The following is a 72,089-nucleotide window of genomic DNA, read 5'->3' on the forward strand; positions in this document are numbered from 1 at the left end:
CGCGAACACCCGCGAAATCGCGGACTCGCGGACACTCGCGAAATCGCGGACTCGCGAACCCCCGCGAAATCGCGGACTCGCGAACACTCCCGAAATCGCGAACACCCCGAAATAGCGGACTCGCGGACTCGCGAACACCCGCGAAATCGCGGAATCGCGAACACTCCCGAAATCGCGGACTCGCGAACACTCCCGAAATCGCGGACTCGCGAACACCCGCGAAATCGCGGACTCGCGAAATCGCGAAATCGCGGACTCGCAAAATCGCGGACTCGCGGACACTCGCGAAATCGCGGACTCGCGAACACCCGCGAAATCGCGTACTCGCGAACACTCGCGAAATCGCGGACTCGCGAAATCGCGGACTCGCTAACACTCCCGAAATAGCGGACTCGCGAACACCCGCGAAATCGAAGACTCGCGAACACCCTGGTGAAAACCCGCGAAATCGCGGACTCGCGAACACCCGCGAAATCGCGGACTCGCGAAATCACGGACTCGCGAAATCGCGGACTCGCGAACACTCCCGAAATCGCGGACTCGCGAACAGCCGCGAAATCGCGGACTCGCGAACACCAGCGAAATCGCGGACTCGCGAACACTCCCGAAATCGCGGACTCGCGAACACTCCCGAAATCGCGGACTCGCGAACACTCCCGAAATCGCGGACTCGCGAACCCCCGCGAAATCGCGGACTCGCGAACACTCCCGAAATCGCGAACACCCGCGAAATCGCGGACTCGCGAACACCCGCGAAATCGCGGACTCGCGAACACCCGCGAAATCGCGGACTCGCGAACACCCGCGAAATCGCGGACTCGCGAACACCCGCGAAATCGGGGACTCGCGAACACTCGCGAAATCGCGGACTGGCGAACACCCGGGAAATCGCGAAATCGCGGACTCGCGAACACCCGCGAAATCGCGGAATCGCGAACACTCCCGAAATCGCGGACTCGCGAACACTCCCGAAATCGCGGACTCGCGAACACCCGCGAAATCGCGGACTCGCGAAATCGCGAAATCGCGGACTCGCAAAATCGCGGACTCGCGGACACTCGCGAAATCGCGGACTCGCGAACACCCGCGAAATCGCGTACTCGCGAACACTCGCGAAATCGCGGACTCGCGAAATCGCGGACTCGCTAACACTCCCGAAATAGCGGACTCGCGAACACCCGCGAAATCGAAGACTCGCGAACACCCTGGTGAAAACCCGCGAAATCGCGGACTCGCGAACACCCGCGAAATCGCGGACTCGCGAAATCACGGACTCGCGAAATCGCGGACTCGCGAACACTCCCGAAATCGCGGACTCGCGAACAGCCGCGAAATCGCGGACTCGCGAACACCAGCGAAATCGCGGACTCGCGAAAACTCCCGAAATCGCGGACTCGCGAACACTCCCGAAATCGCGGACTCGCGAACACTCCCGAAATCGCGGACACTCCCGAAATCGCGGACTCGGGAACACCAGCGAAATCGCGGACTCGCGGACACCCGCGAAATCGCGGACTCGCGAACACTCCCGAAATCGCGGACTAGCGAACACTCCCGAAATCGCGGAATCGCGGACTCGCGAACACTCCCGAAATCGCGAACACCGGCGAAATCGCGGACTCGCGAACACCCGCGAAATCGCGGACTCGCGAATACTCCCGACATCGCGGACTCGCGAACACTCCCGAAATCGCGGACTCGCGAACACTCTCGAAATCGCGGACTCGCGATCACCCGCGAAATCGCGGACTCGCGAACACCCGCGAAATCGCGGACTCGCGAACACCCGCGAAATCGCGGACTCGCGGACACTCGCGAAATCGCGGACTCGCGAACCCCCGCGAAATCGCGGACTCGCGAACACTCCCGAAATCGCGAACACCGGCGAAATCGCGGACTCGCGAACACCCGCGAAATCGCGGACTCGCGAACACCCGCGAAATGGCGGACTCGCGAACACCCGCGAAATCGCGGACTCGCGAACACCCGCGAAATCGCGGACTCGCGAACACCCGCGAAATCGGGGACTCGCGAACACTCGCGAAATCGCGGACTGGCGAACACCCGCGAAATCGCGTACTCGCGAACACTCGCGAAATCGCGTACTCGCGAACACTCGCGAAATCGCGGACTCGCGAAATCGCGGACTCGCTAACACTCCCGAAATAGCGGACTCGCGAACACCCGCGAAATCGAAAACTCGCGAACACCCTGGCGAACACCCGCGAAATCGCGGACTCGCGAATACTCCCGACATCGCGGACTCGCGAACACTCCCGAAATCGCGGACTCGCGAACACTCTCGAAATCGCGGACTCGCGATCACCCGCGAAATCGCGGACTCGCGAACACCCGCGAAATCGCGGACTCGCGAACACCCGCGAAATCGCGGACTCGCGGACACTCGCGAAATCGCGGACTCGCGAACCCCCGCGAAATCGCGGACTCGCGAACACTCCCGAAATCGCGAACACCGGCGAAATCGCGGACTCGCGAACACCCGCGAAATCGCGGACTCGCGAACACCCGCGAAATGGCGGACTCGCGAACACCCGCGAAATCGCGGACTCGCGAACACCCGCGAAATCGCGGACTCGCGAACACCCGCGAAATCGGGGACTCGCGAACACTCGCGAAATCGCGGACTGGCGAACACCCGCGAAATCGCGTACTCGCGAACACTCGCGAAATCGCGTACTCGCGAACACTCGCGAAATCGCGGACTCGCGAAATCGCGGACTCGCTAACACTCCCGAAATAGCGGACTCGCGAACACCCGCGAAATCGAAGACTCGCGAACACCCTGGTGAAAACCCGCGAAATCGCGGACTCACGAACACCCGCGAAATCGCGGACTCGCGAAATCACGGACTCGCGAAATCGCGGACTCGCGAACACTCCCGAAATCGCGGACTCGCGAACAGCCGCGAAATCGCGGACTCGCGAACACCAGCGAAATCGCGGACTCGCGAACACTCCCGAAATCGCGGACTCACGAACACTCCCGAAATCGCGGACTCGCGAACACTCCCGAAATCGCGGACACTCCCGAAATCGCGGACTCGGGAACACCAGCGAAATCGCGGACTCGCGGACACCCGCGAAATCGCGGACTCGCGAACACTCCCGAAATCGCGGACTCGCGAACACTCCCGAAATCGCGGACTCGCGAACACCAGCGAAATCGCAGACTCGCGAACACTCCGGAAATCGCGGACTCGCGAACACCCGCGAAATCGCGGACTCGCGAACACCCGCGAAATCGCGGACTCGCGAATACTCCCGACATCGCGGACTCGCGAACACTCCCGAAATCGCGGACTCGCGAACACCCGCGAAATCGCGGACTCGCGAACACCCGCGAAATCGCGGACTCGCGAACACCCGCGAAATCGCGGACTGGCGAACACCCGGGAAATCGCGAAATCGCGGACTCGCGAAATCGCGGACTCTCGAACAATCCCGAAATTGCGGACTCGCGAACACCCCCGAAATAGCGGACTCGCGAAATCGCGAACAATCGCGAATTCGCGGACTCGCGAACACTCGCGAAATCGCGGACTCGCGAACACTCGCGAAATCGCGGACTCGCGAACACTCGCGAAATCGCGGACTCGCGAACACTCCCGAAATCGCGAACTCGCGAACACTCGCGAAATCGCGGACTCGCGAACACTCCCGAAATAGCGGACTCGCGAACACCCGCGAAATCGCAGACTCGCGAACACTCCCGAAATCGCGGACTCGCGAACACTCCCGAAATAGCGGACTCGCGAACACCCGCGAAATCGCAGACTCGCGAACACTCCCGAAATCGCGGACTCGCGAACACCCGCGAAATCGCGGACTCGCGAAATCGCGGACTCGCGAATACTCCCGACATCGCGGACTCGCGAAAACTCCCGAAATCGCGAAATCGCGGACTCGCGAACACTCACGAAATCGCGGACTCGCGAACACTCGCGAAATCGCGGACTCGCGAAATCGCGGACTCGCGAACACTCGCGAAATCGCGGACTCGCGAACACCCGCGAAATCGCGGACTCGCGAACACTCCCGAAATTGCGGACTCGCGAACACCCGCGAAATCGCGGACTCGCGAACACCCGCGAAATCGCGGACTCGCGAAATCACGGACTCGCGAAATCGCGGAACCGGGAACACCCGCGAAATCGCGGACTCGCGAACACCAGCGAAATCGCGGAATCGCGAACACTCCCGAAATCACGGACTCGTGAAATCGCGGACTCGCGAACACTCCCGAAATCGCGGACTCGCGAACACCTGCGAAATCGCGAACACTCCCGAAATCGCGGACTCGCGAACACCCGCGAAATCGCGGACTCGCGAACACTCCCGAAATCGCGGACTCGCGAACACCCGCGAAATCGCGGACTCGCGAACACTCCCGAAATCGCGGACTCGCGAACACTCGCGAAATCGCGGACTCGCGAACACTCCCGAAATAGCGGACTCGCGAACACCCGCGAAATCGCAGACTCGCGAACACTCCCGAAATCGCGGACTCGCGAACACCAGCGAAATCGCGGACTCGCGAACACTCCCGAAATCGCGGACTCGCGAACACCCGCGAAATCGCGGACTCGCGAAATCGCGGACTCGCGAATACTCCCGACATCGCGGACTCGCGAACACTCGCGAAATCGCGGACTCGGGAACACTCGCGAAATCGCGGACTCGCGAACACTCCCGAAATCGCGGACTCGCGAACACTCCCGAAATCGCGGACTCGCGGATACGCGAAATCGCGGACTCGCGAACACCCGCGAAATCGCGGACTCGCGAACACCCGCGAAATCACGCACTCGCGAACACCCGCGAAATCGCGGACTCGCGAACACCCGCGAAATCGCGGACTCGCGAACACCCCCGAAATCGCGGACTCGCGGACACTCGCGAAATCGCGGACTCGCGAACCCCCGCGAAATCGCGGACTCGCGAACACCCGCGAAATCGCGGAATCGCGAACACTCCCGAAATCGCGGACTCGCGAACATTCCCGAAATCGCGGACTCGCGAACACCCGCGAAATCGCGGACTCGCGAAATCGCGAACACTCGCGAATTCGCGGACTCGCGAAAACTCGCGAATTCGCGGACTCGCGAAAACTCGCGAAATCGCGGACTCGCGAACACTCGCGAAATCGCGGACTCGCGAACACCCGCGAAATCGCGGACTCGCGAACACCCGCGAAATCGCGGACTCGCGAACACCCGCGAAATCTCCCGAAATCGCGGACTCGCGAACACTCCCGAAATCGCGGACTCGCGAACACCCGCGAAATCGCTGACTCGCGAACAGTCGCGAAATCGCGGACTCGCGAACACTCGCGAACACCCGCGAAATCGCGGACTCGCGAAATCGCGGACTCGCGAACTCTCGCGAAATCGCGGACTCGCGAACACTCGCGAAATCGCGGACTCTCGAACAATCCCGAAATTGCGGACTCGCGAACACCCGCGAAATCGCGGACTCGCGAAATCGCGAACACTCGCGAATTCGCGGACTCGCGAACACTCCCAAAATCGCGGCCTCGCGAACACTCGCAAAATCGCGAAATCGCGGACTCGCGGACACTCGCGAAATCGCGGACTCGCGAACACCCGCGAAATCGCGGACTCGCGAAATCACGGACTCGCGAAATCATGGACTCGCAACACTCCCGAAATCGCGGACTCGCGAACACCCGCGAAATCGCGGACTCGCGAACACCCGCGAAATCGCGGACTCGCGAAATCGCGGACTCGCGAACACTCCCGAAATCGCGGACTCGCGAACACTCCCGAAATCGCGGACTCGCGAACACCCGCGAAATCGCGGACTCGCGAACACCCGCGAAATCGCGGACTCGCGAAATCGCGGACTCGCGAACACTCGCGAAATCGCGGACACTCGAACAATCCCGAAATCGCGGACTCTCGAACAATCCCGAAATTGCGGACTCGCGAACACCCGCGAAATAGCGGACTCGCGAAATCGCGAACACTCGCGAATTCGCGGACTCGCGAACACTCGCGAAATCGCGGACTCGCGAACACTCGCGAAATCGCGGACTCGCGAACACTCCCGAAATCGCGAACTCGCGAACACCCGCGAAATCGCAGACTCGCGAACACCCGCGAAATCGCGGACTCGCGAAATCGCGGACTCGCGAACACTCGCGAAATCGCGGACTCTCGAACAATCCCGAAATTGCGGACTCGCGAACACCCCCGAAATAGCGGACTCGCGAAATCGCGAACAATCGCGAATTCGCGGACTCGCGAACACTCGCGAAATCGCGGACTCGCGAACACTCGCGAAATCGCGGACTCGCGAACACTCGCGAAATCGCGGACTCGCGAACACTCCCGAAATCGCGAACTCGCGAACACTCGCGAAATCGCGGACTCGCGAACACTCCCGAAATCGCGGACTCGCGAACACCCGCGAAATCGCGGACTCGCGAACACCCGCGAAATCGCGGACTCGCGAACACCAGCGAAATCGCGGACTCGCGAACACCCGCGAAATCGGGGACTCGCGAACACTCGCGAAATCGCGGACTTGCGAACACCCGGGAAATCGCGAAATCGCGGACTCGCGAACACCCGCGAAATCGCGGAATCGCGAACACTCCCGAAATCGCGGACTCGCGAACACTCCCGAAATCGCGGACTCGCGAACACCCGCGAAATCGCGGACTCGCGAAATCGCGAACACTCGCGAATTCGCGGACACCCGCGAAATCGCGGACTCGCGAAATCGCGAACACTCGCGAATTCGCGGACTCGCGAACACTCGCGAATTCGCGGACTCGCGAAAACTCGCGAAATCGCGGACTCGCGAACACTCGCGGACTCGCGAACACCCGCGAAATCGCGGACTCGCGAACACCCGCGAAATCGCGGACTCGCGAACACCCGCGAAATCTCCCGAAATCGCGGACTCGCGAACACTCCCGAAATCGCGGACTCGCGAACACCCGCGAAATCGCTGACTCGCGAACAGTCGCGAAATCGCGGACTCGCGAACACTCGCGAACACCCGCGAAATCGCGGACTCGCGAAATCGCGGACTCGCGAACTCTCGCGAAATCGCGGACTCGCGAACACTCGCGAAATCGCGGACTCTCGAACAATCCCGAAATTGCGGACTCGCGAACACCCGCGAAATCGCGGACTCGCGAAATCGCGAACACTCGCGAATTCGCGGACTCGCGAACACTCCCAAAATCGCGGCCTCGCGAACACTCGCAAAATCGCGAAATCGCGGACTCGCGGACACTCGCGAAATCGCGGACTCGCGAACACCCGCGAAATCGCGGACTCGCGAAATCACGGACTCGCGAAATCATGGACTCGCAACACTCCCGAAATCGCGGACTCGCGAACACCCGCGAAATCGCGGACTCGCGAACACCCGCGAAATCGCGGACTCGCGAAATCGCGGACTCGCGAACACTCCCGAAATCGCGGACTCGCGAACACTCCCGAAATCGCGGACTCGCGAACACCCGCGAAATCGCGGACTCGCGAACACCCGCGAAATCGCGGACTCGCGAAATCGCGGACTCGCGAACACTCGCGAAATCGCGGACACTCGATCAATCCCGAAATCGCGGACTCTCGAACAATCCCGAAATTGCGGACTCGCGAACACCCGCGAAATAGCGGACTCGCGAAATCGCGAACACTCGCGAATTCGCGGACTCGCGAACACTCGCGAAATCGCGGACTCGCGAACACTCGCGAAATCGCGGACTCGCGAACACTCCCGAAATCGCGAACTCGCGAACACCCGCGAAATCGCAGACTCGCGAACACCCGCGAAATCGCGGACTCGCGAAATCGCGGACTCGCGAACACTCGCGAAATCGCGGACTCTCGAACAATCCCGAAATTGCGGACTCGCGAACACCCCCGAAATAGCGGACTCGCGAATTCGCGAACACTCGCGAATTCGCGGACTCGCGAACACTCGCGAAATCGCGGACTCGCGAACACTCGCGAAATCGCGGACTCGCGAACACTCGCGAAATCGCGGACTCGCGAACACTCCCGAAATCGCGGACTCGCGAACACTCGCGAAATCGCGGACTCGCGAAATCGCGGACTCGCGAACACTCGCGAAATCGCGGACTCGCGAACACCCGCGAAATCGCGGACTCGCGAACACTCCCGAAATCGCGGACTCGCGAACACTCCCGAAATCGCGGACTCGCGAACACCAGCGAAATCGCGGACTCGCGAACACTCCCGAAATCGCGGACTCTCGAACACCCGCGAAATCGCGGACTCGGGAACACTCGCGAAATCGCGGACTCGCGAACACTCCCGAAATCGCGGACTCGCGAACACTCCCGAAATCGCGGACTCGCGGATACGCGAAATCGCGGACTCGCGAACACCCGCGAAATCGCGGACTCGCGAACACCCGCGAAATCGCGCACTCGCGAACACCCGCGAAATCGCGGACTCGCGAACACTCCCGAAATCGCGGACTCGCGAACACTCCCGAAATCGCGGACTCGCGAACACCAGCGAAATCGCGGACTCGCGAACACTCCCGAAATCGCGGACTCGCGAACACCCGCGAAATCGCGGACTCGGGAACACTCGCGAAATCGCGGACTCGCGAACACTCCCGAAATCGCGGACTCGCGAACAGTCGCGAACACCCGCGAAATCGCGGACTCGCGAAATCGCGGACTCGCGAACTCTCGCGAAATCGCGGACTCGCGAACACTCGCGAAATCGCGGACTCTCGAACAATCCCGAAATTGCGGACTCGCGAACACCCGCGAAATCGCGGACTCGCGAAATCGCGAACACTCGCGAATTCGCGGACTCGCGAACACTCCCAAAATCGCGGCCTCGCGAACACTCGCAAAATCGCGAAATCGCGGACTCGCGGACACTCGCGAAATCGCGGACTCGCGAACACCCGCGAAATCGCGGACTCGCGAAATCACGGACTCGCGAAATCATGGACTCGCAACACTCCCGAAATCGCGGACTCGCGAACACCCGCGAAATCGCGGACTCGCGAACACCCGCGAAATCGCGGACTCGCGAAATCGCGGACTCGCGAACACTCCCGAAATCGCGGACTCGCGAACACTCCCGAAATCGCGGACTCGCGAACACCCGCGAAATCGCGGACTCGCGAACACCCGCGAAATCGCGGACTCGCGAAATCGCGGACTCGCGAACACTCGCGAAATCGCGGACACTCGATCAATCCCGAAATCGCGGACTCTCGAACAATCCCGAAATTGCGGACTCGCGAACACCCGCGAAATAGCGGACTCGCGAAATCGCGAACACTCGCGAATTCGCGGACTCGCGAACACTCGCGAAATCGCGGACTCGCGAACACTCGCGAAATCGCGGACTCGCGAACACTCCCGAAATCGCGAACTCGCGAACACCCGCGAAATCGCAGACTCGCGAACACCCGCGAAATCGCGGACTCGCGAAATCGCGGACTCGCGAACACTCGCGAAATCGCGGACTCTCGAACAATCCCGAAATTGCGGACTCGCGAACACCCCCGAAATAGCGGACTCGCGAAATCGCGAACACTCGCGAATTCGCGGACTCGCGAACACTCGCGAAATCGCGGACTCGCGAACACTCGCGAAATCGCGGACTCGCGAACACTCCCGAAATCGCGGACTCGCGAACACTCGCGAAATCGCGGACTCGCGAAATCGCGGACTCGCGAACACTCGCGAAATCGCGGACTCGCGAACACCCGCGAAATCGCGGACTCGCGAACACTCCCGAAATCGCGGACTCGCGAACACTCCCGAAATCGCGGACTCGCGAACACCAGCGAAATCGCGGACTCGCGAACACTCCCGAAATCGCGGACTCGCGAACACCCGCGAAATCGCGGACTCGGGAACACTCGCGAAATCGCGGACTCGCGAACACTCCCGAAATCGCGGACTCGCGAACACTCCCGAAATCGCGGACTCGCGGATACGCGAAATCGCGGACTCGCGAACACCCGCGAAATCGCGGACTCGCGAACACCCGCGAAATCGCGCACTCGCGAACACCCGCGAAATCGCGGACTCGCGAACACTCCCGAAATCGCGGACTCGCGAACACTCCCGAAATCGCGGACTCGCGAACACCAGCAAAATCGCGGACTCGCGAACACTCCCGAAATCGCGGACTCGCGAACACCCGCGAAATCGCGGACTCGGGAACACTCGCGAAATCGCGGACTCGCGAACACTCCCGAAATCGCGGACTCGCGAACACTCCCGAAATCGCGGACTCGCGGATACGCGAAATCGCGGACTCGCGAACACCCGCGAAATCGCGGACTCGCGAACACCCGCGAAATCGCGGACTCGCGAACACCCGCGAAATCGCGGACTCGCGGACACTCGCGAAATCGCGGACTCGCGAACACCCGCGAAATCGCGGACTCGCGGACACTCGCGAAATCGCGGACTCGCGAACCCCCGCGAAATCGCGGACTCGCGAACACTCCCGAAATCGCGAACACCCCGAAATAGCGGACTCGCGGACTCGCGAACACCCGCGAAATCGCGGAATCGCGAACACTCCCGAAATCGCGGACTCGCGAACACTCCCGAAATCGCGGACTCGCGAACACCCGCGAAATCGCGGACTCGCGAAATCGCGAAATCGCGGACTCGCAAAATCGCGGACTCGCGGACACTCGCGAAATCGCGGACTCGCGAACACCCGCGAAATCGCGTACTCGCGAACACTCGCGAAATCGCGGACTCGCGAAATCGCGGACTCGCTAACACTCCCGAAATAGCGGACTCGCGAACACCCGCGAAATCGAAGACTCGCGAACACCCTGGTGAAAACCCGCGAAATCGCGGACTCGCGAACACCCGCGAAATCGCGGACTCGCGAAATCACGGACTCGCGAAATCGCGGACTCGCGAACACTCCCGAAATCGCGGACTCGCGAACAGCCGCGAAATCGCGGACTCGCGAACACCAGCGAAATCGCGGACTCGCGAACACTCCCGAAATCGCGGACTCGCGAACACTCCCGAAATCGCGGACTCGCGAACACTCCCGAAATCGCGGACTCGCGAACCCCCGCGAAATCGCGGACTCGCGAACACTCCCGAAATCGCGAACACCCGCGAAATCGCGGACTCGCGAACACCCGCGAAATCGCGGACTCGCGAAAACCCGCGAAATCGCGGACTCGCGAACACCCGCGAAATCGCGGACTCGCGAACACCCGCGAAATCGGGGACTCGCGAACACTCGCGAAATCGCGGACTGGCGAACACCCGGGAAATCGCGAAATCGCGGACTCGCGAACACCCGCGAAATCGCGGAATCGCGAACACTCCCGAAATCGCGGACTCGCGAACACTCCCGAAATCGCGGACTCGCGAACACCCGCGAAATCGCGGACTCGCGAAATCGCGAAATCGCGGACTCGCAAAATCGCGGACTCGCGGACACTCGCGAAATCGCGGACTCGCGAACACCCGCGAAATCGCGTACTCGCGAACACTCGCGAAATCGCGGACTCGCGAAATCGCGGACTCGCTAACACTCCCGAAATAGCGGACTCGCGAACACCCGCGAAATCGAAGACTCGCGAACACCCTGGTGAAAACCCGCGAAATCGCGGACTCGCGAACACCCGCGAAATCGCGGACTCGCGAAATCACGGACTCGCGAAATCGCGGACTCGCGAACACTCCCGAAATCGCGGACTCGCGAACAGCCGCGAAATCGCGGACTCGCGAACACCAGCGAAATCGCGGACTCGCGAACACTCCCGAAATCGCGGACTCGCGAACACTCCCGAAATCGCGGACTCGCGAACACTCCCGAAATCGCGGACACTCCCGAAATCGCGGACTCGGGAACACGAGCGAAATCGCGGACTCGCGGACACCCGCGGACTCGCGAACACTCCCGAAATCGCGGACTCGCGAACACTCCCGAAATCGCGGAATCGCGGACTCGCGAACACTCCCGAAATCGCGAACACCGGCGAAATCGCGGACTCGCGAACACCCGCGAAATCGCGGACTCGCGAATACTCCCGACATCGCGGACTCGCGAACAGTCCCGAAATCGCGGACTCGCGAACACTCTCGAAATCGCGGACTCGCGATCACCCGCGAAATCGCGGACTCGCGAACACCCGCGAAATCGCGGACTCGCGAACACCCGCGAAATCGCGGACTCGCGGACACTCGCGAAATCGCGGACTCGCGAACCCCCGCGAAATCGCGGACTCGCGAACACTCCCGAAATCGCGAACACCGGCGAAATCGCGGACTCGCGAACACCCGCGAAATCGCGGACTCGCGAACACCCGCGAAATGGCGGACTCGCGAACACCCGCGAAATCGCGGACTCGCGAACACCCGCGAAATCGCGGACTCGCGAACACCCGCGAAATCGGGGACTCGCGAACACTCGCGAAATCGCGGACTGGCGAACACCCGCGAAATCGCGTACTCGCGAACACTCGCGAAATCGCGTACTCGCGAACACTCGCGAAATCGCGGACTCGCGAAATCGCGGACTCGCTAACACTCCCGAAATAGCGGACTCGCGAACACCCGCGAAATCGAAGACTCGCGAACACCCTGGCGAACACCCGCGAAATCGCGGACTCGCGAATACTCCCGACATCGCGGACTCGCGAACACTCCCGAAATCGCGGACTCGCGAACACTCTCGAAATCGCGGACTCGCGATCACCCGCGAAATCGCGGACTCGCGAACACCCGCGAAATCGCGGACTCGCGGACACTCGCGAAATCGCGGACTCGCGAACCCCCGCGAAATCGCGGACTCGCGAACACTCCCGAAATCGCGGACTCGCGAACACCCGCGAAATCGCGGACTCGCGAACACCCGCGAAATCGCGGACTCGCGGACACTCGCGAAATCGCGGACTCGCGAACCCCCGCGAAATCGCGGACTCGCGAACACTCCCGAAATCGCGAACACCGGCGAAATCGCGGACTCGCGAACATCCGCGAAATCGCGGACTCGCGAACACTCTCGAAATCGCGGACTCGCGATCACCCGCGAAATCGCGGACTCGCGAACACCCGCGAAATCGAAGACTCGCGAACACCCTGGTGAAAACCCGCGAAATCGCGGACTCGCGAACACCCGCGAAATCGCGGACTCGCGAAATCACGGACTCGCGAAATCGCGGACTCGCGAACACTCCCGAAATCGCGGACTCGCGAACAGCCGCGAAATCGCGGACTCGCGAACACCAGCGAAATCGCGGACTCGCGAACACTCCCGAAATCGCGGACTCGCGAACACTCCCGAAATCGCGGACTCGCGAACACTCCCGAAATCGCGGACACTCCCGAAATCGCGGACTCGGGAACACCAGCGAAATCGCGGACTCGCGGACACCCGCGAAATCGCGGACTCGCGAACACTCCCGAAATCGCGGACTCGCGAACACTCCCGAAATCGCGGACTCGCGAACACCAGCGAAATCGCAGACTCGCGAACACTCCGGAAATCGCGGACTCGCGAACACCCGCGAAATCGCGGACTCGCGAACACCCGCGAAATCGCGGACTCGCGAATACTCCCGACATCGCGGACTCGCGAACACTCCCGAAATCGCGGACTCGCGAACACCCGCGAAATCGCGGACTCGCGAACACCCGCGAAATCGCGGACTCGCGAACACCCGCGAAATCGCGGACTGGCGAACACCCGGGAAATCGCGAAATCGCGGACTCGCGAAATCGCGGACTCGCGAACACTCCCGAAATCGCGAACACCCGCGAAATCGCGGACTCGCGAACACCCGCGAAATCGCGGACTCGCGAACACCCGCGAAATCGCGGACTCGCGAACACCCGCGAAATCGCGGACTCGCGAACACCAGCGAAATCGCGGACTCGCGAACACCCGCGAAATCGGGGACTCGCGAACACTCGCGAAATCGCGGACTGGCGAACACCCGGGAAATCGCGAAATCGCGGACTCGCGAACACCCGCGCAATTGGGGAATCGCGAACACTCCCGAAATCACGGACTCGCGAACACTCCCGAAATCGCGGACTCGCGAACACCCGCGAAATCGCGGACTCGCGAAATCGCGAACACTCGCGAATTCGCGGACTCGCGAACACTCGCGAATTCGCGGACTCGCGAAAACTCGCGAAATCGCGGACTCGCGAACACTCGCGGACTCGCGAACACCCGCGAAATCGCGGACTCGCGAACACCCGCGAAATCGCGGACTCGCGAACACCCGCGAAATCTCCCGAAATCGCGGACTCGCGAACACTCCCGAAATCGCGGACTCGCGAACACCCGCGAAATCGCTGACTCGCGAACAGTCGCGAAATCGCGGACTCGCGAACACTCGCGAACACCCGCGAAATCGCGGACTCGCGAAATCGCGGACTCGCGAACTCTCGCGAAATCGCGGACTCGCGAACACTCGCGAAATCGCGGACTCTCGAACAATCCCGAAATTGCGGACTCGCGAACACCCGCGAAATCGCGGACTCGCGAAATCGCGAACACTCGCGAATTCGCGGACTCGCGAACACTCCCAAAATCGCGGCCTCGCGAACACTCGCAAAATCGCGAAATCGCGGACTCGCGGACACTCGCGAAATCGCGGACTCGCGAACACCCGCGAAATCGCGGACTCGCGAAATCACGGACTCGCGAAATCATGGACTCGCAACACTCCCGAAATCGCGGACTCGCGAACACCCGCGAAATCGCGGACTCGCGAAATCGCGGACTCGCGAACACTCCCGAAATCGCGGACTCGCGAACACTCCCGAAATCGCGGACTCGCGAACACCCGCGAAATCGCGGACTCGCGAACACCCGCGAAATCGCGGACTCGCGAAATCGCGGACTCGCGAACACTCGCGAAATCGCGGACACTCGAACAATCCCGAAATCGCGGACTCTCGAACAATCCCGAAATTGCGGACTCGCGAACACCCGCGAAATAGCGGACTCGCGAAATCGCGAACACTCGCGAATTCGCGGACTCGCGAACACTCGCGAAATCGCGGACTCGCGAACACTCGCGAAATCGCGGACTCGCGAACACTCCCGAAATCGCGAACTCGCGAACACCCGCGAAATCGCAGACTCGCGAACACCCGCGAAATCGCGGACTCGCGAAATCGCGGACTCGCGAACACTCGCGAAATCGCGGACTCTCGAACAATCCCGAAATTGCGGACTCGCGAACACCCCCGAAATAGCGGACTCGCGAATTCGCGAACACTCGCGAATTCGCGGACTCGCGAACACTCGCGAAATCGCGGACTCGCGAACACTCGCGAAATCGCGGACTCGCGAACACTCGCGAAATCGCGGACTCGCGAACACTCCCGAAATCGCGGACTCGCGAACACTCGCGAAATCGCGGACTCGCGAAATCGCGGACTCGCGAACACTCGCGAAATCGCGGACTCGCGAACACCCGCGAAATCGCGGACTCGCGAACACTCCCGAAATCGCGGACTCGCGAACACTCCCGAAATCGCGGACTCGCGAACACCAGCGAAATCGCGGACTCGCGAACACTCCCGAAATCGCGGACTCTCGAACACCCGCGAAATCGCGGACTCGGGAACACTCGCGAAATCGCGGACTCGCGAACACTCCCGAAATCGCGGACTCGCGAACACTCCCGAAATCGCGGACTCGCGGATACGCGAAATCGCGGACTCGCGAACACCCGCGAAATCGCGGACTCGCGAACACCCGCGAAATCGCGCACTCGCGAACACCCGCGAAATCGCGGACTCGCGAACACTCCCGAAATCGCGGACTCGCGAACACTCCCGAAATCGCGGACTCGCGAACACCAGCGAAATCGCGGACTCGCGAACACTCCCGAAATCGCGGACTCGCGAACACCCGCGAAATCGCGGACTCGGGAACACTCGCGAAATCGCGGACTCGCGAACACTCCCGAAATCGCGGACTCGCGAACAGTCGCGAACACCCGCGAAATCGCGGACTCGCGAAATCGCGGACTCGCGAACTCTCGCGAAATCGCGGACTCGCGAACACTCGCGAAATCGCGGACTCTCGAACAATCCCGAAATTGCGGACTCGCGAACACCCGCGAAATCGCGGACTCGCGAAATCGCGAACACTCGCGAATTCGCGGACTCGCGAACACTCCCAAAATCGCGGCCTCGCGAACACTCGCAAAATCGCGAAATCGCGGACTCGCGGACACTCGCGAAATCGCGGACTCGCGAACACCCGCGAAATCGCGGACTCGCGAAATCACGGACTCGCGAAATCATGGACTCGCAACACTCCCGAAATCGCGGACTCGCGAACACCCGCGAAATCGCGGACTCGCGAACACCCGCGAAATCGCGGACTCGCGAAATCGCGGACTCGCGAACACTCCCGAAATCGCGGACTCGCGAACACTCCCGAAATCGCGGACTCGCGAACACCCGCGAAATCGCGGACTCGCGAACACCCGCGAAATCGCGGACTCGCGAAATCGCGGACTCGCGAACACTCGCGAAATCGCGGACACTCGATCAATCCCGAAATCGCGGACTCTCGAACAATCCCGAAATTGCGGACTCGCGAACACCCGCGAAATAGCGGACTAGCGAAATCGCGAACACTCGCGAATTCGCGGACTCGCGAACACTCGCGAAATCGCGGACTCGCGAACACTCGCGAAATCGCGGACTCGCGAACACTCCCGAAATCGCGAACTCGCGAACACCCGCGAAATCGCAGACTCGCGAACACCCGCGAAATCGCGGACTCGCGAAATCGCGGACTCGCGAACACTCGCGAAATCGCGGACTCTCGAACAATCCCGAAATTGCGGACTCGCGAACACCCCCGAAATAGCGGACTCGCGAAATCGCGAACACTCGCGAATTCGCGGACTCGCGAACACTCGCGAAATCGCGGACTCGCGAACACTCGCGAAATCGCGGACTCGCGAACACTCGCGAAATCGCGGACTCGCGAACACTCCCGAAATCGCGGACTCGCGAACACTCGCGAAATCGCGGACTCGCGAAATCGCGGACTCGCGAACACTCGCGAAATCGCGGACTCGCGAACACCCGCGAAATCGCGGACTCGCGAACACTCCCGAAATCGCGGACTCGCGAACACTCCCGAAATCGCGGACTCGCGAACACCAGCGAAATCGCGGACTCGCGAACACTCCCGAAATCGCGGACTCGCGAACACCCGCGAAATCGCGGACTCGGGAACACTCGCGAAATCGCGGACTCGCGAACACTCCCGAAATCGCGGACTCGCGAACACTCCCGAAATCGCGGACTCGCGGATACGCGAAATCGCGGACTCGCGAACACCCGCGAAATCGCGGACTCGCGAACACCCGCGAAATCGCGCACTCGCGAACACCCGCGAAATCGCGGACTCGCGAACACTCCCGAAATCGCGGACTCGCGAACACTCCCGAAATCGCGGACTCGCGAACACCAGCAAAATCGCGGACTCGCGAACACTCCCGAAATCGCGGACTCGCGAACACCCGCGAAATCGCGGACTCGGGAACACTCGCGAAATCGCGGACTCGCGAACACTCCCGAAATCGCGGACTCGCGAACACTCCCGAAATCGCGGACTCGCGGATACGCGAAATCGCGGACTCGCGAACACCCGCGAAATCGCGGACTCGCGAACACCCGCGAAATCGCGGACTCGCGAACACCCGCGAAATCGCGGACTCGCGGACACTCGCGAAATCGCGGACTCGCGAACACCCGCGAAATCGCGGACTCGCGGACACTCGCGAAATCGCGGACTCGCGAACCCCCGCGAAATCGCGGACTCGCGAACACTCCCGAAATCGCGAACACCCCGAAATAGCGGACTCGCGGACTCGCGAACACCCGCGAAATCGCGGAATCGCGAACACTCCCGAAATCGCGGACTCGCGAACACTCCCGAAATCGCGGACTCGCGAACACCCGCGAAATCGCGGACTCGCGAAATCGCGAAATCGCGGACTCGCAAAATCGCGGACTCGCGGACACTCGCGAAATCGCGGACTCGCGAACACCCGCGAAATCGCGTACTCGCGAACACTCGCGAAATCGCGGACTCGCGAAATCGCGGACTCGCTAACACTCCCGAAATAGCGGACTCGCGAACACCCGCGAAATCGAAGACTCGCGAACACCCTGGTGAAAACCCGCGAAATCGCGGACTCGCGAACACCCGCGAAATCGCGGACTCGCGAAATCACGGACTCGCGAAATCGCGGACTCGCGAACACTCCCGAAATCGCGGACTCGCGAACAGCCGCGAAATCGCGGACTCGCGAACACCAGCGAAATCGCGGACTCGCGAACACTCCCGAAATCGCGGACTCGCGAACACTCCCGAAATCGCGGACTCGCGAACACTCCCGAAATCGCGGACTCGCGAACCCCCGCGAAATCGCGGACTCGCGAACACTCCCGAAATCGCGAACACCCGCGAAATCGCGGACTCGCGAACACCCGCGAAATCGCGGACTCGCGAACACCCGCGAAATCGCGGACTCGCGAACACCCGCGAAATCGCGGACTCGCGAACACCCGCGAAATCGGGGACTCGCGAACACTCGCGAAATCGCGGACTGGCGAACACCCGGGAAATCGCGAAATCGCGGACTCGCGAACACCCGCGAAATCGCGGAATCGCGAACACTCCCGAAATCGCGGACTCGCGAACACTCCCGAAATCGCGGACTCGCGAACACCCGCGAAATCGCGGACTCGCGAAATCGCGAAATCGCGGACTCGCAAAATCGCGGACTCGCGGACACTCGCGAAATCGCGGACTCGCGAACACCCGCGAAATCGCGTACTCGCGAACACTCGCGAAATCGCGGACTCGCGAAATCGCGGACTCGCTAACACTCCCGAAATAGCGGACTCGCGAACACCCGCGAAATCGAAGACTCGCGAACACCCTGGTGAAAACCCGCGAAATCGCGGACTCGCGAACACCCGCGAAATCGCGGACTCGCGAAATCACGGACTCGCGAAATCGCGGACTCGCGAACACTCCCGAAATCGCGGACTCGCGAACAGCCGCGAAATCGCGGACTCGCGAACACCAGCGAAATCGCGGACTCGCGAACACTCCCGAAATCGCGGACTCGCGAACACTCCCGAAATCGCGGACTCGCGAACACTCCCGAAATCGCGGACACTCCCGAAATCGCGGACTCGGGAACACGAGCGAAATCGCGGACTCGCGGACACCCGCGGACTCGCGAACACTCCCGAAATCGCGGACTCGCGAACACTCCCGAAATCGCGGAATCGCGGACTCGCGAACACTCCCGAAATCGCGAACACCGGCGAAATCGCGGACTCGCGAACACCCGCGAAATCGCGGACTCGCGAATACTCCCGACATCGCGGACTCGCGAACAGTCCCGAAATCGCGGACTCGCGAACACTCTCGAAATCGCGGACTCGCGATCACCCGCGAAATCGCGGACTCGCGAACACCCGCGAAATCGCGGACTCGCGAACACCCGCGAAATCGCGGACTCGCGGACACTCGCGAAATCGCGGACTCGCGAACCCCCGCGAAATCGCGGACTCGCGAACACTCCCGAAATCGCGAACACCGGCGAAATCGCGGACTCGCGAACACCCGCGAAATCGCGGACTCGCGAACACCCGCGAAATGGCGGAATCGCGAACACCCGCGAAATCGCGGACTCGCGAACACCCGCGAAATCGCGGACTCGCGAACACCCGCGAAATCGGGGACTCGCGAACACTCGCGAAATCGCGGACTGGCGAACACCCGCGAAATCGCGTACTCGCGAACACTCGCGAAATCGCGTACTCGCGAACACTCGCGAAATCGCGGACTCGCGAAATCGCGGACTCGCTAACACTCCCGAAATAGCGGACTCGCGAACACCCGCGAAATCGAAGACTCGCGAACACCCTGGCGAACACCCGCGAAATCGCGGACTCGCGAATACTCCCGACATCGCGGACTCGCGAACACTCCCGAAATCGCGGACTCGCGAACACTCTCGAAATCGCGGACTCGCGATCACCCGCGAAATCGCGGACTCGCGAACACCCGCGAAATCGCGGACTCGCGGACACTCGCGAAATCGCGGACTCGCGAACCCCCGCGAAATCGCGGACTCGCGAACACTCCCGAAATCGCGGACTCGCGAACACCCGCGAAATCGCGGACTCGCGAACACCCGCGAAATCGCGGACTCGCGGACACTCGCGAAATCGCGGACTCGCGAACCCCCGCGAAATCGCGGACTCGCGAACACTCCCGAAATCGCGAACACCGGCGAAATCGCGGACTCGCGAACATCCGCGAAATCGCGGACTCGCGAACACTCTCGAAATCGCGGACTCGCGATCACCCGCGAAATCGCGGACTCGCGAACACCCGCGAAATCGAAGACTCGCGAACACCCTGGTGAAAACCCGCGAAATCGCGGACTCGCGAACACCCGCGAAATCGCGGACTCGCGAAATCACGGACTCGCGAAATCGCGGACTCGCGAACACTCCCGAAATCGCGGACTCGCGAACAGCCGCGAAATCGCGGACTCGCGAACACCAGCGAAATCGCGGACTCGCGAACACTCCCGAAATCGCGGACTCGCGAACACTCCCGAAATCGCGGACTCGCGAACACTCCCGAAATCGCGGACACTCCCGAAATCGCGGACTCGGGAACACCAGCGAAATCGCGGACTCGCGGACACCCGCGAAATCGCGGACTCGCGAACACTCCCGAAATCGCGGACTCGCGAACACTCCCGAAATCGCGGACTCGCGAACACCAGCGAAATCGCAGACTCGCGAACACTCCGGAAATCGCGGACTCGCGAACACCCGCGAAATCGCGGACTCGCGAACACCCGCGAAATCGCGGACTCGCGAATACTCCCGACATCGCGGACTCGCGAACACTCCCGAAATCGCGGACTCGCGAACACCCGCGAAATCGCGGACTCGCGAACACCCGCGAAATCGCGGACTCGCGAACACCCGCGAAATCGCGGACTGGCGAACACCCGGGAAATCGCGAAATCGCGGACTCGCGAAATCGCGGACTCGCGAACACTCCCGAAATCGCGAACACCCGCGAAATCGCGGACTCGCGAACACCCGCGAAATCGCGGACTCGCGAACACCCGCGAAATCGCGGACTCGCGAACACCCGCGAAATCGCGGACTCGCGAACACCAGCGAAATCGCGGACTCGCGAACACCCGCGAAATCGGGGACTCGCGAACACTCGCGAAATCGCGGACTGGCGAACACCCGGGAAATCGCGAAATCGCGGACTCGCGAACACCCGCGCAATTGGGGAATCGCGAACACTCCCGAAATCACGGACTCGCGAACACTCCCGAAATCGCGGACTCGCGAACACCCGCGAAATCGCGGACTCGCGAAATCGCGAACACTCGCGAATTCGCGGACTCGCGAACACTCGCGAATTCGCGGACTCGCGAAAACTCGCGAAATCGCGGACTCGCGAACACTCGCGGACTCGCGAACACCCGCGAAATCGCGGACTCGCGAACACCCGCGAAATCGCGGACTCGCGAACACCCGCGAAATCTCCCGAAATCGCGGACTCGCGAACACTCCCGAAATCGCGGACTCGCGAACACCCGCGAAATCGCTGACTCGCGAACAGTCGCGAAATCGCGGACTCGCGAACACTCGCGAACACCCGCGAAATCGCGGACTCGCGAAATCGCGGACTCGCGAACTCTCGCGAAATCGCGGACTCGCGAACACTCGCGAAATCGCGGACTCTCGAACAATCCCGAAATTGCGGACTCGCGAACACCCGCGAAATCGCGGACTCGCGAAATCGCGAACACTCGCGAATTCGCGGACTCGCGAACACTCCCAAAATCGCGGCCTCGCGAACACTCGCAAAATCGCGAAATCGCGGACTCGCGGACACTCGCGAAATCGCGGACTCGCGAACACCCGCGAAATCGCGGACTCGCGAAATCACGGACTCGCGAAATCATGGACTCGCAACACTCCCGAAATCGCGGACTCGCGAACACCCGCGAAATCGCGGACTCGCGAAATCGCGGACTCGCGAACACTCCCGAAATCGCGGACTCGCGAACACTCCCGAAATCGCGGACTCGCGAACACCCGCGAAATCGCGGACTCGCGAACACCCGCGAAATCGCGGACTCGCGAAATCGCGGACTCGCGAACACTCGCGAAATCGCGGACACTCGAACAATCCCGAAATCGCGGACTCTCGAACAATCCCGAAATTGCGGACTCGCGAACACCCGCGAAATAGCGGACTCGCGAAATCGCGAACACTCGCGAATTCGCGGACTCGCGAACACTCGCGAAATCGCGGACTCGCGAACACTCGCGAAATCGCGGACTCGCGAACACTCCCGAAATCGCGAACTCGCGAACACCCGCGAAATCGCAGACTCGCGAACACCCGCGAAATCGCGGACTCGCGAAATCGCGGACTCGCGAACACTCGCGAAATCGCGGACTCTCGAACAATCCCGAAATTGCGGACTCGCGAACACCCCCGAAATAGCGGACTCGCGAAATCGCGAACAATCGCGAATTCGCGGACTCGCGAACACTCGCGAAATCGCGGACTCGCGAACACTCGCGAAATCGCGGACTCGCGAACACTCGCGAAATCGCGGACTCGCGAACACTCCCGAAATCGCGAACTCGCGAACACTCGCGAAATCGCGGACTCGCGAACACTCCCGAAATAGCGGACTCGCGAACACCCGCGAAATCGCAGACTCGCGAACACTCCCGAAATCGCGGACTCGCGAACACTCCCGAAATAGCGGACTCGCGAACACCCGCGAAATCGCAGACTCGCGAACACTCCCGAAATCGCGGACTCGCGAACACCCGCGAAATCGCGGACTCGCGAAATCGCGGACTCGCGAATACTCCCGACATCGCGGACTCGCGAACACTCCCGAAATCGCGGACTCGCGAACACTCCCGAAATCGCGAAATCGCGGACTCGCGAACACTCACGAAATCGCGGACTCGCGAACACTCGCGAAATCGCGGACTCGCGAAATCGCGGACTCGCGAACACTCGCGAAATCGCGGACTCGCGAACACCCGCGAAATCGCGGACTCGCGAACACTCCCGAAATTGCGGACTCGCGAACACCCGCGAAATCGCGGACTCGCGAACACCCGCGAAATCGCGGACTCGCGAAATCACGGACTCGCGAAATCGCGGAACCGGGAACACCCGCGAAATCGCGGACTCGCGAACACCAGCGAAATCGCGGAATCGCGAACACTCCCGAAATCACGGACTCGCGAAATCGCGGACTCGCGAACACTCCCGAAATCGCGGACTCGCGAACACCTGCGAAATCGCGAACACTCCCGAAATCGCGGACTCGCGAACACCCGCGAAATCGCGGACTCGCGAACACTCCCGAAATCGCGGACTCGCGAACACCCGCGAAATCGCGGACTCGCGAACACTCCCGAAATCGCGGACTCGCGAACACTCGCGAAATCGCGGACTCGCGAACACTCCCGAAATAGCGGACTCGCGAACACCCGCGAAATCGCAGACTCGCGAACACTCCCGAAATCGCGGACTCGCGAACACCAGCGAAATCGCGGACTCGCGAACACTCCCGAAATCGCGGACTCGCGAACACCCGCGAAATCGCGGACTCGCGAAATCGCGGACTCGCGAATACTCCCGACATCGCGGACTCGCGAACACTCGCGAAATCGCGGACTCGGGAACACTCGCGAAATCGCGGACTCGCGAAATCGCGAACACTCGCGAATTCGCGGACTCGCGAACACTCGCGAATTCGCGGACTCGCGAAAACTCGCGAAATCGCGGACTCGCGAACACTCGCGGACTCGCGAACACCCGCGAAATCGCGGACTCGCGAACACCCGCGAAATCGCGGACTCGCGAACACCCGCGAAATCTCCCGAAATCGCGGACTCGCGAACACTCCCGAAATCGCGGACTCGCGAACACCCGCGAAATCGCTGACTCGCGAACAGTCGCGAAATCGCGGACTCGCGAACACTCGCGAACACCCGCGAAATCGCGGACTCGCGAAATCGCGGACTCGCGAACTCTCGCGAAATCGCGGACTCGCGAACACTCGCGAAATCGCGGACTCTCGAACAATCCCGAAATTGCGGACTCGCGAACACCCGCGAAATCGCGGACTCGCGAAATCGCGAACACTCGCGAATTCGCGGACTCGCGAACACTCCCAAAATCGCGGCCTCGCGAACACTCGCAAAATCGCGAAATCGCGGACTCGCGGACACTCGCGAAATCGCGGACTCGCGAACACCCGCGAAATCGCGGACTCGCGAAATCACGGACTCGCGAAATCATGGACTCGCAACACTCCCGAAATCGCGGACTCGCGAACACCCGCGAAATCGCGGACTCGCGAACACCCGCGAAATCGCGGACTCGCGAAATCGCGGACTCGCGAACACTCCCGAAATCGCGGACTCGCGAACACTCCCGAAATCGCGGACTCGCGAACACCCGCGAAATCGCGGACTCGCGAACACCCGCGAAATCGCGGACTCGCGAAATCGCGGACTCGCGAACACTCGCGAAATCGCGGACACTCGATCAATCCCGAAATCGCGGACTCTCGAACAATCCCGAAATTGCGGACTCGCGAACACCCGCGAAATAGCGGACTCGCGAAATCGCGAACACTCGCGAATTCGCGGACTCGCGAACACTCGCGAAATCGCGGACTCGCGAACACTCGCGAAATCGCGGACTCGCGAACACTCCCGAAATCGCGAACTCGCGAACACCCGCGAAATCGCAGACTCGCGAACACCCGCGAAATCGCGGACTCGCGAAATCGCGGACTCGCGAACACTCGCGAAATCGCGGACTCTCGAACAATCCCGAAATTGCGGACTCGCGAACACCCCCGAAATAGCGGACTCGCGAAATCGCGAACACTCGCGAATTCGCGGACTCGCGAACACTCGCGAAATCGCGGACTCGCGAACACTCGCGAAATCGCGGACTCGCGAACACTCGCGAAATCGCGGACTCGCGAACACTCCCGAAATCGCGGACTCGCGAACACTCGCGAAATCGCGGACTCGCGAAATCGCGGACTCGCGAACACTCGCGAAATCGCGGACTCGCGAACACCCGCGAAATCGCGGACTCGCGAACACTCCCGAAATCGCGGACTCGCGAACACTCCCGAAATCGCGGACTCGCGAACACTCCCGAAATCGCGGACTCGCGAACACTCCCGAAATCGCGGACTCGCGAACACCCGCGAAATCGCGGACTCGCGAACACCCGCGAAATCGCGGACTCGCGAAATCGCGGACTCGCGAACACTCGCGAAATCGCGGACACTCGATCAATCCCGAAATCGCGGACTCTCGAACAATCCCGAAATTGCGGACTCGCGAACACCCGCGAAATAGCGGACTCGCGAAATCGCGAACACTCGCGAATTCGCGGACTCGCGAACACTCGCGAAATCGCGGACTCGCGAACACTCGCGAAATCGCGGACTCGCGAACACTCCCGAAATCGCGAACTCGCGAACACCCGCGAAATCGCAGACTCGCGAACACCCGCGAAATCGCGGACTCGCGAAATCGCGGACTCGCGAACACTCGCGAAATCGCGGACTCTCGAACAATCCCGAAATTGCGGACTCGCGAACACCCCCGAAATAGCGGACTCGCGAAATCGCGAACACTCGCGAATTCGCGGACTCGCGAACACTCGCGAAATCGCGGACTCGCGAACACTCGCGAAATCGCGGACTCGCGAACACTCGCGAAATCGCGGACTCGCGAACACTCCCGAAATCGCGGACTCGCGAACACTCGCGAAATCGCGGACTCGCGAAATCGCGGACTCGCGAACACTCGCGAAATCGCGGACTCGCGAACACCCGCGAAATCGCGGACTCGCGAACACTCCCGAAATCGCGGACTCGCGAACACTCCCGAAATCGCGGACTCGCGAACACCAGCGAAATCGCGGACTCGCGAACACTCCCGAAATCGCGGACTCGCGAACACCCGCGAAATCGCGGACTCGGGAACACTCGCGAAATCGCGGACTCGCGAACACTCCCGAAATCGCGGACTCGCGAACACTCCCGAAATCGCGGACTCGCGGATACGCGAAATCGCGGACTCGCGAACACCCGCGAAATCGCGGACTCGCGAACACCCGCGAAATCGCGCACTCGCGAACACCCGCGAAATCGCGGACTCGCGAACACTCCCGAAATCGCGGACTCGCGAACACTCCCGAAATCGCGGACTCGCGAACACCAGCGAAATCGCGGACTCGCGAACACTCCCGAAATCGCGGACTCGCGAACACCCGCGAAATCGCGGACTCGGGAACACTCGCGAAATCGCGGACTCGCGAACACTCCCGAAATCGCGGACTCGCGAACACTCCCGAAATCGCGGACTCGCGGATACGCGAAATCGCGGACTCGCGAACACCCGCGAAATCGCGGACTCGCGAACACCCGCGAAATCGCGCACTCGCGAACACCCGCGAAATCGCGGACTCGCGGACACTCCCGAAATCGCGGACTCGCGAACACCCGCGAAATCGCGGACTCGCGGACACTCGCGAAATCGCGGACTCGCGAACCCCCGCGAAATCGCGGACTCGCGAACACTCCCGAAATCGCGAACACCCGCGAAATCGCGGACTCGCGAACACCCGCGAAATCGCGGACTCGCGAACACCCGCGAAATCGCGGACTCGCGAACACCCGCGAAATCGCGGACTCGCGAACACCCGCGAAATCGCGGACTCGCGAACACCCGCGAAATCGGGGACTCGCGAACACTCGCGAAATCGCGGACTCGCGGACTCGCGAACACCCGCGAAATCGCGGAATCGCGAACACTCCCGAAATCGCGGACTCGCGAACACTCCCGAAATCGCGGACTCGCGAACACCCGCGAAATCGCGGACTCGCGAAATCGCGAAATCGCGGACTCGCAAAATCGCGGACTCGCGGACACTCGCGAAATCGCGGACTCGCGAACACCCGCGAAATCGCGTACTCGCGAACACTCGCGAAATCGCGGACTCGCGAAATCGCGGACTCGCTAACACTCCCGAAATAGCGGACTCGCGAACACCCGCGAAATCGAAGACTCGCGAACACCCTGGTGAAAACCCGCGAAATCGCGGACTCGCGAACACCCGCGAAATCGCGGACTCGCGAAATCACGGACTCGCGAAATCGCGGACTCGCGAACACTCCCGAAATCGCGGACTCGCGAACAGCCGCGAAATCGCGGACTCGCGAACACCAGCGAAATCGCGGACTCGCGAACACTCCCGAAATCGCGGACTCGCGAACACTCCCGAAATCGCGGACTCGCGAACACTCCCGAAATCGCGGACTCGCGAACCCCCGCGAAATCGCGGACTCGCGAACACTCCCGAAATCGCGAACACCCGCGAAATCGCGGACTCGCGAACACCCGCGAAATCGCGGACTCGCGAACACCCGCGAAATCGCGGACTCGCGAACACCCGCGAAATCGCGGACTCGCGAACACCCGCGAAATCGCGGACTCGCGAACACCCGCGAAATCGGGGACTCGCGAACACTCGCGAAATCGCGGACTGGCGAACACCCGGGAAATCGCGAAATCGCGGACTCGCGAACACCCGCGAAATCGCGGAATCGCGAACACTCCCGAAATCGCGGACTCGCGAACACTCCCGAAATCGCGGACTCGCGAACACCCGCGAAATCGCGGACTCGCGAAATCGCGAAATCGCGGACTCGCAAAATCGCGGACTCGCGGACACTCGCGAAATCGCGGACTCGCGAACACCCGCGAAATCGCGTACTCGCGAACACTCGCGAAATCGCGGACTCGCGAAATCGCGGACTCGCTAACACTCCCGAAATAGCGGACTCGCGAACACCCGCGAAATCGAAGACTCGCGAACACCCTGGTGAAAACCCGCGAAATCGCGGACTCGCGAACACCCGCGAAATCGCGGACTCGCGAAATCACGGACTCGCGAAATCGCGGACTCGCGAACACTCCCGAAATCGCGGACTCGCGAACAGCCGCGAAATCGCGGACTCGCGAACACCAGCGAAATCGCGGACTCGCGAACACTCCCGAAATCGCGGACTCGCGAACACTCCCGAAATCGCGGACTCGCGAACACTCCCGAAATCGCGGACACTCCCGAAATCGCGGACTCGGGAACACCAGCGAAATCGCGGACTCGCGGACACCCGCGAAATCGCGGACTCGCGAACACTCCCGAAATCGCGGACTCGCGAACACTCCCGAAATCGCGGACTCGCGAACACCAGCGAAATCGCGGACTCGCGAACACTCCCGAAATCGCGGACTCGCGAACACCCGCGAAATCGCGGACTCGCGAACACCCGCGAAATCGCGGACTCGCGAATACTCCCGACATCGCGGACTCGCGAACACTCCCGAAATCGCGGACTCGCGAACACCCGCGAAATCGCGGACTCGCGAACACCCGCGAAATCGCGGACTCGCGAACACCCGCGAAATCGCGGACTCGCGGACACTCGCGAAATCGCGGACTCGCGAACCCCCGCGAAATCGCGGACTCGCGAACACCCGCGAAATCGCGGACTCGCGAACACCCGTGAAATCGCGGACTCGCGAACACCCGCGAAATCGGGGACTCGCGAACACTCGCGAAATCGCGGACTGGCGAACACCCGCGAAATCGCGTACTCGCGAACACTCGCGAAATCGCGTACTCGCGAACACTCGCGAAATCGCGGACTCGCGAAATCGCGGACTCGCTAACACTCCCGAAATAGCGGACTCGCGAACACCCGCGAAATCGAAGACTCGCGAACACCCTGGTGAAAACCCGCGAAATCGCGGACTCGCGAACACCCGCGAAATCGCGGACTCGCGAAATCACGGACTCGCGAAATCGCGGACTCGCGAACACTCCCGAAATCGCGGACTCGCGAACAGCCGCGAAATCGCGGACTCGCGAACACCAGCGAAATCGCGGACTCGCGAACACTCCCGAAATCGCGGACTCGCGAACACTCCCGAAATCGCGGACTCGCGAACACTCCCGAAATCGCGGACACTCCCGAAATCGCGGACTCGGGAACACCAGCGAAATCGCGGACTCGCGGACACCCGCGAAATCGCACACTCGCGAACACTCCCGAAATCGCGGACTCGCGAACACTCCCGAAATCGCGGACTCGCGAACACCAGCGAAATCGCAGACTCGCGAACACTCCCGAAATCGCGGACTCGCGAACACCCGCGAAATCGCGGACTCGCGAATACTCCCGACATCGCGGACTCGCGAACACTCGCGAACACTCGCGAAATCGCGGACTCGCGAAATCGCGGACTCGCGAACACCCGCGAAATCGCGGACTCGCGAACACCCGCGAAATCGCGGACTCGCGGACACTCGCGAAATCGCGGACTCGCGAACCCCCGCGAAATCGCGGACTCGCGAACACTCCCGAAATCGCGAACACCCGCGAAATCGCGGACTCGCGAACACTCCCGAAATCGCGAACACCCGCGAAATCGCGGACTCGCGAACACTCCCGAAATCGCGGACTCGCGAACAGCCGCGAAATCGCGGACTCGCGAACACCAGCGAAATCGCGGACTCCCGAACACTCCCGAAATCGCGGACTCGCGAACACTCCCGAAATCGCGGACTCGCGAACACTCCCGAAATCGCGGACACTCCCGAAATCGCGGACTCGGGAACACCAGCGAAATCGCGGACTCGCGGACACCCGCGAAATCGCGGACTCGCGAACACTCCCGAAATCGCGGACTCGCGAACACTCCCGAAATCGCGGACTCGCGAACACCCGCGAAATCGCGGACTCGCGAACACCCGCGAAATCGCGGACTCGCGAACACCCGCGAAATCGCGGACTCGCGGACACTCGCGAAATCGCGGACTCGCGAATACTCCCGACATCGCGGACTCGCGAACACTCCCGAAATCGCGGACTCGCGAACACCCGCGAAATCGCGGACTCGCGAACACCCGCGAAATCGCGGACTCGCGAACACCCGCGAAATCGCGGACTCGCGGACACTCGCGAAATCGCGGACTCGCGAACCCCCGCGAAATCGCGGACTCGCGAACACCCGCGAAATCGCGGACTCGCGAACACCCGCGAAATCGCGGACTCGCGAACACCCGCGAAATCGGGGACTCGCGAACACTCGCGAAATCGCGGACTGGCGAACACCCGCGAAATCGCGTACTCGCGAACACTCGCGAAATCGCGTACTCGCGAACACTCGCGAAATCGCGGACTCGCGAAATCGCGGACTCGCTAACACTCCCGAAATAGCGGACTCGCGAACACCCGCGAAATCGAAGACTCGCGAACACCCTGGTGAAAACCCGCGAAATCGCGGACTCGCGAACACCCGCGAAATCGCGGACTCGCGAAATCACGGACTCGCGAAATCGCGGACTCGCGAACACTCCCGAAATCGCGGACTCGCGAACAGCCGCGAAATCGCGGACTCGCGAACACCAGCGAAATCGCGGACTCGCGAACACTCCCGAAATCGCGGACTCGCGAACACTCCCGAAATCGCGGACTCGCGAACACTCCCGAAATCGCGGACACTCCCGAAATCGCGGACTCGGGAACACCAGCGAAATCGCGGACTCGCGGACACCCGCGAAATCGCGGACTCGCGAACACTCCCGAAATCGCGGACTCGCGAACACTCCCGAAATCGCGGACTCGCGAACACCAGCGAAATCGCAGACTCGCGAACACTCCCGAAATCGCGGACTCGCGAACACCCGCGAAATCGCGGACTCGCGAATACTCCCGACATCGCGGACTCGCGAACACTCCCGAAATCGCGGACTCGCGAACACCCGCGAAATCGCGGACTCGCGAACACCCGCGAAATCGCGGACTCGCGAATACTCCCGACATCGCGGACTCGCGAACACTCCCGAAATCGCGGACTCGCGAACACCCGCGAAATCGCGGACTCGCGAACACCCGCGAAATCGCGGACTCGCGAACACCCGCGAAATCGCGGACTCGCGGACACTCGCGAAATCGCGGACTCGCGAACCCCCGCGAAATCGCGGACTCGCGAACACTCCCGAAATCGCGAACACCCGCGAAATCGCGGACTCGCGAACACCCGCGAAATCGCGGACTCGCGAACACCCGCGAAATCGCGGACTCGCGAACACCCGCGAAATCGCGGACTCGCGAACACCAGCGAAATCGCGGACTCGCGAACACCCGCGAAATCGGGGACTCGCGAACACTCGCGAAATCGCGGACTTGCGAACACCCGGGAAATCGCGAAATCGCGGACTCGCGAACACCCGCGAAATCGCGGAATCGCGAACACTCCCGAAATCGCGGACTCGCGAACACTCCCGAAATCGCGGACTCGCGAACACCCGCGAAATCGCGGACTCGCGAAATCGCGAACACTCGCGAATTCGCGGACTCGCGAACACTCGCGAATTCGCGGACTCGCGAAAACTCGCGAAATCGCGGACTCGCGAACACTCGCGGACTCGCGAACACCCGCGAAATCGCGGACTCGCGAACACCCGCGAAATCGCGGACTCGCGAACACCCGCGAAATCTCCCGAAATCGCGGACTCGCGAACACTCCCGAAATCTCGGACTCGCGAACACCCGCGAAATCGCTGACTCGCGAACAGTCGCGAAATCGCGGACTCGCGAACACTCGCGAACACCCGCGAAATCGCGGACTCGCGAAATCGCGGACTCGCGAACTCTCGCGAAATCGCGGACTCGCGAACACTCGCGAAATCGCGGACTCTCGAACAATCCCGAAATTGCGGACTCGCGAACACCCGCGAAATCGCGGACTCGCGAAATCGCGAACACTCGCGAATTCGCGGACTCGCGAACACTCCCAAAATCGCGGCCTCGCGAACACTCGCAAAATCGCGAAATCGCGGACTCGCGGACACTCGCGAAATCGCGGACTCGCGAACACCCGCGAAATCGCGGACTCGCGAAATCACGGACTCGCGAAATCATGGACTCGCAACACTCCCGAAATCGCGGACTCGCGAACACCCGCGAAATCGCGGACTCGCGAACACCCGAAAAATCGCGGACTCGCGAAATCGCGGACTCGCGAACACTCCCGAAATCGCGGACTCGCGAACACTCCCGAAATCGCGGACTCGCGAACACCCGCGAAATCGCGGACTCGCGAACACCCGCGAAATCGCGGACTCGCGAAATCGCGGACTCGCGAACACTCGCGAAATCGCGGACACTCGATCAATCCCGAAATCGCGGACTCTCGAACAATCCCGAAATTGCGGACTCGCGAACACCCGCGAAATAGCGGACTCGCGAAATCGCGAACACTCGCGAATTCGCGGACTCGCGAACACTCGCGAAATCGCGGACTCGCGAACACTCGCGAAATCGCGGACTCGCGAACACTCCCGAAATCGCGAACTCGCGAACACCCGCGAAATCGCAGACTCGCGAACACCCGCGAAATCGCGGACTCGCGAAATCGCGGACTCGCGAACACTCGCGAAATCGCGGACTCTCGAACAATCCCGAAATTGCGGACTCGCGAACACCCCCGAAATAGCGGACTCGCGAAATCGCGAACACTCGCGAATTCGCGGACTCGCGAACACTCGCGAAATCGCGGACTCGCGAACACTCGCGAAATCGCGGACTCGCGAACACTCGCGAAATCGCGGACTCGCGAACACTCCCGAAATCGCGGACTCGCGAACACTCGCGAAATCGCGGACTCGCGAAATCGCGGACTCGCGAACACTCGCGAAATCGCGGACTCGCGAACACCCGCGAAATCGCGGACTCGCGAACACTCCCGAAATCGCGGACTCGCGAACACTCCCGAAATCGCGGACTCGCGAACACCAGCGAAATCGCGGACTCGCGAACACTCCCGAAATCGCGGACTCGCGAACACCCGCGAAATCGCGGACTCGGGAACACTCGCGAAATCGCGGACTCGCGAACACTCCCGAAATCGCGGACTCGCGAACACTCCCGAAATCGCGGACTCGCGGATACGCGAAATCGCGGACTCGCGAACACCCGCGAAATCGCGGACTCGCGAAAACCCGCGAAATCGCGCACTCGCGAACACCCGCGAAATCGCGGACTCGCGAACACTCCCGAAATCGCGGACTCGCGAACACTCCCGAAATCGCGGACTCGCGAACACCAGCGAAATCGCGGACTCGCGAACACTCCCGAAATCGCGGACTCGCGAACACCCGCGAAATCGCGGACTCGGGAACACTCGCGAAATCGCGGACTCGCGAACACTCCCGAAATCGCGGACTCGCGAACACTCCCGAAATCGCGGACTCGCGGATACGCGAAATCGCGGACTCGCGAACACCCGCGAAATCGCGGACTCGCGAACACCCGCGAAATCGCGCACTCGCGAACACCCGCGAAATCGCGGACTCGCGGACACTCCCGAAATCGCGGACTCGCGAACACCCGCGAAATCGCGGACTCGCGGACACTCGCGAAATCGCGGACTCGCGAACCCCCGCGAAATCGCGGACTCGCGAACACTCCCGAAATCGCGAACACCCCGAAATAGCGGACTCGCGGACTCGCGAACACCCGCGAAATCGCGGAATCGCGAACACTCCCGAAATCGCGGACTCGCGAACACTCCCGAAATCGCGGACTCGCGAACACCCGCGAAATCGCGGACTCGCGAAATCGCGAAATCGCGGACTCGCAAAATCGCGGACTCGCGGACACTCGCGAAATCGCGGACTCGCGAACACCCGCGAAATCGCGTACTCGCGAACACTCGCGAAATCGCGGACTCGCGAAATCGCGGACTCGCTAACACTCCCGAAATAGCGGACTCGCGAACACCCGCGAAATCGAAGACTCGCGAACACCCTGGTGAAAACCCGCGAAATCGCGGACTCGCGAACACCCGCGAAATCGCGGACTCGCGAAATCACGGACTCGCGAAATCGCGGACTCGCGAACACTCCCGAAATCGCGGACTCGCGAACAGCCGCGAAATCGCGGACTCGCGAACACCAGCGAAATCGCGGACTCGCGAACACTCCCGAAATCGCGGACTCGCGAACACTCCCGAAATCGCGGACTCGCGAACACTCCCGAAATCGCGGACTCGCGAACCCCCGCGAAATCGCGGACTCGCGAACACTCCCGAAATCGCGAACACCCGCGAAATCGCGGACTCGCGAACACCCGCGAAATCGCGGACTCGCGAACACCCGCGAAATCGCGGACTCGCGAACACCCGCGAAATCGCGGACTCGCGAACACCCGCGAAATCGGGGACTCGCGAACACTCGCGAAATCGCGGACTGGCGAACACCCGGGAAATCGCGAAATCGCGGACTCGCGAACACCCGCGAAATCGCGGAATCGCGAACACTCCCGAAATCGCGGACTCGCGAACACTCCCGAAATCGCGGACTCGCGAACACCCGCGAAATCGCGGACTCGCGAAATCGCGAAATCGCGGACTCGCAAAATCGCGGACTCGCGGACACTCGCGAAATCGCGGACTCGCGAACACCCGCGAAATCGCGTACTCGCGAACACTCGCGAAATCGCGGACTCGCGAAATCGCGGACTCGCTAACACTCCCGAAATAGCGGACTCGCGAACACCCGCGAAATCGAAGACTCGCGAACACCCTGGTGAAAACCCGCGAAATCGCGGACTCGCGAACACCCGCGAAATCGCGGACTCGCGAAATCACGGACTCGCGAAATCGCGGACTCGCGAACACTCCCGAAATCGCGGACTCGCGAACAGCCGCGAAATCGCGGACTCGCGAACACCAGCGAAATCGCGGACTCGCGAACACTCCCGAAATCGCGGACTCGCGAACACTCCCGAAATCGCGGACTCGCGAACACTCCCGAAATCGCGGACACTCCCGAAATCGCGGACTCGGGAACACCAGCGAAATCGCGGACTCGCGGACACCCGCGAAATCGCGGACTCGCGAACACTCCCGAAATCGCGGACTCGCGAACACTCCCGAAATCGCGGAATCGCGGACTCGCGAACACTCCCGAAATCGCGAACACCGGCGAAATCGCGGACTCGCGAACACCCGCGAAATCGCGGACTCGCGAATACTCCCGACATCGCGGACTCGCGAACACTCCCGAAATCGCGGACTCGCGAACACTCTCGAAATCGCGGACTCGCGATCACCCGCGAAATCGCGGACTCGCGAACACCCGCGAAATCGCGGACTCGCGAACACCCGCGAAATCGCGGACTCGCGGACACTCGCGAAATCGCGGACTCGCGAACCCCCGCGAAATCGCGGACTCGCGAACACTCCCGAAATCGCGAACACCGGCGAAATCGCGGACTCGCGAACACCCGCGAAATCGCGGACTCGCGAACACCCGCGAAATGGCGGACTCGCGAACACCCGCGAAATCGCGGACTCGCGAACACCCGCGAAATCGCGGACTCGCGAACACCCGCGAAATCGGGGACTCGCGAACACTCGCGAAATCGCGGACTGGCGAACACCCGCGAAATCGCGTACTCGCGAACACTCGCGAAATCGCGTACTCGCGAACACTCGCGAAATCGCGGACTCGCGAAATCGCGGACTCGCTAACACTCCCGAAATAGCGGACTCGCGAACACCCGCGAAATCGAAGACTCGCGAACACCCTGGCGAACACCCGCGAAATCGCGGACTCGCGAATACTCCCGACATCGCGGACTCGCGAACACTCCCGAAATCGCGGACTCGCGAACACTCTCGAAATCGCGGACTCGCGATCACCCGCGAAATCGCGGACTCGCGAACACCCGCGAAATCGCGGACTCGCGAACACCCGCGAAATCGCGGACTCGCGGACACTCGCGAAATCGCGGACTCGCGAACCCCCGCGAAATCGCGGACTCGCGAACACTCCCGAAATCGCGAACACCGGCGAAATCGCGGACTCGCGAACACCCGCGAAATCGCGGACTCGCGAACACCCGCGAAATGGCGGACTCGCGAACACCCGCGAAATCGCGGACTCGCGAACACCCGCGAAATCGCGGACTCGCGAACACCCGCGAAATCGGGGACTCGCGAACACTCGCGAAATCGCGGACTGGCGAACACCCGCGAAATCGCGTACTCGCGAACACTCGCGAAATCGCGTACTCGCGAACACTCGCGAAATCGCGGACTCGCGAAATCGCGGACTCGCTAACACTCCCGAAATAGCGGACTCGCGAACACCCGCGAAATCGAAGACTCGCGAACACCCTGGTGAAAACCCGCGAAATCGCGGACTCGCGAACACCCGCGAAATCGCGGACTCGCGAAATCACGGACTCGCGAAATCGCGGACTCGCGAACACTCCCGAAATCGCGGACTCGCGAACAGCCGCGAAATCGCGGACTCGCGAACACCAGCGAAATCGCGGACTCGCGAACACTCCCGAAATCGCGGACTCGCGAACACTCCCGAAATCGCGGACTCGCGAACACTCCCGAAATCGCGGACACTCCCGAAATCGCGGACTCGGGAACACCAGCGAAATCGCGGACTCGCGGACACCCGCGAAATCGCGGACTCGCGAACACCCGCGAAATCGCGGACTCGCGAATACTCCCGACATCGCGGACTCGCGAACACTCCCGAAATCGCGGACTCGCGAACACCCGCGAAATCGCGGACTCGCGAACACCCGCGAAATCGCGGACTCGCGAACACCCGCGAAATCGCGGACTGGCGAACACCCGGGAAATCGCGAAATCGCGGACTCGCGAAATCGCGGACTCGCGAACACTCCCGAAATCGCGAACACCCGCGAAATCGCGGACTCGCGAACACCCGCGAAATCGCGGACTCGCGAACACCCGCGAAATCGCGGACTCGCGAACACCCGCGAAATCGCGGACTCGCGAACACCAGCGAAATCGCGGACTCGCGAACACCCGCGAAATCGGGGACTCGCGAACACTCGCGAAATCGCGGACTGGCGAACACCCGGGAAATCGCGAAATCGCGGACTCGCGAACACCCGCGAAATCGCGGAATCGCGAACACTCCCGAAATCGCGGACTCGCGAACACTCCCGAAATCGCGGACTCGCGAACACCCGCGAAATCGCGGACTCGCGAAATCGCGAACACTCGCGAATTCGCGGACTCGCGAACACTCGCGAATTCGCGGACTCGCGAAAACTCGCGAAATCGCAAACTCGCGAACACTCGCGGACTCGCGAACACCCGCGAAATCGCGGACTCGCGAACACCCGCGAAATCGCGGACTCGCGAACACCCGCGAAATCTCCCGAAATCGCGGACTCGCGAACACTCCCGAAATCGCGGACTCGCGAACACCCGCGAAATCGCTGACTCGCGAACAGTCGCGAAATCGCGGACTCGCGAACACTCGCGAACACCCGCGAAATCGCGGACTCGCGAAATCGCGGACTCGCGAACTCTCGCGAAATCGCGGACTCGCGAACACTCGCGAAATCGCGGACTCTCGAACAATCCCGAAATTGCGGACTCGCGAACACCCGCGAAATCGCGGACTCGCGAAATCGCGAACACTCGCGAATTCGCGGACTCGCGAACACTCCCAAAATCGCGGCCTCGCGAACACTCGCAAAATCGCGAAATCGCGGACTCGCGGACACTCGCGAAATCGCGGACTCGCGAACACCCGCGAAATCGCGGACTCGCGAAATCACGGACTCGCGAAATCATGGACTCGCAACACTCCCGAAATCGCGGACTCGCGAACACCCGCGAAATCGCGGACTCGCGAACACCCGCGAAATCGCGGACTCGCGAAATCGCGGACTCGCGAACACTCCCGAAATCGCGGACTCGCGAACACTCCCGAAATCGCGGACTCGCGAACACCCGCGAAATCGCGGACTCGCGAACACCCGCGAAATCGCGGACTCGCGAAATCGCGGACTCGCGAACAATCGCGAAATCGCGGACACTCGAACAATCCCGAAATCGCGGACTCTCGAACAATCCCGAAATTGCGGACTCGCGAACACCCGCGAAATAGCGGACTCGCGAAATCGCGAACACTCGCGAATTCGCGGACTCGCGAACACTCGCGAAATCGCGGACTCGCGAACACTCGCGAAATCGCGGACTCGCGAACACTCCCGAAATCGCGTACTCGCGAACACCCGCGAAATCGCAGACTCGCGAACACCCGCGAAATCGCGGACTCGCGAAATCGCGGACTCGCGAACACTCGCGAAATCGCGGACTCTCGAACAATCCCGAAATTGCGGACTCGCGAACACCCCCGAAATAGCGGACTCGCGAAATCGCGAACAATCGCGAATTCGCGGACTCGCGAACACTCGCGAAATCGCGGACTCGCGAACACTCGCGAAATCGCGGACTCGCGAACACTCGCGAAATCGCGGACTCGCGAACACTCCCGAAATCGCGAACTCGCGAACACTCGCGAAATCGCGGACTCGCGAACACTCCCGAAATAGCGGACTCGCGAACACCCGCGAAATCGCAGACTCGCGAACACTCCCGAAATCGCGGACTCGCGAACACTCCCGAAATAGCGGACTCGCGAACACCCGCGAAATCGCAGACTCGCGAACACTCCCGAAATCGCGGACTCGCGAACACCCGCGAAATCGCGGACTCGCGAAATCGCGGACTCGCGAATACTCCCGACATCGCGGACTCGCGAACACTCCCGAAATCGCGGACTCGCGAACACTCCCGAAATCGCGAAATCGCGGACTCGCGAACACTCACGAAATCGCGGACTCGCGAACACTCGCGAAATCGCGGACTCGCGAAATCGCGGACTCGCGAACACTCGCGAAATCGCGGACTCGCGAACACCCGCGAAATCGCGGACTCGCGAACACTCCCGAAATTGCGGACTCGCGAACACCCGCGAAATCGCGGACTCGCGAACACCCGCGAAATCGCGGACTCGCGAAATCACGGACTCGCGAAATCGCGGAACCGGGAACACCCGCGAAATCGCGGACTCGCGAACACCAGCGAAATCGCGGAATCGCGAACACTCCCGAAATCACGGACTCGCGAAATCGCGGACTCGCGAACACTCCCGAAATCGCGGACTCGCGAACACCTGCGAAATCGCGAACACTCCCGAAATCGCGGACTCGCGAACACCCGCGAAATCGCGGACTCGCGAACACTCCCGAAATCGCGGACTCGCGAACACCCGCGAAATCGCGGACTCGCGAACACTCCCGAAATCGCGGACTCGCGAACACTCGCGAAATCGCGGACTCGCGAACACTCCCGAAATAGCGGACTCGCGAACACCCGCGAAATCGCAGACTCGCGAACACTCCCGAAATCGCGGACTCGCGAACACCAGCGAAATCGCGGACTCGCGAACACTCCCGAAATCGCGGACTCGCGAACACCCGCGAAATCGCGGACTCGCGAAATCGCGGACTCGCGAATACTCCCGACATCGCGGACTCGCGAACACTCGCGAAATCGCGGACTCGGGAACACTCGCGAAATCGCGGACTCGCGAACACTCCCGAAATCGCGGACTCGCGAACACTCCCGAAATCGCGGACTCGCGGATACGCGAAATCGCGGACTCGCGAACACCCGCGAAATCGCGGAATCGCGAACACCCGCGAAATCACGCACTCGCGAACACCCGCGAAATCGCGGACTCGCGAACACCCGCGAAATCGCGGACTCGCGAACACCCGCGAAATCGCGGACTCGCGGACACTCGCGAAATCGCGGACTCGCGAACCCCCGCGAAATCGCGGACTCGCGAACACCCGCGAAATCGCGGAATCGCGAACACTCCCGAAATCGCGGACTCGCGAACATTCCCGAAATCGCGGACTCGCGAACACCCGCGAAATCGCGGACTCGCGAAATCGCGAACACTCGCGAATTCGCGGACTCGCGAAAACTCGCGAATTCGCGGACTCGCGAAAACTCGCGAAATCGCGGACTCGCGAACACTCGCGAAATCGCGGACTCGCGAACACCCGCGAAATCGCGGACTCGCGAACACCCGCGTAATCTCCCGAAATCGCGGACTCGCGAACACTCCCGAAATCGCGGACTCGCGAACACCCGCGAAATCGCTGACTCGCGAACAGTCGCGAAATCGCGGACTCGCGAACACTCGCGAACACCCGCGAAATCGCGGACTCGCGAAATCGCGGACTCGCGAACTCTCGCGAAATCGCGGACTCGCGAACACTCGCGAAATCGCGGACTCTCGAACAATCCCGAAATTGCGGACTCGCGAACACCCGCGAAATCGCGGACTCGCGAAATCGCGAACACTCGCGAATTCGCGGACTCGCGAACACTCCCAAAATCGCGGCCTCGCGAACACTCGCAAAATCGCGAAATCGCGGACTCGCGGACACTCGCGAAATCGCGGACTCGCGAACACCCGCGAAATCGCGGACTCGCGAAATCACGGACTCGCGAAATCATGGACTCGCAACACTCCCGAAATCGCGGACTCGCGAACACCCGCGAAATCGCGGACTCGCGAACACCCGCGAAATCGCGGACTCGCGAAATCGCGGACTCGCGAACACTCCCGAAATCGCGGACTCGCGAACACTCCCGAAATCGCGGACTCGCGAACACCCGCGAAATCGCGGACTCGCGAACACCCGCGAAATCGCGGACTCGCGAAATCGCGGACTCGCGAACACTCGCGAAATCGCGGACACTCGAACAATCCCGAAATCGCGGACTCTCGAACAATCCCGAAATTGCGGACTCGCGAACACCCGCGAAATCGCGGACTCGCGAACACTCGCGAAATCGCGGACTCGCGAACACTCGCGAAATCGCGGACTCGCGAACACTCCCGAAATCGCGAACTCGCGAACACCCGCGAAATCGCAGACTCGCGAACACCCGCGAAATCGCGGACTCGCGAAATCGCGGACTCGCGAACACTCGCGAAATCGCGGACTCTCGAACAATCCCGAAATTGCGGACTCGCGAACACCCCCGAAATAGCGGACTCGCGAAATCGCGAACAATCGCGAATTCGCGGACTCGCGAACACTCGCGAAATCGCGGACTCGCGAACACTCGCGAAATCGCGGACTCGCGAACACTCGCGAAATCGCGGACTCGCGAACACTCCCGAAATCGCGAACTCGCGAACACTCGCGAAATCGCGGACTCGCGAACACTCCCGAAATCGCGGACTCGCGAACACCCGCGAAATCGCGGACTCGCGAACACCCGCGAAATCGCGGACTCGCGAACACCAGCGAAATCGCGGACTCGCGAACACCCGCGAAATCGGGGACTCGCGAACACTCGCGAAATCGCGGACTTGCGAACACCCGGGAAATCGCGAAATCGCGGACTCGCGAACACCCGCGAAATCGCGGAATCGCGAACACTCCCGAAATCGCGGACTCGCGAACACTCCCGAAATCGCGGACTCGCGAACACCCGCGAAATCGCGGACTCGCGAAATCGCGAACACTCGCGAATTCGCGGACTCGCGAACACTCGCGAATTCGCGGACTCGCGAAAACTCGCGAAATCGCGGACTCGCGAACACTCGCGGACTCGCGAACACCCGCGAAATCGCGGACTCGCGAACACCCGCGAAATCGCGGACTCGCGAACACCCGCGAAATCTCCCGAAATCGCGGACTCGCGAACACTCCCGAAATCGCGGACTCGCGAACACCCGCGAAATCGCTGACTCGCGAACAGTCGCGAAATCGCGGACTCGCGAACACTCGCGAACACCCGCGAAATCGCGGACTCGCGAAATCGCGGACTCGCGAACTCTCGCGAAATCGCGGACTCGCGAACACTCGCGAAATCGCGGACTCTCGAACAATCCCGAAATTGCGGACTCGCGAACACCCGCGAAATCGCGGACTCGCGAAATCGCGAACACTCGCGAATTCGCGGACTCGCGAACACTCCCAAAATCGCGGCCTCGCGAACACTCGCAAAATCGCGAAATCGCGGACTCGCGGACACTCGCGAAATCGCGGACTCGCGAACACCCGCGAAATCGCGGACTCGCGAAATCACGGACTCGCGAAATCATGGACTCGCAACACTCCCGAAATCGCGGACTCGCGAACACCCGCGAAATCGCGGACTCGCGAACACCCGCGAAATCGCGGACTCGCGAAATCGCGGACTCGCGAACACTCCCGAAATCGCGGACTCGCGAACACTCCCGAAATCGCGGACTCGCGAACACCCGCGAAATCGCGGACTCGCGAACACCCGCGAAATCGCGGACTCGCGAAATCGCGGACTCGCGAACACTCGCGAAATCGCGGACACTCGATCAATCCCGAAATCGCGGACTCGCGAACACTCGCGAAATCGCGGACTCTCGAACAATCCCGAAATTGCGGACTCGCGAACACCCCCGAAATAGCGGACTCGCGAAATCGCGAACACTCGCGAATTCGCGGACTCGCGAACACTCGCGAAATCGCGGACTCGCGAACACTCGCGAAATCGCGGACTCGCGAACACTCGCGAAATCGCGGACTCGCGAACACTCCCGAAATCGCGGACTCGCGAACACTCGCGAAATCGCGGACTCGCGAACACCCGCGAAATCGGGGACTCGCGAACACTCGCGAAATCGCGGACTTGCGAACACCCGGGAAATCGCGAAATCGCGGACTCGCGAACACCCGCGAAATCGCGGAATCGCGAACACTCCCGAAATCGCGGACTCGCGAACACTCCCGAAATCGCGGACTCGCGAACACCCGCGAAATCGCGGACTCGCGAAATCGCGAACACTCGCGAATTCGCGGACTCGCGAACACTCGCGAATTCGCGGACTCGCGAAAACTCGCGAAATCGCGGACTCGCGAACACTCGCGGACTCGCGAACACCCGCGAAATCGCGGACTCGCGAACACCCGCGAAATCGCGGACTCGCGAACACCCGCGAAATCTCCCGAAATCGCGGACTCGCGAACACTCCCGAAATCGCGGACTCGCGAACACCCGCGAAATCGCTGACTCGCGAACAGTCGCGAAATCGCGGACTCGCGAACACTCGCGAACACCCGCGAAATCGCGGACTCGCGAAATCGCGGACTCGCGAACACTCGCGAAATCGCGGACACTCGATCAATCCCGAAATCGCGGACTCTCGAACAATCCCGAAATTGCGGACTCGCGAACACTCCCAAAATCGCGGCCTCGCGAACACTCGCAAAATCGCGAAATCGCGGACTCGCGGACACTCGCGAAATCGCGGACTCGCGAACACCCGCGAAATCGCGGACTCGCGAAATCACGGACTCGCGAAATCATGGACTCGCAACACTCCCGAAATCGCGGACTCGCGAACACCCGCGAAATCGCGGACTCGCGAACACCCGCGAAATCGCGGACTCGCGAAATCGCGGACTCGCGAACACTCCCGAAATCGCGGACTCGCGAACACTCCCGAAATCGCGGACTCGCGAACACCCGCGAAATCGCGGACTCGCGAACACCCGCGAAATCGCGGACTCGCGAAATCGCGGACTCGCGAACACTCGCGAAATCGCGGACACTCGATCAATCCCGAAATCGCGGACTCTCGAACAATCCCGAAATTGCGGACTCGCGAACACCCGCGAAATAGCGGACTCGCGAAATCGCGAACACTCGCGAATTCGCGGACTCGCGAACACTCGCGAAATCGCGGACTCGCGAACACTCGCGAAATCGCGGACTCGCGAACACTCCCGAAATCGCGAACTCGCGAACACCCGCGAAATCGCAGACTCGCGAACACCCGCGAAATCGCGGACTCGCGAAATCGCGGACTCGCGAAATCGCGGACTCGCGAACACTCGCGAAATCGCGGACTCTCGAACAATCCCGAAATTGCGGACTCGCGAACACCCCCGAAATAGCGGACTCGCGAAATCGCGAACACTCGCGAATTCGCGGACTCGCGAACACTCGCGAAATCGCGGACTCGCGAACACTCGCGAAATCGCGGACTCGCGAACACTCGCGAAATCGCGGACTCGCGAACACTCCCGAAATCGCGGACTCGCGAACACTCGCGAAATCGCGGACTCGCGAAATCGCGGACTCGCGAACACTCGCGAAATCGCGGACTCGCGAACACCCGCGAAATCGCGGACTCGCGAACACTCCCGAAATCGCGGACTCGCGAACACTCCCGAAATCGCGGACTCGCGAACACCAGCGAAATCGCGGACTCGCGAACACTCCCGAAATCGCGGACTCGCGAACACCCGCGAAATCGCGGACTCGGGAACACTCGCGAAATCGCGGACTCGCGAACACTCCCGAAATCGCGGACTCGCGAACACTCCCGAAATCGCGGACTCGCGGATACGCGAAATCGCGGACTCGCGAACACCCGCGAAATCGCGGACTCGCGAACACCCGCGAAATCGCGCACTCGCGAACACCCGCGAAATCGCGGACTCGCGAACACTCCCGAAATCGCGGACTCGCGAACACTCCCGAAATCGCGGACTCGCGAACACCAGCGAAATCGCGGACTCGCGAACACTCCCGAAATCGCGGACTCGCGAACACCCGCGAAATCGCGGACTCGGGAACACTCGCGAAATCGCGGACTCGCGAACACTCCCGAAATCGCGGACTCGCGAACACTCCCGAAATCGCGGACTCGCGGATACGCGAAATCGCGGACTCGCGAACACCCGCGAAATCGCGGACTCGCGAACACCCGCGAAATCGCGCACTCGCGAACACCCGCGAAATCGCGGACTCGCGGACACTCCCGAAATCGCGGACTCGCGAACACCCGCGAAATCGCGGACTCGCGGACACTCGCGAAATCGCGGACTCGCGAACCCCCGCGAAATCGCGGACTCGCGAACACTCCCGAAATCGCGAACACCCCGAAATAGCGGACTCGCGGACTCGCGAACACCCGCGAAATCGCGGAATCGCGAACACTCCCGAAATCGCGGACTCGCGAACACTCCCGAAATCGCGGACTCGCGAATACCCGCGAAATCGCGGACTCGCGAAATCGCGAAATCGCGGACTCGCAAAATCGCGGACTCGCGGACACTCGCGAAATCGCGGACTCGCGAACACCCGCGAAATCGCGTACTCGCGAACACTCGCGAAATCGCGGACTCGCGAAATCGCGGACTCGCTAACACTCCCGAAATAGCGGACTCGCGAACACCCGCGAAATCGAAGACTCGCGAACACCCTGGTGAAAACCCGCGAAATCGCGGACTCGCGAACACCCGCGAAATCGCGGACTCGCGAAATCACGGACTCGCGAAATCGCGGACTCGCGAACACTCCCGAAATCGCGGACTCGCGAACAGCCGCGAAATCGCGGACTCGCGAACACCAGCGAAATCGCGGAATCGCGAACACTCCCGAAATCGCGGACTCGCGAACACTCCCGAAATCGCGGACTCGCGAACACTCCCGAAATCGCGGACTCGCGAACCCCCGCGAAATCGCGGACTCGCGAACACTCCCGAAATCGCGAACACCCGCGAAATCGCGGACTCGCGAACACCCGCGAAATCGCGGACTCGCGAACACCCGCGAAATCGCGGACTCGCGAACACCCGCAAAATCGCGGACTCGCGAACACCCGCGAAATCGGGGACTCGCGAACACTCGCGAAATCGCGGACTGGCGAACACCCGGGAAATCGCGAAATCGCGGACTCGCGAACACCCGCGAAATCGCGGAATCGCGAACACTCCCGAAATCGCGGACTCGCGAACACTCCCGAAATCGCGGACTCGCGAACACCCGCGAAATCGCGGACTCGCGAAATCGCGAAATCGCGGACTCGCAAAATCGCGGACTCGCGGACACTCGCGAAATCGCGGACTCGCGAACACCCGCGAAATCGCGTACTCGCGAACACTCGCGAAATCGCGGACTCGCGAAATCGCGGACTCGCTAACACTCCCGAAATAGCGGACTCGCGAACACCCGCGAAATCGAAGACTCGCGAACACCCTGGTGAAAACCCGCGAAATCGCGGACTCGCGAACACCCGCGAAATCGCGGACTCGCGAAATCACGGACTCGCGAAATCGCGGACTCGCGAACACTCCCGAAATCGCGGACTCGCGAACAGCCGCGAAATCGCAGACTCGCGAACACCAGCGAAATCGCGGACTCGCGAACACTCCCGAAATCGCGGACTCGCGAACACTCCCGAAATCGCGGACTCGCGAACACTCCCGAAATCGCGGACACTCCCGAAATCGCGGACTCGGGAACACCAGCGAAATCGCGGACTCGCGGACACCCGCGAAATCGCGGACTCGCGAACACTCCCGAAATCGCGGACTCGCGAACACTCCCGAAATCGCGGAATCGCGGACTCGCGAACACTCCCGAAATCGCGAACACCGGCGAAATCGCGGACTCGCGAACACCCGCGAAATCGCGGACTCGCGAATACTCCCGACATCGCGGACTCGCGAACAGTCCCGAAATCGCGGACTCGCGAACACTCTCGAAATCGCGGACTCGCGATCACCCGCGAAATCGCGGACTCGCGAACACCCGCGAAATCGCGGACTCGCGAACACCCGCGAAATCGCGGACTCGCGGACACTCGCGAAATCGCGGACTCGCGAACCCCCGCGAAATCGCGGACTCGCGAACACTCCCGAAATCGCGAACACCGGCGAAATCGCGGACTCGCGAACACCCGCGAAATCGCGGACTCGCGAACACCCGCGAAATGGCGGACTCGCGAACACCCGCGAAATCGCGGACTCGCGAACACCCGCGAAATCGCGGACTCGCGAACACCCGCGAAATCGGGGACTCGCGAACACTCGCGAAATCGCGGACTGGCGAACACCCGCGAAATCGCGTACTCGCGAACACTCGCGAAATCGCGTACTCGCGAACACTCGCGAAATCGCGGACTCGCGAAATCGCGGACTCGCTAACACTCCCGAAATAGCGGACTCGCGAACACCCGCGAAATCGAAGACTCGCGAACACCCTGGCGAACACCCGCGAAATCGCGGACTCGCGAATACTCCCGACATCGCGGACTCGCGAACACTCCCGAAATCGCGGACTCGCGAACACTCTCGAAATCGCGGACTCGCGAACACCAGCGAAATCGCGGACTCGCGAACACTCTCGAAATCGCGGACTCGCGAACACCAGCGAAATCGCGGACTCGCGAACACCCGCGAAATCGGGGACTCGCGAACACTCGCGAAATCGCGGACTTGCGAACACCCGGGAAATCGCGAAATCGCGGACTCGCGAACACTCCCGAAATCGCGGACTCGCGAACACCCGCGAAATCGCGGACTCGCGAACACCCGCGAAATCGCGGACTCGCGAAATCGCGGACTCGCGAACAATCGCGAAATCGCGGACACTCGAACAATCCCGAAATCGCGGACTCTCGAACAATCCCGAAATTGCGGACTCGCGAACACCCGCGAAATAGCGGACTCGCGAAATCGCGAACACTCGCGAATTCGCGGACTCGCGAACACTCGCGAAATCGCGGACTCGCGAACACTCGCGAAATCGCGGACTCGCGAACACCCGCGAAATCGCGGACTCGCGAACACTCCCGAAATTGCGGACTCGCGAACACCCGCGAAATCGCGGACTCGCGAACACCCGCGAAATCGCGGACTCGCGAAATCACGGACTCGCGAAATCGCGGAACCGGGAACACCCGCGAAATCGCGGACTCGCGAACACCAGCGAAATCGCGGAATCGCGAACACTCCCGAAATCACGGACTCGCGAAATCGCGGACTCGCGAACACTCCCGAAATCGCGGACTCGCGAACACCTGCGAAATCGCGAACACTCCCGAAATCGCGGACTCGCGAACACCCGCGAAATCGCGGACTCGCGAACACTCCCGAAATCGCGGACTCGCGAACACCCGCGAAATCGCGGACTCGCGAACACTCCCGAAATCGCGGACTCGCGAACACTCGCGAAATCGCGGACTCGCGAACACTCCCGAAATAGCGGACTCGCGAACACCCGCGAAATCGCAGACTCGCGAACACTCCCGAAATCGCGGACTCGCGAACACCAGCGAAATCGCGGACTCGCGAACACTCCCGAAATCGCGGACTCGCGAACACCCGCGAAATTTCGGACTCGCGAAATCGCGGACTCGCGAATACTCCCGACATCGCGGACTCGCGAACACTCGCGAAATCGCGGACTCGGGAACACTCGCGAAATCGCGGACTCGCGAACACTCCCGAAATCGCGGACTCGCGAACACTCCCGAAATCGCGGACTCGCGGATACGCGAAATCGCGGACTCGCGAACACCCGCGAAATCGCGGACTCGCGAACACCCGCGAAATCACGCACTCGCGAACACCCGCGAAATCGCGGACTCGCGAACACCCGCGAAATCGCGGACTCGCGAACACCCGCGAAATCGCGGACTCGCGGACACTCGCGAAATCGCGGACTCGCGAACCCCCGCGAAATCGCGGACTCGCGAACACCCGCGAAATCGCGGAATCGCGAACACTCCCGAAATCGCGGACTCGCGAACATTCCCGAAATCGCGGACTCGCGAACACCCGCGAAATCGCGGACTCGCGAAATCGCGAACACTCGCGAATTCGCGGACTCGCGAAAACTCGCGAATTCGCGGACTCGCGAAAACTCGCGAAATCGCGGACTCGCGAACACTCGCGAAATCGCGGACTCGCGAACACCCGCGAAATCGCGGACTCGCGAACACCCGCGAAATCGCGGACTCGCGAACACCCGCGAAATCTCCCGAAATCGCGGACTCGCGAACACTCCCGAAATCGCGGACTCGCGAACACCCGCGAAATCGCTGACTCGCGAACAGTCGCGAAATCGCGGACTCGCGAACACTCGCGAACACCCGCGAAATCGCGGACTCGCGAAATCGCGGACTCGCGAACTCTCGCGAAATCGCGGACTCGCGAACACTCGCGAAATCGCGGACTCGCGAAATCGCGAACACTCGCGAATTCGCGGACTCGCGAACACTCCCAAAATCGCGGCCTCGCGAACACTCGCAAAATCGCGAAATCGCGGACTCGCGGACACTCGCGAAATCGCGGACTCGCGAACACCCGCGAAATCGCGGACTCGCGAAATCACGGACTCGCGAAATCATGGACTCGCAACACTCCCGAAATCGCGGACTCGCGAACACCCGCGAAATCGCGGACTCGCGAACACCCGCGAAATCGCGGACTCGCGAAATCGCGGACTCGCGAACACTCCCGAAATCGCGGACTCGCGAACACTCCCGAAATCGCGGACTCGCGAACACCCGCGAAATCGCGGACTCGCGAACACCCGCGAAATCGCGGACTCGCGAAATCGCGGACTCGCGAACACTCGCGAAATCGCGGACACTCGAACAATCCCGAAATCGCGGACTCTCGAACAATCCCGAAATTGCGGACTCGCGAACACCCGCGAAATAGCGGACTCGCGAAATCGCGAACACTCGCGAATTCGCGGACTCGCGAACACTCGCGAAATCGCGGACTCGCGAACACTCGCGAAATCGCGGACTCGCGAACACTCCCGAAATCGCGAACTCGCGAACACCCGCGAAATCGCAGACTCGCGAACACCCGCGAAATCGCGGACTCGCGAAATCGCGGACTCGCGAACACTCGCGAAATCGCGGACTCTCGAACAATCCCGAAATTGCGGACTCGCGAACACCCCCGAAATAGCGGACTCGCGAAATCGCGAACAATCGCGAATTCGCGGACTCGCGAACACTCGCGAAATCGCGGACTCGCGAACACTCGCGAAATCGCGGACTCGCGAACACTCGCGAAATCGCGGACTCGCGAACACTCCCGAAATCGCGAACTCGCGAACACTCGCGAAATCGCGGACTCGCGAACACTCCCGAAATCGCGGACTCGCGAACACCCGCGAAATCGCGGACTCGCGAACACCCGCGAAATCGCGGACTCGCGAACACCAGCGAAATCGCGGACTCGCGAACACCCGCGAAATCGGGGACTCGCGAACACTCGCGAAATCGCGGACTTGCGAACACCCGGGAAATCGCGAAATCGCGGACTCGCGAACACCCGCGAAATCGCGGAATCGCGAACACTCCCGAAATCGCGGACTCGCGAACACTCCCGAAATCGCGGACTCGCGAACACCCGCGAAATCGCGGACTCGCGAAATCGCGAACACTCGCGAATTCGCGGACTCGCGAACACTCGCGAATTCGCGGACTCGCGAAAACTCGCGAAATCGCGGACTCGCGAACACTCGCGGACTCGCGAACACCCGCGAAATCGCGGACTCGCGAACACCCGCGAAATCGCGGACTCGCGAACACCCGCGAAATCTCCCGAAATCGCGGACTCGCGAACACTCCCGAAATCGCGGACTCGCGAACACCCGCGAAATCGCTGACTCGCGAACAGTCGCGAAATCGCGGACTCGCGAACACTCGCGAACACCCGCGAAATCGCGGACTCGCGAAATCGCGGACTCGCGAACTCTCGCGAAATCGCGGACTCGCGAACACTCGCGAAATCGCGGACTCTCGAACAATCCCGAAATTGCGGACTCGCGAACACCCGCGAAATCGCGGACTCGCGAAATCGCGAACACTCGCGAATTCGCGGACTCGCGAACACTCCCAAAATCGCGGCCTCGCGAACACTCGCAAAATCGCGAAATCGCGGACTCGCGGACACTCGCGAAATCGCGGACTCGCGAACACCCGCGAAATCGCGGACTCGCGAAATCACGGACTCGCGAAATCATGGACTCGCAACACTCCCGAAATCGCGGACTCGCGAACACCCGCGAAATCGCGGACTCGCGAACACCCGCGAAATCGCGGACTCGCGAAATCGCGGACTCGCGAACACTCCCGAAATCGCGGACTCGCGAACACTCCCGAAATCGCGGATTCGCGAACACCCGCGAAATCGCGGACTCGCGAACACCCGCGAAATCGCGGACTCGCGAAATCGCGGACTCGCGAACACTCGCGAAATCGCGGACACTCGATCAATCCCGAAATCGCGGACTCGCGAACACTCGCGAAATCGCGGACTCTCGAACAATCCCGAAATTGCGGACTCGCGAACACCCCCGAAATAGCGGACTCGCGAAATCGCGAACACTCGCGAATTCGCGGACTCGCGAACACTCGCGAAATCGCGGACTCGCGAACACTCGCGAAATCGCGGACTCGCGAACACTCGCGAAATCGCGGACTCGCGAACACTCCCGAAATCGCGGACTCGCGAACACTCGCGAAATCGCGGACTCGTGAACACCCGCGAAATCGGGGACTCGCGAACACTCGCGAAATCGCGGACTTGCGAACACCCGGGAAATCGCGAAATCGCGGACTCGCGAACACCCGCGAAATCGCGGAATCGCGAACACTCCCGAAATCGCGGACTCGCGAACACTCCCGAAATCGCGGACTCGCGAACACCCGCGAAATCGCGGACTCGCGAAATCGCGAACACTCGCGAATTCGCGGACTCGCGAACACTCGCGAATTCGCGGACTCGCGAAAACTCGCGAAATCGCGGACTCGCGAACACTCGCGGACTCGCGAACACCCGCGAAATCGCGGACTCGCGAACACCCGCGAAATCGCGGACTCGCGAACACCCGCGAAATCTCCCGAAATCGCGGACTCGCGAACACTCCCGAAATCGCGGACTCGCGAACACCCGCGAAATCGCTGACTCGCGAACAGTCGCGAAATCGCGGACTCGCGAACACTCGCGAACACCCGCGAAATCGCGGACTCGCGAAATCGCGGACTCGCGAACTCTCGCGAAATCGCGGACTCGCGAACACTCGCGAAATCGCGGACTCTCGAACAATCCCGAAATTGCGGACTCGCGAACACCCGCGAAATCGCGGACTCGCGAAATCGCGAACACTCGCGAATTCGCGGACTCGCGAACACTCCCAAAATCGCGGCCTCGCGAACACTCGCAAAATCGCGAAATCGCGGACTCGCGGACACTCGCGAAATCGCGGACTCGCGAACACCCGCGAAATCGCGGACTCGCGAAATCACGGACTCGCGAAATCATGGACTCGCAACACTCCCGAAATCGCGGACTCGCGAACACCCGCGAAATCGCGGACTCGCGAACACCCGCGAAATCGCGGACTCGCGAAATCGCGGACTCGCGAACACTCCCGAAATCGCGGACTCGCGAACACTCCCGAAATCGCGGACTCGCGAACACCCGCGAAATCGCGGACTCGCGAACACCCGCGAAATCGCGGACTCGCGAAATCGCGGACTCGCGAACACTCGCGAAATCGCGGACACTCGATCAATCCCGAAATCGCGGACTCTCGAACAATCCCGAAATTGCGGACTCGCGAACACCCGCGAAATAGCGGACTCGCGAAATCGCGAACACTCGCGAATTCGCGGACTCGCGAACACTCGCGAAATCGCGGACTCGCGAACACTCGCGAAATCGCGGACTCGCGAACACTCCCGAAATCGCGAACTCGCGAACACCCGCGAAATCGCAGACTCGCGAACACCCGCGAAATCGCGGACTCGCGAAATCGCGGACTCGCGAACACTCGCGAAATCGCGGACTCTCGAACAATCCCGAAATTGCGGACTCGCGAACACCCCCGAAATAGCGGACTCGCGAAATCGCGAACACTCGCGTATTCGCGGACTCGCGAACACTCGCGAAATCGCGGACTCGCGAACACTCGCGAAATCGCGGACTCGCGAACACTCGCGAAATCGCGGACTCGCGAACACTCCCGAAATCGCGGACTCGCGAACACTCGCGAAATCGCGGACTCGCGAACACTCGCGAAATCGCGGACTCGCGAACACCCGCGAAATCGCGGACTCGCGAACACTCCCGAAATCGCGGACTCGCGAACACTCCCGAAATCGCGGACTCGCGAACACCAGCGAAATCGCGGACTCGCGAACACTCCCGAAATCGCGGACTCGCGAACACCCGCGAAATCGCGGACTCGGGAACACTCGCGAAATCGCGGACTCGCGAACACTCCCGAAATCGCGGACTCGCGAACACTCCCGAAATCGCGGACTCGCGGATACGCGAAATCGCGGACTCGCGAACACCCGCGAAATCGCGGACTCGCGAACACCCGCGAAATCGCGCACTCGCGAACACCCGCGAAATCGCGGACTCGCGAACACTCCCGAAATCGCGGACTCGCGAACACTCCCGAAATCGCGGACTCGCGAACACCAGCGAAATCGCGGACTCGCGAACACTCCCGAAATCGCGGACTCGCGAACACCCGCGAAATCGCGGACTCGGGAACACTCGCGAAATCGCGGACTCGCGAACACTCCCGAAATCGCGGACTCGCGAACACTCGCGAAATCGCGGACTCTCGAACAATCCCGAAATTGCGGACTCGCGAACACCCGCGAAATCGCGGACTCGCGAAATCGCGAACACTCGCGAATTCGCGGACTCGCGAACACTCCCAAAATCGCGGCCTCGCGAACACTCGCAAAATCGCGAAATCGCGGACTCGCGGACACTCGCGAAATCGCGGACTCGCGAAATCACGGACTCGCGAAATCATGGACTCGCAACACTCCCGAAATCGCGGACTCGCGAACACCCGCGAAATCGCGGACTCGCGAACACCCGCGAAATCGCGGACTCGCGAAATCGCGGACTCGCGAACACTCCCGAAATCGCGGACTCGCGAACACTCCCGAAATCGCGGACTCGCGAACACCCGCGAAATCGCGGACTCGCGAACACCCGCGAAATCGCGGACTCGCGAAATCGCGGACTCGCGAACACTCGCGAAATCGCGGACACTCGATCAATCCCGAAATCGCGGACTCTCGAACAATCCCGAAATTGCGGACTCGCGAACACCCGCGAAATAGCGGACTCGCGAAATCGCGAACACTCGCGAATTCGCGGACTCGCGAACACTCGCGAAATCGCGGACTCGCGAACACTCGCGAAATCGCGGACTCGCGAACACTCCCGAAATCGCGAACTCGCGAACACCCGCGAAATCGCAGACTCGCGAACACCCGCGAAATCGCGGACTCGCGAAATCGCGGACTCGCGAACACTCGCGAAATCGCGGACTCTCGAACAATCCCGAAATTGCGGACTCGCGAACACCCCCGAAATAGCGGACTCGCGAAATCGCGAACACTCGCGAATTCGCGGACTCGCGAACACTCGCGAAATCGCGGACTCGCGAACACTCGCGAAATCGCGGACTCGCGAACACTCGCGAAATCGCGGACTCGCGAACACTCCCGAAATCGCGGACTCGCGAACACTCGCGAAATCGCGGACTCGCGAAATCGCGGACTCGCGAACACTCGCGAAATCGCGGACTCGCGAACACCCGCGAAATCGCGGACTCGCGAACACCCGCGAAATCGCGGACTCGCGAACACCCGCGAAATCTCCCGAAATCGCGGACTCGCGAACACTCCCGAAATCGCGGACTCGCGAACACCCGCGAAATCGCTGACTCGCGAACAGTCGCGAAATCGCGGACTCGCGAACACTCGCGAACACCCGCGAAATCGCGGACTCGCGAAATCGCGGACTCGCGAACACTCGCGAAATCGCGGACACTCGATCAATCCCGAAATCGCGGACTCTCGAACAATCCCGAAATTGCGGACTCGCGAACACTCCCAAAATCGCGGCCTCGCGAACACTCGCAAAATCGCGAAATCGCGGACTCGCGGACACTCGCGAAATCGCGGACTCGCGAACACCCGCGAAATCGCGGACTCGCGAAATCACGGACTCGCGAAATCATGGACTCGCAACACTCCCGAAATCGCGGACTCGCGAACACCCGCGAAATCGCGGACTCGCGAACACCCGCGAAATCGCGGACTCGCGAAATCGCGGACTCGCGAACACTCCCGAAATCGCGGACTCGCGAACACTCCCGAAATCGCGGACTCGCGAACACCCGCGAAATCGCGGACTCGCGAACACCCGCGAAATCGCGGACTCGCGAAATCGCGGACTCGCGAACACTCGCGAAATCGCGGACACTCGATCAATCCCGAAATCGCGGACTCTCGAACAATCCCGAAATTGCGGACTCGCGAACACCCGCGAAATAGCGGACTCGCGAAATCGCGAACACTCGCGAATTCGCGGACTCGCGAACACTCGCGAAATCGCGGACTCGCGAACACTCGCGAAATCGCGGACTCGCGAACACTCCCGAAATCGCGAACTCGCGAACACCCGCGAAATCGCAGACTCGCGAACACCCGCGAAATCGCGGACTCGCGAAATCGCGGACTCGCGAAATCGCGGACTCGCGAACACTCGCGAAATCGCGGACTCTCGAACAATCCCGAAATTGCGGACTCGCGAACACCCCCGAAATAGCGGACTCGCGAAATCGCGAACACTCGCGAATTCGCGGACTCGCGAACACTCGCGAAATCGCGGACTCGCGAACACTCGCGAAATCGCGGACTCGCGAACACTCGCGAAATCGCGGACTCGCGAACACTCCCGAAATCGCGGACTCGCGAACACTCGCGAAATCGCGGACTCGCGAAATCGCGGACTCGCGAACACTCGCGAAATCGCGGACTCGCGAACACCCGCGAAATCGCGGACTCGCGAACACTCCCGAAATCGCGGACTCGCGAACACTCCCGAAATCGCGGACTCGCGAACACTCCCGAAATCGCGGACTCGCGAACACCAGCGAAATCGCGGACTCGCGAACACTCCCGAAATCGCGGACTCGCGAACACCCGCGAAATCGCGGACTCGGGAACACTCGCGAAATCGCGGACTCGCGAACACTCCCGAAATCGCGGACTCGCGAACACTCCCGAAATCGCGGACTCGCGGATACGCGAAATCGCGGACTCGCGAACACCCGCGAAATCGCGGACTCGCGAACACCCGCGAAATCGCGCACTCGCGAACACCCGCGAAATCGCGGACTCGCGGACACTCCCGAAATCGCGGACTCGCGAACACCCGCGAAATCGCGGACTCGCGGACACTCGCGAAATCGCGGACTCGCGAACCCCCGCGAAATCGCGGACTCGCGAACACTCCCGAAATCGCGAACACCCCGAAATAGCGGACTCGCGGACTCGCGAACACCCGCGAAATCGCGGAATCGCGAACACTCCCGAAATCGCGGACTCGCGAACACTCCCGAAATCGCGGACTCGCGAATACCCGCGAAATCGCGGACTCGCGAAATCGCGAAATCGCGGACTCGCAAAATCGCGGACTCGCGGACACTCGCGAAATCGCGGACTCGCGAACACCCGCGAAATCGCGTACTCGCGAACACTCGCGAAATCGCGGACTCGCGAAATCGCGGACTCGCTAACACTCCCGAAATAGCGGACTCGCGAACACCCGCGAAATCGAAGACTCGCGAACACCCTGGTGAAAACCCGCGAAATCGCGGACTCGCGAACACCCGCGAAATCGCGGACTCGCGAAATCACGGACTCGCGAAATCGCGGACTCGCGAACACTCCCGAAATCGCGGACTCGCGAACAGCCGCGAAATCGCGGACTCGCGAACACCAGCGAAATCGCGGAATCGCGAACACTCCCGAAATCGCGGACTCGCGAACACTCCCGAAATCGCGGACTCGCGAACACTCCCGAAATCGCGGACTCGCGAACCCCCGCGAAATCGCGGACTCGCGAACACTCCCGAAATCGCGAACACCCGCGAAATCGCGGACTCGCGAACACCCGCGAAATCGCGGACTCGCGAACACCCGCGAAATCGCGGACTCGCGAACACCCGCAAAATCGCGGACTCGCGAACACCCGCGAAATCGGGGACTCGCGAACACTCGCGAAATCGCGGACTGGCGAACACCCGGGAAATCGCGAAATCGCGGACTCGCGAACACCCGCGAAATCGCGGAATCGCGAACACTCCCGAAATCGCGGACTCGCGAACACTCCCGAAATCGCGGACTCGCGAACACCCGCGAAATCGCGGACTCGCGAAATCGCGAAATCGCGGACTCGCAAAATCGCGGACTCGCGGACACTCGCGAAATCGCGGACTCGCGAACACCCGCGAAATCGCGTACTCGCGAATACTCGCGAAATCGCGGACTCGCGAAATCGCGGACTCGCTAACACTCCCGAAATAGCGGACTCGCGAACACCCGCGAAATCGAAGACTCGCGAACACCCTGGTGAAAACCCGCGAAATCGCGGACTCGCGAACACCCGCGAAATTGCGGACTCGCGAAATCACGGACTCGCGAAATCGCGGACTCGCGAACACTCCCGAAATCGCGGACTCGCGAACAGCCGCGAAATCGCAGACTCGCGAACACCAGCGAAATCGCGGACTCGCGAACACTCCCGAAATCGCGGACTCGCGAACACTCCCGAAATCGCGGACTCGCGAACACTCCCGAAATCGCGGACACTCCCGAAATCGCGGACTCGGGAACACCAGCGAAATCGCGGACTCGCGGACACCCGCGAAATCGCGGACTCGCGAACACTCCCGAAATCGCGGACTCGCGAACACTCACGAAATCGCGGAATCGCGGACTCGCGAACACTCCCGAAATCGCGAACACCGGCGAAATCGCGGACTCGCGAACACCCGCGAAATCGCGGACTCGCGAATACTCCCGACATCGCGGACTCGCGAACAGTCCCGAAATCGCGGACTCGCGAACACTCTCGAAATCGCGGACTCGCGATCACCCGCGAAATCGCGGACTCGCGAACACCCGCGAAATCGCGGACTCGCGAACACCCGCGAAATCGCGGACTCGCGGACACTCGCGAAATCGCGGACTCGCGAACCCCCGCGAAATCGCGGACTCGCGAACACTCCCGAAATCGCGAACACCGGCGAAATCGCGGACTCGCGAACACCCGCGAAATCGCGGACTCGCGAACACCCGCGAAATGGCGGACTCGCGAACACCCGCGAAATCGCGGACTCGCGAACACCCGCGAAATCGCGGACTCGCGAACACCCGCGAAATCGGGGACTCGCGAACACTCGCGAAATCGCGGACTGGCGAACACCCGCGAAATCGCGTACTCGCGAACACTCGCGAAATCGCGTACTCGCGAACACTCGCGAAATCGCGGACTCGCGAAATCGCGGACTCGCTAACACTCCCGAAATAGCGGACTCGCGAACACCCGCGAAATCGAAGACTCGCGAACACCCTGGCGAACACCCGCGAAATCGCGGACTCGCGAATACTCCCGACATCGCGGACTCGCGAACACTCCCGAAATCGCGGACTCGCGAACACTCTCGAAATCGCGGACTCGCGAACACCAGCGAAATCGCGGACTCGCGAACACTCTCGAAATCGCGGACTCGCGAACACCAGCGAAATCGCGGACTCGCGAACACCCGCGAAATCGGGGACTCGCGAACACTCGCGAAATCGCGGACTTGCGAACACCCGGGAAATCGCGAAATCGCGGACTCGCGAACACTCCCGAAATCGCGGACTCGCGAACACCCGCGAAATCGCGGACTCGCGAACACCCGCGAAATCGCGGACTCGCGAAATCGCGGACTCGCGAACAATCGCGAAATCGCGGACACTCGAACAATCCCGAAATCGCGGACTCTCGAACAATCCCGAAATTGCGGACTCGCGAACACCCGCGAAATAGCGGACTCGCGAAATCGCGAACACTCGCGAATTCGCGGACTCGCGAACACTCGCGAAATCGCGGACTCGCGAACACTCGCGAAATCGCGGACTCGCGAACACTCCCGAAATCGCGAACTCGCGAACACCCGCGAAATCGCAGACTCGCGAACACCCGCGAAATCGCGGACTCGCGAAATCGCGGACTCGCGAACACTCGCGAAATCGCGGACTCTCGAACAATCCCGAAATTGCGGACTCGCGAACACCCCCGAAATAGCGGACTCGCGAAATCGCGAACAATCGCGAATTCGCGGACTCGCGAACACTCGCGAAATCGCGGACTCGCGAACACTCGCGAAATCGCGGACTCGCGAACACTCGCGAAATCGCGGACTCGCGAACACTCCCGAAATCGCGAACTCGCGAACACTCGCGAAATCGCGGACTCGCGAACACTCCCGAAATAGCGGACTCGCGAACACCCGCGAAATCGCAGACTCGCGAACACTCCCGAAATCGCGGACTCGCGAACACTCCCGAAATAGCGGACTCGCGAACACCCGCGAAATCGCAGACTCGCGAACACTCCCGAAATCGCGGACTCGCGAACACCCGCGAAATCGCGGACTCGCGAAATCGCGGACTCGCGAATACTCCCGACATCGCGGACTCGCGAACACTCCCGAAATCGCGGACTCGCGAACACTCCCGAAATCGCGAAATCGCGGACTCGCGAACACTCACGAAATCGCGGACTCGCGAACACTCGCGAAATCGCGGACTCGCGAAATCGCGGACTCGCGAACACTCGCGAAATCGCGGACTCGCGAACACCCGCGAAATCGCGGACTCGCGAACACTCCCGAAATTGCGGACTCGCGAACACCCGCGAAATCGCGGACTCGCGAACACCCGCGAAATCGCGGACTCGCGAAATCACGGACTCGCGAAATCGCGGAACCGGGAACACCCGCGAAATCGCGGACTCGCGAACACCAGCGAAATCGCGGAATCGCGAACACTCCCGAAATCACGGACTCGCGAAATCGCGGACTCGCGAACACTCCCGAAATCGCGGACTCGCGAACACCTGCGAAATCGCGAACACTCCCGAAATCGCGGACTCGCGAACACCCGCGAAATCGCGGACTCGCGAACACTCCCGAAATCGCGGACTCGCGAACACCCGCGAAATCGCGGACTCGCGAACACTCCCGAAATCGCGGACTCGCGAACACTCGCGAAATCGCGGACTCGCGAACACTCCCGAAATAGCGGACTCGCGAACACCCGCGAAATCGCAGACTCGCGAACACTCCCGAAATCGCGGACTCGCGAACACCAGCGAAATCGCGGACTCGCGAACACTCCCGAAATCGCGGACTCGCGAACACCCGCGAAATTTCGGACTCGCGAAATCGCGGACTCGCGAATACTCCCGAAATCGCGGACTCGCGGATACGCGAAATCGCGGACTCGGGAACACTCGCGAAATCGCGGACTCGCGAACACTCCCGAAATCGCGGACTCGCGAACACTCCCGAAATCGCGGACTCGCGGATACGCGAAATCGCGGACTCGCGAACACCCGCGAAATCGCGGACTCGCGAACACCCGCGAAATCACGCACTCGCGAACACCCGCGAAATCGCGGACTCGCGAACACCCGCGAAATCGCGGACTCGCGAACACCCGCGAAATCGCGGACTCGCGGACACTCGCGAAATCGCGGACTCGCGAACCCCCGCGAAATCGCGGACTCGCGAACACCCGCGAAATCGCGGAATCGCGAACACTCCCGAAATCGCGGACTCGCGAACATTCCCGAAATCGCGGACTCGCGAACACCCGCGAAATCGCGGACTCGCGAAATCGCGAACACTCGCGAATTCGCGGACTCGCGAAAACTCGCGAATTCGCGGACTCGCGAAAACTCGCGAAATCGCGGACTCGCGAACACTCGCGAAATCGCGGACTCGCGAACACCCGCGAAATCGCGGACTCGCGAACACCCGCGAAATCGCGGACTCGCGAACACCCGCGAAATCTCCCGAAATCGCGGACTCGCGAACACTCCCGAAATCGCGGACTCGCGAACACCCGCGAAATCGCTGACTCGCGAACAGTCGCGAAATCGCGGACTCGCGAACACTCGCGAACACCCGCGAAATCGCGGACTCGCGAAATCGCGGACTCGCGAACTCTCGCGAAATCGCGGACTCGCGAACACTCGCGAAATCGCGGACTCGCGAAATCGCGAACACTCGCGAATTCGCGGACTCGCGAACACTCCCAAAATCGCGGCCTCGCGAACACTCGCAAAATCGCGAAATCGCGGACTCGCGGACACTCGCGAAATCGCGGACTCGCGAACACCCGCGAAATCGCGGACTCGCGAAATCACGGACTCGCGAAATCATGGACTCGCAAATCCCGAAATCGCGGACTCGCGAACACCCGCGAAATCGCGGACTCGCGAACACCCGCGAAATCGCGGACTCGCGAAATCGCGGACTCGCGAACACTCCCGAAATCGCGGACTCGCGAACACTCCCGAAATCGCGGACTCGCGAACACCCGCGAAATCGCGGACTCGCGAACACCCGCGAAATCGCGGACTCGCGAAATCGCGGACTCGCGAACACTCGCGAAATCGCGGACACTCGAACAATCCCGAAATCGCGGACTCTCGAACAATCCCGAAATTGCGGACTCGCGAACACCCGCGAAATAGCGGACTCGCGAAATCGCGAACACTCGCGAATTCGCGGACTCGCGAACACTCGCGAAATCGCGGACTCGCGAACACTCGCGAAATCGCGGACTCGCGAACACTCCCGAAATCGCGAACTCGCGAACACCCGCGAAATCGCAGACTCGCGAACACCCGCGAAATCGCGGACTCGCGAAATCGCGGACTCGCGAACACTCGCGAAATCGCGGACTCTCGAACAATCCCGAAATTGCGGACTCGCGAACACCCCCGAAATAGCGGACTCGCGAAATCGCGAACAATCGCGAATTCGCGGACTCGCGAACACTCGCGAAATCGCGGACTCGCGAACACTCGCGAAATCGCGGACTCGCGAACACTCGCGAAATCGCGGACTCGCGAACACTCCCGAAATCGCGAACTCGCGAACACTCGCGAAATCGCGGACTCGCGAACACTCCCGAAATCGCGGACTCGCGAACACCCGCGAAATCGCGGACTCGCGAACACCCGCGAAATCGCGGACTCGCGAACACCAGCGAAATCGCGGACTCGCGAACACCCGCGAAATCGGGGACTCGCGAACACTCGCGAAATCGCGGACTTGCGAACACCCGGGAAATCGCGAAATCGCGGACTCGCGAACACCCGCGAAATCGCGGAATCGCGAACACTCCCGAAATCGCGGACTCGCGAACACTCCCGAAATCGCGGACTCGCGAACACCCGCGAAATCGCGGACTCGCGAAATCGCGAACACTCGCGAATTCGCGGACTCGCGAACACTCGCGAATTCGCGGACTCGCGAAAACTCGCGAAATCGCGGACTCGCGAACACTCGCGGACTCGCGAACACCCGCGAAATCGCGGACTCGCGAACACCCGCGAAATCGCGGACTCGCGAACACCCGCGAAATCTCCCGAAATCGCGGACTCGCGAACACTCCCGAAATCGCGGACTCGCGAACACCCGCGAAATCGCTGACTCGCGAACAGTCGCGAAATCGCGGACTCGCGAACACTCGCGAACACCCGCGAAATCGCGGACTCGCGAAATCGCGGACTCGCGAACTCTCGCGAAATCGCGGACTCGCGAACACTCGCGAAATCGCGGACTCGCGAAATCGCGAACACTCGCGAATTCGCGGACTCGCGAACACTCCCAAAATCGCGGCCTCGCGAACACTCGCAAAATCGCGAAATCGCGGACTCGCGGACACTCGCGAAATCGCGGACTCGCGAACACCCGCGAAATCGCGGACTCGCGAAATCACGGACTCGCGAAATCATGGACTCGCAACACTCCCGAAATCGCGGACTCGCGAACACCCGCGAAATCGCGGACTCGCGAACACCCGCGAAATCGCGGACTCGCGAAATCGCGGACTCGCGAACACTCCCGAAATCGCGGACTCGCGAACACTCCCGAAATCGCGGACTCGCGAACACCCCCGAAATCGCGGACTCGCGAACACCCGCGAAATCGCGGACTCGCGAAATCGCGGACTCGCGAACACTCGCGAAATCGCGGACACTCGATCAATCCCGAAATCGCGGACTCGCGAACACTCGCGAAATCGCGGACTCTCGAACAATCCCGAAATTGCGGACTCGCGAACACCCCCGAAATAGCGGACTCGCGAAATCGCGAACACTCATGAATTCGCGGACTCGCGAACACTCGCGAAATCGCGGACTCGCGAACACTCGCGAAATCGCGGACTCGCGAACACTCGCGAAATCGCGGACTCGCGAACACTCCCGAAATCGCGGACTCGCGAACACTCGCGAAATCGCGGACTCGCGAACACCCGCGAAATCGGGGACTCGCGAACACTCGCGAAATCGCGGACTTGCGAACACCCGGGAAATCGCGAAATCGCGGACTCGCGAACACCCGCGAAATCGCGGAATCGCGAACACTCCCGAAATCGCGGACTCGCGAACACTCCCGAAATCGCGGACTCGCGAACACCCGCGAAATCGCGGACTCGCGAAATCGCGAACACTCGCGAATTCGCGGACTCGCGAACACTCGCGAATTCGCGGACTCGCGAAAACTCGCGAAATCGCGGACTCGCGAACACTCGCGGACTCGCGAACACCCGCGAAATCGCGGACTCGCGAACACCCGCGAAATCGCGGACTCGCGAACACCCGCGAAATCTCCCGAAATCGCGGACTCGCGAACACTCCCGAAATCGCGGACTCGCGAACACCCGCGAAATCGCTGACTCGCGAACAGTCGCGAAATCGCGGACTCGCGAACACTCGCGAACACCCGCGAAATCGCGGACTCGCGAAATCGCGGACTCGCGAACTCTCGCGAAATCGCGGACTCGCGAACACTCGCGAAATCGCGGACTCTCGAACAATCCCGAAATTGCGGACTCGCGAACACCCGCGAAATCGCGGACTCGCGAAATCGCGAACACTCGCGAATTCGCGGACTCGCGAACACTCCCAAAATCGCGGCCTCGCGAACACTCGCAAAATCGCGAAATCGCGGACTCGCGGACACTCGCGAAATCGCGGACTCGCGAACACCCGCGAAATCGCGGACTCGCGAAATCACGGACTCGCGAAATCATGGACTCGCAACACTCCCGAAATCGCGGACTCGCGAACACCCGCGAAATCGCGGACTCGCGAACACCCGCGAAATCGCGGACTCGCGAAATCGCGGACTCGCGAACACTCCCGAAATCGCGGACTCGCGAACACTCCCGAAATCGCGGACTCGCGAACACCCGCGAAATCGCGGACTCGCGAACACCCGCGAAATCGCGGACTCGCGAAATCGCGGACTCGCGAACACTCGCGAAATCGCGGACACTCGATCAATCCCGAAATCGCGGACTCTCGAACAATCCCGAAATTGCGGACTCGCGAACACCCGCGAAATAGCGGACTCGCGAAATCGCGAACACTCGCGAATTCGCGGACTCGCGAACACTCGCGAAATCGCGGACTCGCGAACACTCGCGAAATCGCGGACTCGCGAACACTCCCGAAATCGCGAACTCGCGAACACCCGCGAAATCGCAGACTCGCGAACACCCGCGAAATCGCGGACTCGCGAAATCGCGGACTCGCGAACACTCGCGAAATCGCGGACTCTCGAACAATCCCGAAATTGCGGACTCGCGAACACCCCCGAAATAGCGGACTCGCGAAATCGCGAACACTCGCGAATTCGCGGACTCGCGAACACTCGCGAAATCGCGGACTCGCGAACACTCGCGAAATCGCGGACTCGCGAACACTCGCGAAATCGCGGACTCGCGAACACTCCCGAAATCGCGGACTCGCGAACACTCGCGAAATCGCGGACTCGCGAACACTCGCGAAATCGCGGACTCGCGAACACCCGCGAAATCGCGGACTCGCGAACACTCCCGAAATCGCGGACTCGCGAACACTCCCGAAATCGCGGACTCGCGAACACCAGCGAAATCGCGGACTCGCGAACACTCCCGAAATCGCGGACTCGCGAACACCCGCGAAATCGCGGACTCGGGAACACTCGCGAAATCGCGGACTCGCGAACACTCCCGAAATCGCGGACTCGCGAACACTCCCGAAATCGCGGACTCGCGGATACGCGAAATCGCGGACTCGCGAACACCCGCGAAATCGCGGACTCGCGAACACCCGCGAAATCGCGCACTCGCGAACACCCGCGAAATCGCGGACTCGCGAACACTCCCGAAATCGCGGACTCGCGAACACTCCCGAAATCGCGGACTCGCGAACACCAGCGAAATCGCGGACTCGCGAACACTCCCGAAATCGCGGACTCGCGAACACCCGCGAAATCGCGGACTCGGGAACACTCGCGAAATCGCGGACTCGCGAACACTCCCGAAATCGCGGACTCGCGAACACTCGCGAAATCGCGGACTCTCGAACAATCCCGAAATTGCGGACTCGCGAACACCCGCGAAATCGCGGACTCGCGAAATCGCGAACACTCGCGAATTCGCGGACTCGCGAACACTCCCAAAATCGCGGCCTCGCGAACACTCGCAAAATCGCGAAATCGCGGACTCGCGGACACTCGCGAAATCGCGGACTCGCGAAATCACGGACTCGCGAAATCATGGACTCGCAACACTCCCGAAATCGCGGACTCGCGAACACCCGCGAAATCGCGGACTCGCGAACACCCGCGAAATCGCGGACTCGCGAAATCGCGGACTCGCGAACACTCCCGAAATCGCGGACTCGCGAACACTCCCGAAATCGCGGACTCGCGAACACCCGCGAAATCGCGGACTCGCGAACACCCGCGAAATCGCGGACTCGCGAAATCGCGGACTCGCGAACACTCGCGAAATCGCGGACACTCGATCAATCCCGAAATCGCGGACTCTCGAACAATCCCGAAATTGCGGACTCGCGAACACCCGCGAAATAGCGGACTCGCGAAATCGCGAACACTCGCGAATTCGCGGACTCGCGAACACTCGCGAAATCGCGGACTCGCGAACACTCGCGAAATCGCGGACTCGCGAACACTCCCGAAATCGCGAACTCGCGAACACCCGCGAAATCGCAGACTCGCGAACACCCGCGAAATCGCGGACTCGCGAAATCGCGGACTCGCGAACACTCGCGAAATCGCGGACTCTCGAACAATCCCGAAATTGCGGACTCGCGAACACCCCCGAAATAGCGGACTCGCGAAATCGCGAACACTCGCGAATTCGCGGACTCGCGAACACTCGCGAAATCGCGGACTCGCGAACACTCGCGAAATCGCGGACTCGCGAACACTCGCGAAATCGCGGACTCGCGAACACTCCCGAAATCGCGGACTCGCGAATACTCGCGAAATCGCGGACTCGCGAAATCGCGGACTCGCGAACACTCGCGAAATCGCGGACTCGCGAACACCCGCGAAATCGCGGACTCGCGAACACTCCCGAAATCGCGGACTCGCGAACACTCCCGAAATCGCGGACTCGCGAACACCAGCGAAATCGCGGACTCGCGAACACTCCCGAAATCGCGGACTCGCGAACACCCGCGAAATCGCGGACTCGGGAACACTCGCGAAATCGCGGACTCGCGAACACTCCCGAAATCGCGGACTCGCGAACACTCCCGAAATCGCGGACTCGCGGATACGCGAAATCGCGGACTCGCGAACACCCGCGAAATCGCGGACTCGCGAACACCCGCGAAATCGCGCACTCGCGAACACCCGCGAAATCGCGGACTCGCGAACACTCCCGAAATCGCGGACTCGCGAACACTCCCGAAATCGCGGACTCGCGAACACCAACGAAATCGCGGACTCGCGAACACTCCCGAAATCGCGGACTCGCGAACACCCGCGAAATCGCGGACTCGGGAACACTCGCGAAATCGCGGACTCGCGAACACTCCCGAAATCGCGGACTCGCGAATACTCCCGAAATCGCGGACTCGCGGATACGCGAAATCGCGTACTCGCGAACACCCGCGAAATCGCGGACTCGCGAACACCCGCGAAATCGCGCACTCGCGAACACCCGCGAAATCGCGGACTCGCGGACACTCCCGAAATCGCGGACTCGCGAACACCCGCGAAATCGCGGACTCGCGGACACTCGCGAAATCGCGGACTCGCGAACCCCCGCGAAATCGCGGACTCGCGAACACTCCCGAAATCGCGAACACCCCGAAATAGCGGACTCGCGGACTCGCGAACACCCGCGAAATCGCGGAATCGCGAACACTCCCGAAATCGCGGACTCGCGAACACTCCCGAAATCGCGGACTCGCGAATACCCGCGAAATCGCGGACTCGCGAAATCGCGAAATCGCGGACTCGCAAAATCGCGGACTCGCGGACACTCGCGAAATCGCGGACTCGCGAACACCCGCGAAATCGCGTACTCGCGAACACTCGCGAAATCGCGGACTCGCGAAATCGCGGACTCGCTAACACTCCCGAAATAGCGGACTCGCGAACACCCGCGAAATCGAAGACTCGCGAACACCCTGGTGAAAACCCGCGAAATCGCGGACTCGCGAACACCCGCGAAATCGCGGACTCGCGAAATCACGGACTCGCGAAATCGCGGACTCGCGAACACTCCCGAAATCGCGGACTCGCGAACAGCCGCGAAATCGCGGACTCGCGAACACCAGCGAAATCGCGGAATCGCGAACACTCCCGAAATCGCGGACTCGCGAACACTCCCGAAATCGCGGACTCGCGAACACTCCCGAAATCGCGGACTCGCGAACCCCCGCGAAATCGCGGACTCGCGAACACTCCCGAAATCGCGAACACCCGCGAAATCGCGGACTCGCGAACACCCGCGAAATCGCGGACTCGCGAACACCCGCGAAATCGCGGACTCGCGAACACCCGCAAAATCGCGGACTCGCGAACACCCGCGAAATCGGGGACTCGCGAACACTCGCGAAATCGCGGACTGGCGAACACCCGGGAAATCGCGAAATCGCGGACTCGCGAACACCCGCGAAATCGCGGAATCGCGAACACTCCCGAAATCGCGGACTCGCGAACACTCCCGAAATCGCGGACTCGCGAACACCCGCGAAATCGCGGACTCGCGAAATCGCGAAATCGCGGACTCGCAAAATCGCGGACTCGCGGACACTCGCGAAATCGCGGACTCGCGAACACCCGCGAAATCGCGTACTCGCGAACACTCGCGAAATCGCGGACTCGCGAAATCGCGGACTCGCTAACACTCCCGAAATAGCGGACTCGCGAACACCCGCGAAATCGAAGACTCGCGAACACCCTGGTGAAAACCCGCGAAATCGCGGACTCGCGAACACCCGCGAAATCGCGGACTCGCGAAATCACGGACTCGCGAAATCGCGGACTCGCGAACACTCCCGAAATCGCGGACTCGCGAACAGCCGCGAAATCGCGGACTCGCGAACACCAGCGAAATCGCGGACTCGCGAACACTCCCGAAATCGCGGACTCGCGAACACTCCCGAAATCGCGGACTCGCGAACACTCCCGAAATCGCGGACACTCCCGAAATCGCGGACTCGGGAACACCAGCGAAATCGCGGACTCGCGGACACCCGCGAAATCGCGGACTCGCGAACACTCCCGAAATCGCGGACTCGCGAACACTCCCGAAATCGCGGAATCGCGGACTCGCGAACACTCCCGAAATCGCGAACACCGGCGAAATCGCGGACTCGCGAACACCCGCGAAATCGCGGACTCGCGAATACTCCCGACATCGCGGACTCGCGAACAGTCCCGAAATCGCGGACTCGCGAACACTCTCGAAATCGCGGACTCGCGATCACCCGCGAAATCGCGGACTCGCGAACACCCGCGAAATCGCGGACTCGCGAACACCCGCGAAATCGCGGACTCGCGGACACTCGCGAAATCGCGGACTCGCGAACCCCCGCGAAATCGCGGACTCGCGAACACTCCCGAAATCGCGAACACCGGCGAAATCGCGGACTCGCGAACACCCGCGAAATCGCGGACTCGCGAACACCCGCGAAATGGCGGACTCGCGAACACCCGCGAAATCGCGGACTCGCGAACACCCGCGAAATCGCGGACTCGCGAACACCCGCGAAATCGGGGACTCGCGAACACTCGCGAAATCGCGGACTGGCGAACACCCGCGAAATCGCGTACTCGCGAACACTCGCGAAATCGCGTACTCGCGAACACTCGCGAAATCGCGGACTCGCGAAATCGCGGACTCGCTAACACTCCCGAAATAGCGGACTCGCGAACACCCGCGAAATCGAAGACTCGCGAACACCCTGGCGAACACCCGCGAAATCGCGGACTCGCGAATACTCCCGACATCGCGGACTCGCGAACACTCCCGAAATCGCGGACTCGCGAACACTCTCGAAATCGCGGACTCGCGATCACCCGCGAAATCGCGGACATCGCGAACACCCGCGAAATCGCGGACTCGCGAACACCCGCGAAATCGCGGACTCGCGGACACTCGCGAAATCGATGACTCGCGAACCCCCGCGAAATCGCGGACTCGCGAACACTCCCGAAATCGCGAACACCGGCGAAATCGCGGACTCGCGAACATCCGCGAAATCGCGGACTCGCGAACACCCGCGAAATGGCGGACTCGCGAACACCCGCGAAATCGCGGACTCGCGAACACCCGCGAAATCGCGGACTCGCGAACACCCGCGAAATCGGGGACTCGCGAACACTCGCGAAATCGCGGACTGGCGAACACCCGCGAAATCGCGTACTCGCGAACACTCGCGAAATCGCGTACTCGCGAACACTCGCGAAATCGCGGACTCGCGAAATCGCGGACTCGCTAACACTCCCGAAATAGCGGACTCGCGAACACCCGCGAAATCGAAGACTCGCGAACACCCTGGTGAAAACCCGCGAAATCGCGGACTCGCGAACACCCGCGAAATCGCGGACTCGCGAAATCACGGACTCGCGAAATCGCGGACTCGCGAACACTCCCGAAATCGCGGACTCGCGAACAGCCGCGAAATCGCGGACTCGCGAACACCAGCGAAATCGCGGACTCGCGAACACTCCCGAAATCGCGGACTCGCGAACACTCCCGAAATCGCGGACTCGCGAACACTCCCGAAATCGCGGACACTCCCGAAATCGCGGACTCGGGAACACCAGCGAAATCGCGGACTCGCGGACACCCGCGAAATCGCGGACTCGCGAACACTCCCGAAATCGCGGACTCGCGAACACTCCCGAAATCGCGGACTCGCGAACACCAGCGAAATCGCAGACTCGCGAACACTCCGGAAATCGCGGACTCGCGAACACCCGCGAAATCGCGGACTCGCGAACACCCGCGAAATCGCGGACTCGCGAATACTCCCGACATCGCGGACTCGCGAACACTCCCGAAATCGCGGACTCGCGAACACCCGCGAAATCGCGGACTCGCGAACACCCGCGAAATCGCGGACTCGCGAACACCCGCGAAATCGCGGACTGGCGAACACCCGGGAAATCGCGAAATCGCGGACTCGCGAAATCGCGGACTCGCGAACACTCCCGAAATCGCGAACACCCGCGAAATCGCGGACTCGCGAACACCCGCGAAATCGCGGACTCGCGAACACCCGCGAAATCGCGGACTCGCGAACACCCGCGAAATCGCGGACTCGCGAACACCAGCGAAATCGCGGACTCGCGAACACCCGCGAAATCGGGGACTCGCGAACACTCGCGAAATCGCGGACTGGCGAACACCCGGGAAATCGCGAAATCGCGGACTCGCGAACACCCGCGCAATTGGGGAATCGCGAACACTCCCGAAATCGCGGACTCGCGAACACTCCCGAAATCGCGGACTCGCGAACACCCGCGAAATCGCGGACTCGCGAAATCGCGAACACTCGCGAATTCGCGGACTCGCGAACACTCGCGAATTCGCGGACTCGCGAAAACTCGCGAAATCGCGGACTCGCGAACACTCGCGGACTCGCGAACACCCGCGAAATCGCGGACTCGCGAACACCCGCGAAATCGCGGACTCGCGAACACCCGCGAAATCTCCCGAAATCGCGGACTCGCGAACACTCCCGAAATCGCGGACTCGCGAACACCCGCGAAATCGCTGACTCGCGAACAGTCGCGAAATCGCGGACTCGCGAACACTCGCGAACACCCGCGAAATCGCGGACTCGCGAAATCGCGGACTCGCGAACTGTCGCGAAATCGCGGACTCGCGAACACTCGCGAAATCGCGGACTCTCGAACAATCCCGAAATTGCGGACTCGCGAACACCCGCGAAATCGCGGACTCGCGAAATCGCGAACACTCGCGAATTCGCGGACTCGCGAACACTCCCAAAATCGCGGCCTCGCGAACACTCGCAAAATCGCGAAATCGCGGACTCGCGGACACTCGCGAAATCGCGGACTCGCGAACACCCGCGAAATCGCGGACTCGCGAAATAACGGACTCGCGAAATCATGGACTCGCAACACTCCCGAAATCGCGGACTCGCGAACACCCGCGAAATCGCGGACTCGCGAACACCCTGGCGAACACCCGCGAAATCGCGGACTCGCGAATACTCCCGACATCGCGGACTCGCGAACACTCCCGAAATCGCGGACTCGCGAACACTCTCGAAATCGCGGACTCGCGATCACCCGCGAAATCGCGGACTCGCGAACACCCGCGAAATCGCGGACTCGCGAACACCCGCGAAATCGCGGACTCGCGGACACTCGCGAAATCGATGACTCGCGAACCCCCGCGAAATCGCGGACTCGCGAACACTCCCGAAATCGCGAACACCGGCGAAATCGCGGACTCGCGAACATCCGCGAAATCGCGGACTCGCGAACACCCGCGAAATGGCGGACTCGCGAACACCCGCGAAATCGCGGACTCGCGAACACCCGCGAAATCGCGGACTCGCGAACACCCGCGAAATCGGGGACTCGCGAACACTCGCGAAATCGCGGACTGGCGAACACCCGCGAAATCGCGTACTCGCGAACACTCGCGAAATCGCGTACTCGCGAACACTCGCGAAATCGCGGACTCGCGAAATCGCGGACTCGCTAACACTCCCGA

Source organism: Conger conger, chromosome 8, assembly GCF_963514075.1.
Source record: "Conger conger chromosome 8, fConCon1.1, whole genome shotgun sequence".
In the NCBI taxonomy this organism is placed as follows: Eukaryota; Metazoa; Chordata; class Actinopteri; order Anguilliformes; family Congridae; genus Conger; species Conger conger.